Source organism: Ambystoma mexicanum, chromosome 10 (genome assembly GCF_040938575.1).
Source record: "Ambystoma mexicanum isolate Mex_15411 chromosome 10, UKY_AmexF1_1, whole genome shotgun sequence".
In the NCBI taxonomy this organism is placed as follows: Eukaryota; Metazoa; Chordata; class Amphibia; order Caudata; family Ambystomatidae; genus Ambystoma; species Ambystoma mexicanum.
This window is the reverse complement of record NC_090932.1, coordinates 1,395,369,059-1,395,441,147: the sequence shown is the minus strand read 5'-3', so window position 1 is coordinate 1,395,441,147 and position 72,089 is coordinate 1,395,369,059.

Here is a 72,089-nt window from a genome sequence, read left to right as displayed (position 1 = left end):
TTTTCAGGCAAAGCTTTAAGGCCCTATCAAGCGGGGGCTGTGCTCTGCAAGTCTCTAAACCCGTTTTGCCCACAAGCTAATGGTGTCATAGAGAGAACCAATGATATAGTAAGGCAAGCCGTGACTAAATGCATCCTTTCTGGTGATAATCAGGTGAGTTACGTTCCTACAGTGCAGTGTAGTATAAATAATCGACCTTACATTTCTCAATGTGAGGGTAAAACACCTTATGAGTTGCTGTTTGGCGCTTCTATGTATATGCTTGCTTTAAATAAATGAATAAAATGGCATATGTTGATAAATTATCAAACAGTTGTATGCCTCGCATTACTGATCCCTCACAGGTTACTCTTGACAAGTGCATGGAACAGAAACACTAAATCATGCATGTAGACATCCACATTTGATGCATTCTTAATCGCACTCATTTTGTGGTAATGGGTAGTCTAACCCATTTGCACAAGTATTTATATTGGGAGGCCAAGGAGGGTGGCATTTTGTGGACAACTAAACAGCCTAACAAAGCAATAAAGGAAGGTAAAAATGAACATATTAAAAATTCCTCAGGCATTTCAGTAGACTGTAATCTTGGAAGCAATTAATGTCATAAGTGACCCAAAGGTTAAAGCAAAGGGCCTTACACAGATCGGGCTTCACAAAACCTTTCACAAACCTATGCTAATTCCATAGGCAAAGCATGCCAACTAATAGCAAAGCAGGAACCTTTAGATGAGGAAGTTAGTCTAATTGCCACATGGGGAAAGTATGGTAATAGTTCGGCAATCCTAGACAGGCCACCTAGAAACGGCTATGGCCAAAAGGGAGGTGAAAGAAGCTGAACATACCTGGAAGAAAACTGTCCTGAAAATCCAAGGACTGCCTAGACTGCCCATCAATTTTGCAGCCGATGAAAACTTAATTGCATTGCAGCAGGGAATCAACAAGTTGAAGAGATGTGGTAGTGGATATGGTGCATATCATCCAAGAGGGCTTGGAAATTTTACAACATGGACTATCAGTGCACAGGGCACGGGGGTGTTTGTGCAGGGTGTATAATGGAGGGGGAAAGTCTCCTCAGTAGGCCCCAAGTACAGTAAAACAAAGAAACGAACAAAACTGGACAAAAGAATAAGCCTCCTGCCTTATTGAAGGCATCTCTGCCCCCTTTGCAGGAAAAAGGACCTGCAAACTACAATTCCCAGAAACCTCCAGGCTCGGAACTACTTTCCACCACATGCCGGGTGGGGCACGTGCCCTAACCAAATGGCTTTACCCAACCAAATGAAAATTCACCCCACCTTCCACGTATCATTGCTAAAACCAGCTCGGCCCTCCATTCGTACTGAGAAACCACCGCCTATATTGGTACAAGGTAATCCTCAGTATGAAGTCCGGCCCATTTTGAACTCTCAACAACGCAAGGATGGGCTTTACTATTTGATAGACTGTGTGGGGTATGGGCCTGAAGACCGGTCTTGGGAACCTGTGTATAATGTTCATGCCCCAAGATTGGGAAAAGCATTCCATGTGAACCACCCGAGAAAGCCCATACCTGAGTCCTTCCGTGCGGGGGGGAGTACTGTCAGGGCACGGGTTGCGGGGGTGTGTGTGCAGGGTGTAGAATGGAGGGGGCAAGTTTCCTCAGTAGGCCCCAAGCACAGGACAACAAAGAAAAGAACAAAACTGGACAAAAGAATAAGGCTCCTGCCTTATCAAAGGCTTCTCTGCCCTCTTTGCAGGAAAAAGGACCTGCAAACTACAATGCCCAGCAACCTCCAGGCCAGAACTACTTTTCCACAGCCACGCCGGGTGGGGCACATGCGCACACATGCATGCAAGCAAAAGCACCGGGCTTGTGCTTAAGCACCCGACCAGAGCAGACGGATGGAGCTTCTGACAAGGGGATTCACGTGAGGGCTACGCCCCAAGGAAGAATCTACCCTACCCCTCGCTCATACCAGATAAGTACCGCAAAAGCTGTGGGGAGATATCAAGGCTTAAATCCTAACACGCAGCATCAGGGAAGCAGCACAGAGACAGGAGGGGCACCCGGGCGGCATTCCCACTGAAGGGCACGTGCAGGAGGGCACAGCCCAGACTTACCACGTTCCCTGCCTACAATAAAGCTAAGTGCTTCATATTTAACATTCAATGCATTTGTCACGCTCACAGCGCTCATAGAGACAGCAGTGTTCTCCTGCATGCTGCATGCAAATTAGCCACGTGCAACCTTTTATCAAACCGCATCACTACAGCCACTTGCAGCAAACTTTTGCCACACTTTGGGACTTCCAGTGTTTAAGCAACGTGCAGCTAACTTTGGCAGCACGTAGTGACTTCTAGTGTACAGCCACGTGAGGAAGACAATAGCGGCATGTTCCTTTTAACATTCATCTACGAACATGGCTGCATGAGCAGAACTAATACTACGGTTGCCCTAGGTTGCATGTACCTGCACTAACCTGCCCTGGGGGTGTCACCAGTCTGCATGCAAATTCACAGTGTACCTTGTGAGCCACGTGTAAGCAACACACAGATCACTAATTCCAGATCTCTTTGCCACACTTGAACTGCTCCGGATACCTGACCTGAGAATGCGCAGGCAGGAGGCCAGCACTCACAACCAGAGCTAAGTGCCTTTCCGGTTACCTAGTATTGTGGGTGAATGCAATGTAAAGTGTATGCTTGGGGCAATGTTTGTATAATACTGTTGGAAAGGTCACCCTACGTTCCCTTACCTGTCCACCTCCCCTTGCCTAACCCTCATTCCGGTAACCCTCTGCTCTGTACCTATACAACCACCATGATCCTAACCCTATTTCCCTGCTGGGGTCTCAGAGGCTTGTGTAAGCTTAGTCTTGCAGGTGCCCAGACCGCAGTGGGGGTGGTTGGTTTTTGCCACTCCTGCACCTGGAAGCCAAAGCTGTGACATGGACAACACACAATCGGTGACCTTCTGAAGATCACAGACCTCCTGGACACACTCTCTACAGGTTCCAGACTGGTCTACCAAAACATGGCCAGAGCAGCTGACAGAGCTGAATCTATCAAGACAAGCTCAGACCGGCCATTTCAGAATCCACCTACTCTTTCCTGAGTGTACTCAAGAATGTATTCACACAAGGGCTATCTCTATCTCCAATGTGAACTGGAGTCTGAATCCATCAAGACAAGCTCAGACCGGCCATTTCAGAATCCACCTACACTTTCCTGAGTGTACTCAAGAATTTATTCACACAAGGGCTATCTCTATCTCCAATGTGAACTGGAGTCTGAATCCATCAAGACATGCTCAGACCGGCCATTTCAGAATCCACCTACACTTTCCTGAGTGTACTCAAGAATGTATTCACACAAGGGCTATCTCTATCTCCAATGTGAACTGGAGTCTGAATCCATCAAGACAAGCTCAGACCGGCCATTTCAGAATCCACCTACACTTTCCTGAGTGTACTCAAGAATGTATTCAGACAGGGGGGGCGTGGCCAGCAACGGGACGATGAGGACGTGAGCTCCTGGCGCTCCGACGGCCGCAGCAAACAGCCTGAATAAATAGCCTGCTACGAGTGGCAAATCCTCCAAAATACATACCCTCCTGAAGGCAAGTGCCCCTGGCACACGCAGAGAAGGTTCCAGGCCGAAACGCACCATTTGAGCGAGTTCGGAGCGGCGGAAAGGAGGCGCCGCGCTCGCGGCATCGCACGATCAAAATGGCCGCACTCACCGGAGTGAAGCGGGACGGCGGGAAGGCGTTCTGAGAGAGAACCGCAACTATCCACCGCAAACCGCACAGCAAAACGCCCTGTACGCTACGCCTACATATATCAACAATCTGCTGGGCGGCTCTAGACGGCGAGGGCGAGAAACTTACCGCACGCCCCGCACGGCACGACAGGGCCAGGGTCAGTGGAGAGGGGCCCGTGAACTGGCTGGGGAGGTGAACTGGTTGCCCACCACACACCGCGGCGAACGAGGAGAAACGGCCCTGCCGAGTGGGGCATAGAGGACTACCCCGGTGCCGAGACTGGTGGGAAGTATTGCCGCCACCCCTCTACAGCAGTCTGGACTGCGGTACATATTGGCATTTGGCATGGGCAAAGACAAGTCCAGAAGATTGATATCCCAGAGCAGGGTCGATCAATTTACTACGCCAACAGCTAACGGCCAGCCAGAACAAGAGCATGACCAAACGGACGCCACGGCGGAAACAGAGGGCACGATCTCCCTAAAGGACATCATGGCGGCCATAGCTGACTTGCGCGCTTCCATGGAGCAGAAAATGGATGGCATCGGCATGGACGTTTCCCTCCTGCGACACAACCTCCAGAAGCTGACATCGCGCACCGGTGAGGCAGAACAACGTATTTCTGGTGCGGAGGATGGAATAAGGAACATAGAACAGCATTTGGCTAGAGTCACAACACGATTGAAAACCATGGAGGAGCGAGTGGATGAGAGCGAGGGCAGATCCAGGTGAAATAACGTAAGGATCCTGGGGCTGCCGGAGAAAGCGGAAGGCCCACATATGGAGCTATTTCTGGAACAGTGGCTTACAGACATGTTTGAAGACAATACGTTCTCCAATTTCTTTTCCATTGAACAAGCCCACCGAGTGCCGACCGGTCGTCCAATTCCGGGCGCCCCGCCTCGCACAGTGATCGCCAAACTTTTGAACTATTGTGATCGTGATGCGCTGATCCAGTCCGCAAGGGCGAAAGGCACCCTCACCTATAACGGATCCAAAATAGCATTCTTCCCAGATTACACCAGGGAAGTGCAAAAGGCTAGACAATCGTTTGACCTATTAAAAAAACAACTACAATCCCTCAAAGTGAAATAGGGCCTGATGTTCCCTGCCCAACTTAAAATCTACCATCGAGGCACAACAGTCCACTCCACCGACCCCGGAGAGGCGAGGAGATGGGCGAAATAACACATCGAGGGAGACTGGACATCAACGAGGGGCAATAGACAGAGAAACAGAGCACCCTGCGCCCGACCGGGTCCTGAACCGCCAGATCAACAACCGCCTGCACCTGAAATCGCACCACAACTGCAGGGATAACAGCACCGACTCCCGGAAAAGATGCGAACAGAAACACTTGAGACCTGACCGTGCTGGGCCTAAGGTACTGTATAACAACCTTATACTGACCACGTTTACAGACTAGCTGCGAGGAGACACACAGCTAAGCGGCCAGCCCAGATGGAAGCCCCCCCTTTCCCTGGTGTGACACCGCACCGGGACACGACCGGAGCCTACACAACCCCGAATAGTTTATTTGTTCATTTGTTAGCGGGCGCACTCAGCCACGGTTAGCTGAGGTTTGTTTCGTTGAATGTTCGGGCGACAGATGCTTCGAGTTAGAAGGAGTATAGGGTGGGGGATGGGAAGTTTGTTTAGTTACGGTTTTGTTCAGAAAAGGGTCCAAAGTTCACACCTAGAACGCTATGCCACAACACTATCAACAAACGGCATGTGCACATGGTGCTATCAGCCGGTGATCAACCTGCACTCTTTACCAGATGGCCTCCACTAACACTGATGCCAGGACCCTACGACTCCTAACCTGGAATGTTAATGGGATGGGAGCTGGAATCAAGAGACGATTTATCACACAACTCCTAAATCGCCACACACCAGACATAGCCTTCCTAACAGAAACCCACCTAGCAGGCACTACATGTACCCTATTTAAACGCACCAACTACAGAATTGCAATACATGCATGCTCCCGTAGGGTGCTTATCTTAATACATAAAAGATTACCCCTGACCATGACACGGGTGACTCAAGATACCGGCGGCAGGTACAACTTATTACTGGAACACTATGGAACCAGACGATAGCCCTACTCGGTATCTACTCGCCACCGACACTGCTCATCACCCTGCTACAGGACATTACACCTCTGATCTCAGGAGATAACTCAGACTTACTAGTAATTGGGGGTGACTTCAACGAAGTCATGGAGGTGGGGATGGACCGCTCACACTTGAGAGGAAGAAACCCCACTGTTCGCACCAAACTAGCGGCGTTTACCACAGCCATGGGACTGCAGGACGTGTGGCGCGACCTACACCCAGACACAAGGGAATACTCCTTCCACTCGGGGGCACACGCCTCATTATCGCGATTAGACTACTTCTTTCTGCCCGGGCCAGAGGCTCACAGGGCCACAAAGGCAACTCTACTGCCGCGCGGCATATCAGATCACTCCCCCCTACTAATCGAGCTTAACATGGCTAGGCGACGTCCGCCCCCCTCCTGGCGCTTAAATAACTACTACTTAGGCTTCCCAGATTTTCTGGAGCAAATACAACGAACGACAAAAACCTACTTTGAGTTAAACACAGGATCAGTAGATGATCCGGAGACCCTGTGGGAGGCACTTAAACCGGTGCTGAGGGGTGAGATCTTAGCATGGTCCGCTGCACACCGAAAGAAACACCAACAGAAATTGGTAGAAGCCGAAGCACAAGTGACCCAGGCTGAACTCAACCACGTAGCACTAGGCCAGCCAGAAACAAATCGAGCACTAACACTTGCCCAAAAACGTTTACAGAAAGTTGCGTTAGACAACGCTAGGCAGGCACATATGACGACGAGAGCTAGAATATATGAGACTGGTGATAAAGCCGGCATAATGCTGGCATGGTTAGAGAAACGTGAAACAGGCAGCGGCCAGGTCAGGGCGTTGAGATCAGAAGGAGCTGAACCCTTACGGACCGACCACGACATAGCCGAGGGCTTCGCAGCCTACTATACGGAACTTCACAGGCCGCCCACATCGCCCATCAATAGATCGGTGCTAGATGACATAGCCCTGCCCACTCTAAGCGCTGAACAGCATGCTCTACTTGAGGAAGATCTCACAGAGGAGGAACTGATAGCAGCCATGTCGGAACTCCAGATGGGAAAGACACCAGGGCCAAATGGCTTCCCGATTGAGATGTGGCGTAAACTCGGTATAAATGAAATTGCCCCCCACCTACTGCAAATGTTCCTACAGTGCAAGGAGAGAGGACGCCTACCGACGGACCTCCGGAAAGCCACATTAATAGTGATTCCTAAAGCAGACAAACCGCCAGACCTCTGTAGCTCATATCGACCAATCTCACTTATCAATAGTGAGACCAAAATACTAGCGAAAGTACTGGCCAACCGCTTACAAAAGGTCATCACAACACTAATTCACCCCGACCAGTGCGGTTTTATGCCGAAACGGTCGACCCGCATGAACATTCATAGGCTACACACTGTAATAGAGAATGCGCACTCCACCCGAGCCCCCTGGCTGTACTAGCGCTGACTTCGAAAAGGCTTTCGACTCGGTTTACTGGGAGGCAATTTGGGAAATAATGAGCCGGATTGGGTTTGGCCCCCAGTTTCTGAGCTGGGTGCAACTCCTATATGAATCCCCCGAGGCACAAATGAGAGTGAATGGGTGGCCATCGCACACCTTTAAGCTCGGGAAGGGAACTAGACAGGGATGTCCATTATCCGCCATGATATTTGCCCTGGCTGTGGAACCGCTAGCTGAGGCAATGAGAACGTCACCGGCCTGGTGTGGTATCCAGTGGGAAGATGGGCATGAGGATAGGGTCTCCCTATACGGGGATGACTTGCTTCTTTACTTAAAAGACCCACACCAAGCCTGCTCCACGATTGTAGCCATACTGGACAGCTACAGTACTTTCAGCGGGCTAAGAGTAAACTGGCCCAAATCGATACTGTTCCCAATAGGCACCACAACTTTTATTCCACCAGCCAACTGTCCCTTCCGCCTAGAAACCGAGCAGTTTAAATACCTTGGCATACAAATCACTAACGACCTGAGGAGGTACGTGGCCAATAATCTCCACCCGATAGCGACCAGATTCATAGAAGATGCTAGACACTGGGTCTCCCTCCCATTGACCCTACTGGGAAGGGCAGCATTGTTTAAAATGATGGCTCTTCCACGCTTCCTATACATTCTACAAAATGCCCCGCTACACATCCCGGCGGAAGAATTTAAAAAGATAGACAACGCACTGAGGAAGCTCCTCTGGAATAACGGACATCCACGTATTGCGCTGGGTATTCTGCAACGCTCCGTTTGGGAAGGAGGGATAGGGCTCCCCCGTTTACAGTCCTACTACTGGGCTAGTCAAATGGCAGTGGTCAACGACTTGCTGCACGGGGACACTACGTTGCCACACAATAGACTGGGGAGTGCCAGTGAACGCGCTAGACCTCAAACTGAATTCCTTTACAAAGTGATTCGTAACTCAGCCCCACAATCTATGCTATCACACATCGCCCGAGTATGGACAGACGCGCACAAGTTCCTGGAATGGGAGGGGAAGATCACTCCACTACAGCCCCTGTGGAACAACAGAAATCTACCCGAGGTAAACAAACTGCCGAGATGGTGTACATGGTTACAATGTGATATCAGTACGGTGGGTGATATCGTAGAAGGGGGCAAATTGGTGTCCTTCGAAACCCTGGAGTCCAGATTTCACCTCCCAGGCACTGAACGGTTCCAATATACGCAGATGCAACATGCCCTACAAGCCCACCTCCCGGCACTTAAAGACATGGCCGAAAGCACTCCCCTCGAAAGAAACATAGTGGAGGCAAGCATACAGGCCAAAGTAACGTCCACCATGTATAATGCCATCACTTCCTTTGCCACCACTGAACTGACCAGCCTAAGGGGCAAATGGGAAAGGGACTTAGGACTCATACAGCCAGAGTACTGGGTGGGGGCCCTCATGTATCCTCGGGAGGTGGCCATTTCGGCCAGACTTAGACTTGTACAACTGAAAATTCTGCATAGAATTTACTACCCCAGGGTGGCATTATATCGTTGGGGGAAGACATCCGACCCACACTGTCTCCGATGCAAGAGGGAAGAGGGAACCTTTTTTCACATACTATGGGACTGCAACCATATACGACTATACTGGCAAAAATGTTGCGATGAACTCTCACGGGTACTGGGGAGAACAATACACAGAGACCCAAAGCTACTCCTGCTCGGGATAGAGGAGGAGGGAGATGCATCTAAATATGAGAAGTTGCTTTTATCAACGGCCTCGGCAATTATTAAAAGGAACATTGCACAACTATGGGGTTCGGAAACTACGCCACAGTACGAAGAATGGGTGACGGACGTCAACATATGCATTGCGATGGAAAGGAGAGTATATGCAGCCAGGGGATGCCCGAGGAAAGCAAATAAGATATGGAACAAGTGGGAGGAAGCCCAGTGACTGCAACAACCTGAGCAATGGATGGTAGGGCACAATGTGCAATGTGCAAAAGTACTCTAATCTGGCATGTAGCGTGAGAAACAACGGACACTGCAAGACCCTTTTCTCCTTTTCTCCCTTTTCTTCTCTCTCTTCTTTTCTTCCACATTTTTTTTTACCTGGCCAAGGACTGTTCCACTGCTCATACAGGTTGTATGTTTATAAGAAGAATGTATGTTTTATGATGTTAAATCGAAAATACAATAAAATGTGTTATCAAAAAAAAAGAATGTATTCAGACAAGGGCTATCTCTATCTCCAAAGTGAACTGGAGTAGGGGCATAAACAAATACAATGAGGTGTTGGCAACTTATTATAATGTTTGTTTCTCTTTGATAAGCTAGGCCATAGCCTCACCTCTAACAGTAGTGCCAGATCTGCTGTAAGAAATCGTCAGTAAGTCCTACATATACAAAAACCAAGCACACAAATTAGTCCAAAAACAATATGTAAAAAATGCTAAATGTATTTAATAAATATTCAGTGCATCAAAGGATCATGCTGCATATGTATTACTCAAAAACAACATGTGTACATACCACACATATTGCAGAAAAACAACATGAATAAAATGCAATCAAACAGAAACAATAATTGATAAAAACACCAGATACCCAAAATTAGATATCTGCAACCTACAAACAACTTAGGTCGTTTTCACCGCTGCCCATCATCCCCTGGCCACCCCCAGCAGGGGACACAAGGTACCTAGTCTGAATCTAGTCTAAGGTGAGCGAGGGAAATACAGGCAACTAATGTCACAAAACACCATAGGTCTATATAAAATGGCATGCACCAGCACAACATATACATATGTTGTGATGTTGTGTTGTATATTAGCAGTAGGCAAAGTCCACCACAAGCCCCATAATTATATTAGTGGACATTCAACATGTGAAGAGCACATCTCAAACATTTCGGCGATATAGATAATTCTGCGCCTTCGTCAGGACCAAGAGAAATGGATAACCCTGTGAAATATGAAATCCATAGACATAGCTGTAAATGGCCTAAAAAACAATGACATAAAGAGCAGATTCTGACACCCTAAAAATGCCATCACCAAAAATATAAAATAGTTTGCACACCTGACCCAAAAGTAAAGAAAAGTTCCCTCCACCATGATAGATGTTGCGTAGTAATACGCGGTTCTGCGCATGCGCGGCCGATAACGAGGCTCACGCATGTGGGTTGGAAATAAAGACGGTCCCGGCCGGCAGTTCGCGCCGGAGACCAGAGCAGCAACACGTCTCCGGCGTATCTCTTAGCGCGGCGCCGCGTGTGTGTGTGTGCGCGCCCACAAGTGGGGACTCCCTCGCCCCACACTATCACACTGGCGACGAGGACGGCGTGGGAGCAGTCCTCCGCTCCGGTGACATCCAGAGAGGAGAACGCTACTCTGTGTCGGCACGGGCTCACATGTGTGGCCGGCGGCCATTTTGGATTGAGCACAGCACGCAATGGTTGCGGCCCGTGAGGGTGCTCGTGCGCCACCTGCAATCCGCACCGAGTGCAGCCGCAAGGTTGTGGCAGTTTGCCTTGTTAACAGTAGAAAATGGGAGAAGAAGATGAACAGGATGGTGCTCCTGCCCCCATCCCTCGCAGGGTGAGAAGCACACTGGCCCCCATGCCCGAATTTGATACCACGGTCCCACCCTCCAAGCTGGGGCCAAAATGGCTCCTATGGGTGAAGAGGTTGGAGATGTTCTTCACAGCCTCGGGAATCACAGAGGATGAAGAACGAATTGCAGTCATGGTGTACTCGGCAGGGGCAGAGGTGCACAAGATATATGACTCTCTGAACATTCCGGTGGTGACGTATGCGGCAGTGAAGCTGGCGCTCCGGGATCATTTTCTGCCAATGGCGAATGTGGACTTTGATAGATTCGTCATGAGTGCGGAAAGACAACGAGAGGAAGAATCCCTGGATCAATTCTGTGCGCGACTCAGGGTTCTAGCAAGCTCCTGTAGGTGGGGAAATGAAGAGGAGATGGTTCGGAACCAGCTGCTGCAGGGCTGCAGCTCGGGTAAACTGAGAAGGCAGGTATTGAGAGAACCTGGGTTGACCCTGCAACAGATTCTGGACACAGGAAGGGCCTATGAGCTGGCTGACGCGAGGGGTGCGAAAATGGATGCAGCCACGCATGGGAGGAACGAAGGAGAGGCGTTTGCTATTGGCCGCAACAACCCAGGAAGGCCAAGGTGGACGTCGAGAGGAGGTGATAACCCGGGGGGGCCGAGCAACGCCCCCTCGTGCCAATATTGCGGGTATGACCTGCCACATGCGGGCGACTGTCCAGCAAAGTCGAGGACTTGTGGCCGGTGTAACACCCCAGGGCATTATGCTAGGATGTGCAAGGCATCAACACCTGTCGCCGCGTCGCGAGGGCCCGAAAGGGTCGCCAGAGGCGGCGCTCGGAGAGTGAGGGGTGTATCATCCATCGAACAAGGCGTGCAGGACCTGAACATCGCCGAGGAAGAGGAGGAGGAAGATGAAATCTTCTTCATCTCGAGCATAGCCGAAGGTCCAGGCAGGAGAAGACAGCCCAAGTGCACGGTGAACATTGGGGAGACACCGACACCGGTCTTGATAGACACTGGGGCATCCGTCTGTGTACTGGTGACCGAACACTACAACGCACTCCCTGGTCCACCAGGCCTAGCAGAGTCCACAGCACGGATATACGCTTTCGGAGGACATACACCGCTTCCCATCCAAGGAGTATTCGTTGCTCCGGTCGCTCATAGACAGAATAGAATAAGGGCAAGGTTCTTTGTCACCGATGTGAGCCCGCATTCCCTTCTGAGTTGTGCTGCGGCTGAGGCATTGGACCTAGTGCACTTTTCGTTTGCAGTCTATCACACCGACTTGGACAACATGTTGAGTCGGTTCGAAACGATATTCCGAGTAATAGGGAAACTGAAAGCTGACCCGATATGCCTCCACATCGATGGGTCTGTGAGACCAACGGCTCTAAAGCACCGCCGCATCCCTTTCCATCTAAGGACACAGGTGGAACGCGAGCTGCAATCCCTGATAGACAAGGACATAATCGAGAAGGTAGAAGGCCCCACCCTGTGGGTCTCCCCGATCGTGGTAGCCCCAAAGCCCAAACAACCAGGGGCAGTACGCATATGCGTGGACATGAGGCTTCCCAACTTAGCGATCAAAAGCGAGCGCCACATAACACCCACCCTGGACAACATCATTGGGGAGCTTCAAGGGGCGAAAGTTTTCTCAAAACTTGACTTAAGGTCGGGGTACCATCAATTAGAGCTCCACCCCGAGTCAAGATACATTACGACATTTACGACGCACGAGGGGTTATACCAATATAAAAGACTCAGTTTTGGTATCTCCTCCGCGGCAGAGGTCTTCCAGAACACCATCAGGGGAGCCCTGTCCGGACTCAAAGGAGTAATAAACATGTCGGAAGACATTCTGGTTTTTGCCCGTTCCGAAGCTGAACACCTGAAGCACCTGGAAAACACACTTGTGAGGTTGCGCGACCTAGGGCTGACACTGCACAAAGAGAAGTGTGAGTTCTTGAGGGACAGGCTGGAGTTTTTCGGATTCACCTTCCATGCCGGGGGCATATCACCAGATCCCGAGAAAGCAACCCCGCCAACAACACCTTCAAGTCAGAAGCTTCATGGGTATGGTGACGTATTGTGGTCGCTTCATCCGCGACTTCGCCTCCCTGTCGGAGCCCCTGAGAGCGCTAACAAGGAACGACATCGCCTGGAACGATGGGGAGAAAGAGCAGAGGGCTTTCGACAACATCAAAAATGCCCTATCGGAACAAGAAACGATGGCGTACTTTAATCCGGATCGAGAGTCCGAAATTGTTGTCGATGCCAGCCCCGTAGGACTGGGGGCTGTCCTCATGCAGGCCGACAATCAAGGAACCATGAGGCCCATCGAATATGCCAGCAAAGCACTTACAGAGACGGAGAGACGGTACTCTCAGATCGAGAGGGAAGCTCTAGCCATTTTATGGGGGTGCAAGCACTTCCGGATATATATCCTGGGAAAGCCGGTTGTGGTGGTCACCGACCACAAGCCTCTCATCCCGATCCTGTCCGGAACGTCCTCCAAACCACCGCCTAGAATAGAGAGATGGATGTTGTCGTTAATGGAGTACGGGGTCAAACTGCTGTATCGACCAGGCCCTGACAACCCGGCAGACTATCTGTCCCGCCATCCAGGTGCGGGAAAATCAAAAGACTCAGTGGAGGTGACGGAGGGCGTCGAAGCGATACATCTCACGGTCGAATCGGCACTGCCCATTGCCCTATCCCGCCAGGAGATCACTGAAGACTCCAACAGAGACGAGACATTCGCAAGGATCAAGGTGGCCATGGCAGACGGAGAATGGCGTGAGGTACTCCAAGACAATTCACGAAGGAACGCAGGGGCTCAGAAAAACCTACAGGCCCTCTGGAAAGTGCGTCATGTGCTATCGGTAGCCGAGGATGGCCTCCTATTAAGGGGTCACCAGATTGTCGTACCTAGAACACTGGTTGACAAGGTTCTGCAGCTCGCACACAACGGGCACCAAGGGATGGCCAAGATGAAGGCAAGACTGAGACTCAAGGTCTGGTTCCCCGACCTGGAAAGCAGAGTGGAGGAGTTTGTGCGAAGGTGCATCCCCTGCCAAGCAGCCCACCCGGTGGAGAGGGCCCCGCCAATCCAAGCCATGGAGAGAAGCGACCAGCCATGGGGGACGGTCCATGCTGACTTTGGATCCACCGGCCGAGGGCTCTACTTTCTAGTGGTGACAGACCAATGGTCCCGCTATCCAGAGGTTGAACTGGTGGAGTCGACGGCGAGTGACCACACCATCATGGCGTTGGAGAAGATGTTTGCCACGCATGGTTTTCCGGTGGAACTCTGCTCAGACAATGGGGCACCGTTTCGGGGTCAACGGTTTGCTCGGTACTGCGAGGAGAGGGGAATCCGCCACAGGAAAGTCACACCGCTCTGGCCGAGTATCGCTCGACCCCCCGATCAGTCAACCGGGGTCGCCCCAGCCGAAGCGCTCTTCAAGCGGGTACCGAGAGGACTCCTACCCGAAATGGAAGGCCGCCAGCCGGGAGAGATTGAAAAGGATCAAGTGCGAACGGAGAGGGCAGTGAGGAATGAAAAGGAAACGATCCAGAGGAAACTCTCGGAGAGGCCGATTGTGGTGGGGGACACCGTACTGGTGCGAAACCGAAGAGCAGAAGGAAAGCTGTCGTTAACGTACGAAACTCAACCCTTGGAAGTGACACATGTGAAGGGCTCGATGGTCACAGCAGCCAACGCACGTGGAACAGTCACCCGGAATGTCTCGTTTTTCAAGAAAGTGGGGCCCGCTGAAACTGAGGAAGTCGACCCTCCGGCACATGAGCCGAGCGACGAACAGCCCCTGACGGACTGGCCGAGGGCCAAGGAACACAAGAGATGCCTCCAGCCGAGGCACCCAGGTACCCGATCCGGGCAGTGCGTAAGCCGCCGCAGAGGTTCCAAGACTTCATCATGGACCCTGCCTAGGCATCTAGGTCGTATCGGAACATTTATGGTTGAAGAACATGTTGTTAGGTTCTACTGTTGATCACTGTTTGTTGTTTGGGGGAAAAGGAGGGATGTTGCATAGTAATACGTGGTTCTGCGCATGCGCGGCCAATAACGAGGCTCGCGCATGCGGGTTGGAAATAAAGACGGTCCCGGCCGGCAGTTTGCTCTGAGACCAGAGCAGCAACACGTCTCCGGCGTATCTCTTAGCGCGCGCCGCGTGTGTGTGTGTGCGCGCCCACAAGTGGGGAGGTCCCTCGCCCCACACTATCACAATAGAGAAGCTACACCCAAAGTTTGATCTGGAAAGGGAAAGAATGGCCATGGGTCATGTGTATCAAGGCATAAGTAATCTGAAACTTGCCAGAGCCAAGCGAGGGCCGCAACTAGTAGTTATACTGAGGGAGACAAGTGGATATATTCTCCAAACATGTCCATCTATTACGCAGAGTTATTTCCATTTAATCAAATTGAGCACACAGCTCCATGCTTGCTGCTAGCTAAATTCAAGAAAAGACATGGAAAAACAAAACATATGTGCCAGTCAGATGAGCAGAGGATTGCAATGTAAACCCCCTAAGTAATAGGGCTGTAAGGAGAAATATACCTCTACCAAACAGAGTGGCAAGCTGTCCTAATCAGGAGTTATTTGAAGGAACCGAAGCTGGACTATAAGTCAAGGAAGACAGGGGCTATAATGAAATGCAGCAAGCACAGGAATTAGTTATATTGTTTTATGAAAAGGAGAGAGTGCACACTGTAATGGGACAAGGCACAGGTCTGCCTCCATTGCTGCCAAACACAGATGAACCGTGGGAAGCAAAAGGGAGACTAGATCCATCTTACACCCCATGACACCAAAAGTGAAGAGCGCCTACTGTCGGTCTGAAAAGAGTATAATAGAGGGAGACATTCAATGGCATAAAGGGCCCCATACACATAGTTTGCTGAGCGCATGCCGTTTGTCTGCTCCATAGGTATCTAAATAGTGCCTACCAGCCCAATAGTATGGACTGAGGCGCATGACGGCCGGAACCCTGAAGAGTCATACAGAATGCCTCTAAGGGAGGTTTAGGACCCAATTGTCCCACTGATGCAGTAAAGGAGAAGAAAAGGATGTAAATAACCAACCTGCCCGGCACCAAAAATGGCTCCTAAATCCCCTCACGTTCGCTGATGTGGTGTCACTGAGGTAGCTGCCTAGTTCCAAACACTATGAATGTACTCAAGAAGATATTGGGCCTACAAGTTTGCTGGTCCGGTAACTACTGTACCGGTAAGCTTGCCAGTACCATAGTTACCGGACCGGCAAACTACAAGTTCTGCTCACGAGTGCCTTTTCACCTGCAGGTCGGACCTGGCGGGCGTACCGGCACCCGCAAGCAGAGCATGTCGGGTGCACCAGCACCATTCTGAATGGTGCCGGTGCATCCGACCTCCCCATTCACAGTGAGCCCTGTTAGGCTCAAATGGGAATGGCGAGTAAAAGTTTCCAGCCCCTGGCAATGGGGAAATACAGGGTCTGCCATGGTTGTAATGGCTCTGTATTTCCCCATTGCCAGGGGCCGGAAACATTTACAAGTTTGGCGGCAGCCTGGCGGTTTTACTGGCAACGCTACCGCCAAACTTGTAATGAGGCCCATTGTATGGAGTATTGTCGTAGGACAAAGACTCATTGTCATGGAGACTGCATGGGATCCTGAATATTCCTGTGCCAGCAGAAACACTTCTATTGTGTGAAGAACTGCAGTCCTGGGGCACCATGCATCAAGTAGAGAAGCAATGAATACAAACTCTCTATGAGGTGCCCTACACCAATTCCTGCGTGAAACGTGAAGACTCTACAGTACAACTGTATTCCCTGAAGAACTGTGTGGGAACCCCCCACACAAGGTGCCAGGACATTCTCAAGATCAGCCCAGAATTCAAACTCAACTAAGTGCATGCTGAGTGCAATTCGAATGGAAACCTTCAGTAGCAAAGCTCTACTACTACAAAATGGACCATACTTTGTGCAATTCAATGATTCATGCTTTGGTGTGCCCGTGCGGGTTGCCAGCTTGATCACTGTCTCAAATGTGGTGAACTTTTGCAGCTATATTCTACATCTACCAGCGCAGACTGAGCAACTCCAATTGGACTGGCCTGAAGTGAAGCTATCACCAGTGAAGTTCCTGCAACTAACACTGAGACTGTCATATCTCCTGGATATGGAAATAAACAGCACTAGTGTACAGGAGTTAGTTATACCCCTCTCAAACTGAATGCATTTGAGATAGACCCCCTCCCCCTCAAACCAAATGCTGATAACTTGTTGGGTTGATCAATGACTTTAATATTGTAAAAAATAAGAAATGTAGTGCCGTTTAGAAATGCACTTTGAAAGGCGATCTATTTTATGAGGTCAGAATGCCTTGCAAAGTGGAGAATATATAAGGTAGTACAAGTTTAGGATAAATGATCAAACAATCTAGATTCGAAATTGAGTAGAAACTAAGCTATAGGCAAAAATAGGTTGGTCAGGTACTTCATAAGTGATCAGCCATTTTGAGGATGGGACAAAGTCAGGCAAACTCTGAGATAATGCTGGGCATACAAATAGTTGATTTCTATAAAACCATGCTGAAAAGGAGAAAAAATTACCTCATGGTAGTTCAGTGAGAGTTCAGTAGTCAAGGACATGGTGTCTGGGCTTCCTATCTCTAATCTTGACAGTGACGAGCCGTGGGACTAAGGTATCATTCAAAACTTGATGTCTTAGAAAATCCTGCTTCAGTTTCCTGATTTGCTTCAGAGTCCCTTTCCTCATCAGGAGTGCCAGGGCCCAGAGGGATGGTGTTGAGTGGCTTTTTGAGAAGTATCAAACAGAGTACTGCAGTTGGCCAAAGACCTACTGGAAGAATACTAGAATGGCCAAAGGAGATTCATGCCCTGTTAAAAAGCTCTACTCCAACAAATGGAAGCTCCTTCCTGAGCTCCATTTGCTGACTGACAAATACAGTTGTTTCCTTCAATCCATTGAAATATCTTTTGGCCATCCTTGTTGCTAGGTTCATCCTGATCCTGATAAGCAGTTTTACTTTGTTGTGACAAGAAGCAGTGAACTGGTCAAGGCACCAAAAATGTAACCTGAATAACAGAAGAAAAACGTTTGGAACATTTCTTGTGGCAAAACTCTACCCATCTATGATTCACCAGTGTGAGGCAGGCATGGTATCAAGAGATGACATGGACAACAATTGTAAAATTCAATATCATAATCTTTATTGAGGATCAGGATGATGTAACGCCTACCTTGTCCTATAAATGTGATGGGAATTTCGTTTCCTAATGAAAAGGTAATTCTGTGTCTGTAAATCCAAATCAAAAGTCTGGCTTTGTCAAAAACTCTGCTAGCCCTCATATCTAGAAAGAAACATGGCGTGGGGATCTTCATAGCCAACAGATTAGTGTTCAAAAGTAAAGTTTCAGCTGTTTGCAGCATTGGTTCAATACAGTTTCAATAGATGCTTGTGGGATATTTTTACCCATGCATCCAAGCCCTACCATAAAACTGTGCAGTACTGGCATGGAAAACATCATGATGGCTAGAACTCCCCAGAGAGTGCACAGGGAAAACATGAAGAATAGGCTGCCACCCATTTTTTCCTATGTTGTGAGCACAGGAGGGCACTGCCTAAAACCACCATTGGGCTACACACAGTAGCCTGAAACCATTGGGAATGGCAATGCTGATTGCCAAAAAGCAACTCAGACCTGTGGGGAATTCATTTTCTTAATCCCAAAAATGGTTGCAATACCGGTACTCACCACTATCAGAAAGCCGGCGTTTTAAAACTACCAGACTTTTGTGTAAAACTGAACAGAGGAACACAAACCAGACCAAGGAAAGACTTGCTAAGAGGTAGATACAATGTAAAACTATATTCTGAAATGACTTGAAGGAAGTAATTATTTAATGTATAGGTAAAAATTGTAAGTTTGATTTAAACTGGGAACTAAAGTGACATTTAGCTGAATTCTGCCTGACAACTACCCCCGACAGGAGAAACCTGCTCAGCCACTCTTACCAGGCCTAGCTGCATCCTGCTTCCCCACCAAAAGGAGTTGACACCTCTCTGATTAGATTAGGGGAGGGGCACCGCAGGAGGTTGAACAAAGCCTTGTCCTGGACTCAGGCAAATGTTATATGGAGGAGGCCGTAAAGTGGCTTCCTCTTGGGAGAAGTAGGAGGAGAAGTGCCTCTGGAAGCCACCCGAGCTGGAGGCGGGGGCAGACCGAAGCTTCCCCCATGAGCTTTGGAACCTAAACCACATCCATCTGGATCAGAGCATAATTTTAAAAAAGATGGATAATTCATAGTACGGACTTGTCAGAATTATATAAGTAATATCATTCTAGTGATTTTTCTGTGCACGTATTAAGAGGTGTTAGGGCCCTGTGGTGTATGCTGGGGGGTTGCTAGCGGAAAATAGGGTTTTACTCCAAATGTCTGCATGTTAAAAACCTGACACTTCATCAATTAATGTCCATACTCCTTGCGCACATGTGTGTAATTTTTGGTAAATGTCCGATATTGGTGAACCAGTCAAAAAGCGCAAAATGTTGTCATTTTTGAATGCAAGCCCCCAGGAATATCAGAGGCGGACAAGCATGGACCATAAGGAATATATAATGTGTACATGTAATTTCAACAAATTGTGTATCTGGGAAATATGTATTTGAATCAAATATAGATTTGTGGGCAAACTGACCAGGGGAGGATCCTCTGACCCATAAACAGACCTCATCATGATGACAATCCATTTCTTTCCCCCAATCATGGGAGAGGGGAGAATTGGGCCAATGACAAGTAGAGAGGGGCAGGCTCAGTTATGCCACGCACACACCCACTTCCAAAACACATAAAAAGAGACTGCTGGGACAGGTAGAGACATTCAATTCCATTTTCTGCGGGACGCTCTGCCGGGAGACTCCAGACTTCACATCCATCAATCTTCAGAGACCAGAAATTTACTTCAGAACTTAAAGCAAGGGGCTAAACCCACAAACTGAGAACTCTTCTCAGCAGGCCTCAGCATCCTTAAAATCATTTACAAACTATTCCACAGCCGAGCGAGCTGTCTGAATTCTTTTGCCAAGAACTTTTGCCAGTACCCAGAAAGCAGTATTACATCCAGAATCCACTTGATTCGGACCGGAAAGTAGAGCAGTATCCAGAACCAGAGGCCGCTGTATCCAGAGAGGCTAGACCAGCAGAGCAGAGCTGACCCAGACCGCTGTGAGCAGAACCAGAGATCCGGATCGCTGTGAGCAGAACCAGTGCCTGATTGACCCGCCGAGCAGACAGAACCGCCGCCGGACGTGCTGACCAGATCCATGACGAGGCCTCTTTCAAATTTATATTGTGAGTACCTAGCAGAACTGTGCAAAACCAATCTCTTAGTTAAAATAATCTAATCCAAACTATTTTAACCTAAGTAGAACTGCCTCCTAGAAATCCTGTCATCTGTCATTCTAAAGCTGCGAGCTGACATCTGTCATTCTAAAGCTGCAAACTGTCACCTGTCATTTTGAGTTTTACTTTAAATCCGAAAATCTACCTTTATTAAATCGTCCATATCTCTTGAACCGTTTGGGCTAGGAACGAAATTAACTTTCATTTGAAAGCTGGGATTGTAGGCTTTCCAACAAGCCTACAACCGACTTCCTACTCCTTATACTTTTACCGCAATCGCGATTTACGCACTCGCAAAATGTACAGCGATTTGGCTCAATTTCTCCACTTGTAAAAATAGCAGCTCCATTCTTTCCTTTGTTAAAATCTGTTTGCAACCTGGTAATAACTCATAGAGCATTGCTAAATTGAGCCTGAACTAATACCAACAAGCATCTCTCACTCACCCTGAATCTCTAGAGGGAGTTAAAATCAGTTAGCACATTTTCCCATCCATTGCCATCACATTTAAAAGCATTTTGGGCCTGTGTTTCAAACTTCTACCTGTTTCCTCTAAGCTTGCTGGGGGGGAACTGAATTCTGTATTGTATTTGATTGTATTCCTGAAGACTGTGTGTGTTACTTCCATCTCCTTGCATTGCATATAGGGGGGGGTGAATTGCCACCGGGGGAAAAGTGAACATATTATCTCTTGTGAAACCATATCAGTTTATTTTCTGTACTGCATTTATTCCACCTTGCATTTCCTTGAAACCCTAAAGCATTTTAGCTACCTCATCCTCTATACTACTTCTAAGTAACCAAATCAGTTTACCAGTAGAACGTTATCCATTGTTGATCACTGTCATATTTTAAGTGTGATATCCAATATTAATTTATTATAAAAGTGTGATGGATATATATTGTTATATTTCTCAAATAAACCTTTTAAATTTGCAAAACAGACCTAATTCTTGGCTCAGTGGGGTCAGGGGGATTCTAAGAGAGGGGTGTTATATAAGGGTTGTCATCCAGAGTACATGAACTGGACCTACAAATATATCAATAAGGGTTTCCCTCAGCATCCCAGACTAGGCATTGACTTAGCTGTAGTGTTGAAGTGAAGCCGCTTAACAATTTGTCTTACCAATGTTCTGACAAGACTTGAGGTTCCCTTCTCCAAGTTCAATCTAGCACAGTTCATACAAAAGGGGTTTTTGAGGTTCCCATCCCCAAGACAGCGTTTCTCAGTTCTTCAAGTTCTCAGGATTCATTCCCCAAGATTGCACTTTAGTACTCATATGACTTGTATTTGCTCACTGTTCCATGTAAGAAATTAATAAGACCACTTGACCTGCCTTCTAGCTCACTTTAGTATTCAATTCCCACTCCTCTGTGGTTCCTTCACAAAGTCTCTTGCTTGTCACCATTTAGGGCTACCTTGTCTAGGCACAGTTGTCAGACCACACGGGCCACCCATCAAAGGTCATGCAACCAGGAGCCCTGTGCTTCTCTTTGACTCGATTTACAATGGGCCTCATTACAACCTAGGTGGCCACGGAATGAACAGTGCTGGTAAGGGACCGGCACAGTTCATTTCAGGCAGCCCTATTACGAGGTCTGCAGCGGGTCCCACTCTGGAACGCCTGGTCAGACCAGGCATCCTTAGCGGGACCCGCTAGCAGACCAGGATGCTAACAACGGGCCCGTCATTAACGGGCCTGTTGTTAGCATCCTCCCCATTCCCATTGAGCCCTATGAGGCTCAAATGGGAATGGGGATGTACCAGGTCTGGGTCCCGCGAAAGGGATTTACCGGGCCCTCCAAGGTTGGAATGGGCCGTTAAATCCCCTTTTGCGGGACCCGGACCTGGTACCAGGTATGGGGATAGCCATGCTGCTAAAAGCGGCATGGCTACCTCCATACTCGTAATGAGGCCCAATGTCTCTGAACTTCACAGTGGGGAACTTCAAGGTTAAGGCACACTTGTCAGACCACACGGTCCACCCACCAAAGGTCACACAACCAGAAGTCCCCCCACACCTCCTTGGTCTTCTTTAACTCCTTCACAGCCTCTTCTGCTTCAGGCTTTTGACTTTTTACACTTGTATTCTTTTTCCTTGCTGCAGCACTCATGTACATCAGTCTTTTGCTTTGTCCATAAACTTACAAGTCTTCTCCACATTGGTTTGTCAACCTGTTTGCTTTAATTTTGCTCACAGTGCTGCTTTCACTCAGTCTGACATTCCTTGTTAGTTTATTTTGCAGTGTTCGTTTGGTATTTCATATGCCTTGCCATAGGGAACCAAGCTGCACCTCACTGAGGAGGCCCAACAAGGCCGAAACAATTCTGGGGTTGTTTGTGTTTCCGTGCAGAGGGGACCTGGCTTAGCAGTTCGGGCAGGGCTGCTCCCATTACTGGCAGTACCTGACTGATTTGCATTTGGCTGGATCCCTTTTGCAAACGCAAACGGGGTAAAAAATGGTGGTGTGGAAGTTTGCCCAGAGCAATGCGAATTGTTCAGATTAATGCAAAACCTTCCACCCATCACTTTTTTGGTTTGGGTTTAATTCAAATATTACTTTCCATTCCATTCAGCATTCAATATTGCGTAATTTCATTCAAGCAGTACTTTCCGTTCGGTTCAGTATTCAATATTGCTCATATTTTCTCTGTTTTGTGAACTGCTACTTACCTGTGGTTCCCTGGTGCTCCGGTGCTTCTGAGTCCTCTGACCCTCACCGGCCGTATGCGTCTCCACTGCAGCAGTCTCTGCTGCTCCTGCTCACCTTCTTGCCACCCGGGATGCAGACGGCATTGACTTGGCTTCCTCGCCGGGCACTTATTTGCACACGCCGGTGATCTGAACGGCTGCAACTTGTTTCAAGTTTTCAGTTGATCGACACCTTCAGCAATCCTCCTTCAATTTCACAGGTTCCCGGTCCTACAACCATGACGCGACTCACTCGCTCCTGGTCTTGCAGGTCCTCTGGGATCATTACCAGTCTTCCGACCTCCTAGTCTCCTTCCACCAAGGCAGCTCTCTCTCTATATTGATTTGGGCTCCACCTTTTATACACCTGATGCTTGTTAAGGGGCCTCAAGTGTGTGTTGTTGGCTGGAATTGCTTGACCATAATACATCCATTTATTGGGAAATGCCTTACCTTCAGTAGAGTATATCTGCATACCCATCTTCTTCATCTCGGTACCAGGTAGGGGTGAATGGTGAGGTATGGGTTGGGATTGTATATAACCCATGAAGGCTGAGGAAGGGAAGCATAGGCCAGTGTTAGGAAAGGGAGATACCATGTCTCACCCACAGGCACTCTCAACCCAATCGCAAAGCACCCTCCACCCAACTGATCCTCCCTCGCTTGTCCAGCCCCAGGGTCAGGATTTTATTTGCTTTATTTATTGTTTGCTTGTTAGTGCTTCCACAATAGGAATATACTGTTTCAAAGCGACCACAGGACAGGGAGGGAGAGTGGGAAATAAATCACAACAATACAATACAATCTTTGAGAGCAGAGGATGAAGATGGCGGGGGACAAACCTACTATGCCTTGTGAGTATTTAGAATGTGCAAGTGCAGAAAGGAAGAGGGAAGGGGGGTAAGTGCTGGGGCGTCCAAGCCCGTGGGTGAGCCAAGGACAAAGTGCTAGGAATTAAGAGAGCTACACGGACTGGGCCGCGGGAGGTGTAAGTGTGAGTCTCCAGAGCGGAGGGTTTGCAGATGCAAAGTGCTGTGGAAAGACAAGAGCTGGTAAGAATTGGTGGGGGAGGTCAAGGACCCGAAGACGTATAAGGGTTAAGGACACTGATTCAGCAACTGTGGGATTAGCAGAGGAGAGAAGGAGGGAAGGGGAAGGAATAGAGGAAAGTCTTAAGGAACTTCCGGAATTTTAGAAGATCCTGCTCAAGGTACAGGGGTAGGGGGAGGCTATTCCAAAGGAGGGAGCCCACAGAGGAAAGTGAGAGAGCCCCTGCCCTCTGTTTAGCAAAAGGCTTTACACACAAAGAGTTGGTGCCAGAGGAGCAAAATGGTACAGAAGGAGAGTATTTTGTGAGATAAAGTTGAAGATAGTGTGGTCCCCGGGTGCAGACAGCCTTGTGGATGATGCAGAGGGATTTGAATTTAATCCGTGCAGCTGCTGGGAGCCCGTGAAGACTTTTTAGTTCAGGAGAGATGCCGTCCCTGGGCTTAAGGCCAAGGATAAGTCTTGCTACTCTATTCTGGATAAGCTGCAGGGGTCTCAGAGTGGAAGAAGAAGGATTCAGCAGAAGGCTGTTACAGTAGTCAAGTCTAGAGAAAACCGGGGCTTAAGTCACATTGAGCCTCTGAGGGAAAGTGAGAAAAAAGAAAATTCCTTTGAGAAGAAAGAACTAATAGTTGGACTTCTTGGCAATGAGTGTGAGGGAAGAAGGAAAGAGAGGAGTCAAAGATGACTCCAAGGTTCCTGGCTTCAGTTAAAAGTGCAGGGGGTGAGCCCAAGGAGGAAGGCCAAAGTGAAGGAAAGAAGGAGGGAGCAGGGGTCCCAATGGGAAGAATCTCAGTTTTACAGGTGTTGAGTCAGAGATCATTGGAGGCACACCAGGACTAGATGGCAGATAGGCAGTCAGGGATGATGGAGGGTGCAAGAGGGTCCGCAGGGAGTCTGAAGAAGAGCTGTGTGTTGTCTGCGTAACACTGGAAGTTGGAGGAGAAAGAGGAGATGAGGCATGACAGGAGAGTAAGGTAGACGTTAAAGAGCCAGGGGGAGAGTATAGAGCCCTGGGGAACACCACAAGTGGAGATGGAAGTAGGAGAGGAGAATGGGCTCAGGATGACTTGAGAAGAGTGGTTAGTGAGGAAAGAGGACAGCCAATCCAGTGCCCATTCCGAGATACCAAATGTCTCATGGAGCCTTTGTATGAGGATGGAATGGTTAACTGTGTCGAATGCAGAGGAGGGCTGGGGAGTTGGAGTCCAGAGATGCGAGCAGTTCTTCACGTGTGTTCAGTAGAGCAGTTTCCGTGCCTCTAGATGCTTGGAATCCAGATTGATGGTTGTGGAGGCCACCAACAAGTTCAGTGTGAGAGTTAAGTTGTGGCAATGCCAGCTTCTCAAGTAGCTTACCCGGGAAGGGGGTGATGGAGATAGGGCGATACCTGGCAGAGCAGTTAGGGTGGGAGGAGGGTTTTCTCAGGAATGGGCGCACAAGGGAGTGCCTAGGGAGGAGGGGAAAGATCCAGTGATAAAAGAGTGATTGCAGAACTCAGCGAGAGCAGGGGCAAGAGAGCCAATATTATCCTTGACGGTTTTGGATGAACAAGGGGAGACCTGTTTAGAAGAGACCTTCATGGAGCGGACACCTAGTCCCTCTCCTTGTTCGATATCGTAGTCCTTCCATTTCTTCGAGGTGGCTCACTTTTGTCCAAGTCCTTCATCCTACTTCTCCTCCTTTACCCTAGTGCTGGTATTTCTCCTTAATGTTAGTCTTAGTACTTAGTTATTAGTCCTTGCGCTAATTCCCAGTCCTTTGTCATAGTTCATTATTCAAGAACGTCTCCTCCAAACTAGTCATTATTTGCCTAGTCCTAGCCAGTCTTGGATGCCCAGAAACTCATGGAGTCTCTCCTTCACCCTCCCTGTATCGCTTCACCCATCTTTTCTTCTTTTCCACAACATATGTTTCTCTCCCCCCCCTCTCTCTGCCCTTTTTCTCTTTGCCTCTTTCTCTTTTCCTCTTACTTTCTCTCCCTGGGGAGTATGGTGATGGTCAGAGTGGATGTAGTACCAGAGAAGATGAAGGAACAATTAAAGGCAGCAACGAGATTTTGTAAAATGGGTCGAATCTGAATGCATACGAGAAGTCATCTACAAGACATTTGCTCTGTTATTCTGAGGCAACCCCCAAAGCCTGCATATGAATGTGCATGTGGTATTTCAACATTTTGCAAATGTGGCCCTTGCTTCGTTAGAGGATTTGAGCTATGCATGGAATTTAAGCAGCTCTGGTAGCAAGGAGGAAAATGCAGTTTTCCAAGAAGTAAATGGTAAAATAAGGCCTACGTGTTGCTTGACTATTTCTCAGGCACGAATAGGCATAAGGCTAGCACTTCATTGCATCTACCGTGCATCAGTTATACCGAGTAGGTTGACTTGAATATTGAAAACCTTTTTGTATGGGCATGGCAGATACACTGTTCTGGGTCATGCATTCTACACTATTCTTAACTTGCGGAAAACAATAGTTATTAAGTAGTACATGTACTAGGGTTGCACTGATCTGTTGGGCGTGGGAAACAGGGTTTTACGGTGTTTTAATTTTATTGAAGGTAATAGGGCAGACGGTACAGGGATCAACACCATTTCACAGACCATTGTAGCATTATCTATAAGCTGCAGGCTAATGCCTCAGCTGCGGATGCAAAATGATAGCATTATATATTGAGCAAGCAGAGGCTAACAGCTCATGTACTAATAATTGCATGGTGCATGGTCCTTCAGATTGGACGTTCTTTGAGCTGGGCCCATTCTAAAATACGGCGAACAACTTCAAAATCCAAAAGTCCTTTGACAATGCCTGCTTTTGTATACCCCTCCCTCCCATCGGGAGTGTACACTTCCTTAGCTTTCGCACTAGCCTGCTGTTTAATGTTCTATCCATTCAGACAGGGATCCCCAGGGCCCTGATTGGCTGTCCTCTTTTCTGTCTACAAGTGCTAAACAGCATGTGTCTATTATGCCTCTTGTGCCTCCTTCCACTCCTATGCAGCTTGTGCTGTAGATGACTACTATGCCCCCATATGCCAGTGGGTATCATGGGTCCTCCTCTGATTCCTGCTGGGCGGTAGGCTATTGGGGTGTTTCAGTATGCTAAGGTGATGTACAGCGATTGCATCAACACTTCCAGTAGCGCTTTCAGCACTGGATCTGTGCTGCCGATCCCCTGAATGTGCACTTTGTCAACTGAAGCACAACCCGACAAAATGGCATATTTATCCACCTAGGAAACCCCACCAAGAATTCCCAGTTCAAGGACTGACTGATGGACATTACGCTCAACAGATTCATGCCTCAACTTTCACCCAGTGGAACATCCCTCAGCTTTGATATCGATTGTAACTTCACATTGCCAAGAAGACCAAATATAGCTTGGTACTATCTCATACGGCTCTACAAAGTTAAGCCTTTTATGAATGCCCCATGTTTCAGATCACTTGCCAAACCATGCCCCATGTTTCAGATCACTTGCCAAACCATGGTAATCTCCCACGCGGATAGTGGCAATTACCTACCCACATGAATTCCGGATACCACCTAGGCCATTCTGTAAGCCATCCAGTCCACGGCAGCACACCTCATAAAAGGACTGCAGAGATGTATCCACATATCACCACACCATCCTCAACAAGCTTCATTCGCTACTCCTTCAAGCACACATGTTCAAGAGAGCCTGCATCAACTAGAAAGCAGTCAGAACCAAAAGCCCTCTCTTCCTGGCCAAGCAATGCCATGTCTCCAGAGGCCAACACACCTCCAGAAGGCACAACACTGCAAGAGGTAAAGTCCAGCAGGAAGGGGGGGGACTAGGAAACGGGCATTCGCCTACTACTCACCCCATCACTGGACCACGTTAGCAATGCAGATAAGACTGGCCACCTCCAACCAACACTTCAGGAAGGTTGTGAAGATCTTACTCTTCAAAGAATATCTTGCCAATTACTGATCCCCCTACTGTCCCTTCCCCGCTCCCGCTACCCATTCCAGTCCCTCTGCCACAGCCACACCTCGCCTGTAACACCATCCTTTGCTCTCCTACTAGGTTCACTCTTTAATACTCCCATGCATAGATACAGAAGCGAGCATGCGGGTGCATGCTCTTTCTCGCTGTTCCCGCCGGCCGGTATGTGCATGTGAAGACCGTGCATCGTTATCTAAGAGGATAGTGCCTCGATGCCTTTGGGCGGCAGCACGCTTTACAAATTAAAACAAAAAATAAATAAAATAAATACTTTCTTACCGTGCTCAGTCTGTTCACAGCATCTGTCAGGATGGACTTGGAAGGAACGTTCTTTGCTAAGTGGCACGGCAGGGAGTCGAAGTGTTCTTCTTATTAGTCATCACATTTCTCTGCCGCAGCTAAATGTAGAGGGCACAAAAAAAGGCAACATGCTCCATCAGATGCCAAGATAAGGAAAGTCATTCGGGGATTCAATATGTGAAGAATTTAAGGGGCAAATCGATATGTGACCTCTTTCCTCCCCTTCCTTTGTTTCCACTGCTCCTGACTTACTTCTGAGTAACAGTCCATTGAAGTACCAAAGCGAAAACACATGGTCGAGTAGTAATTGACAACATGTCTTTGTCATGTTTCCCAGCAAAAGGGATTCGTCAGACCTGTTACTCCAGGTGTCACTTCTGAATTTTCCATCTGCCAAATATATGAGATGTGCATTGCGACTTCTTGGGCCGCCCTTCCGATCATCACTATCCACTTCATTTCCCGGGCCTAGCAATCACTGCTTTTATATTTACTTAAGCAGTGTGTCTTTCCGAACAAATGCAACTATGGGTTTCACAGTACACTCTGGTCTGTGTGTCTTTGGGACATTAAGGGCCAATTTAATGTCTTTGCTACACTGTAAAAGTAAGGACTGGGATGGGAAAGAGGGATATATGGGTAATTCCCTTATTACGTTCTGGCAATCTTCATTACTCCTAGACCTGCTCTTCCTCGTCAGAGTACTCACATCCTCCTAGGGTAGATCGTCCGATATCCTTTGGTGTGAACAGGAGCATGTGGGAAGATTATGGGGTTTTAAATGCTTCATCTTGGCAGGGAAATGGGATTCAAGAATGTAATGAAGATACATAGAACTAAGACAAATTAACATTATGGGTAAGCAATTGAGAACTCTTTTTTTTTCCCTCCAGGCATACATTGTTTATTCTTGCAAATAGTTGCTGCAAAATATCAACCTTTTTAGTTTTGCCTATTAGGTGACACTAAAGCGATACCTATAAGCAAAAGCTGTTGCATTAGAGTACAGCTTGGGAGAAATGGCATATGAGGAGGGACACAAAGCTTGCAGGTGTTGTTAGGTTATTTACCCACCCATTAACTGCCCATTGCCATGGTAATCCCTATGGCCATCCCTACCCACTTCCTGCCCCTCCCCGCCCAAAACACATCCTCCTGGGATCAATTTGGGTTAGCTTTATCAAATCTTACCATCAAACTGTGTGCTTAAAGTGCCTACCAGTGTTTTTTTAAAAGTAGTCTTCTTAGAGTCTATGAATTAAATGGAGCTGTAAACACAATACTGGTGTAATATAAATGTCTTAAAAAGGTCTGCCTCAAGCCACGATTTAAAAGCACTATGCATGTCCTTCAATGATGGGCTGTTCAAAACACGCATTGAAAAAGCCACCAGTTTTGGCTGGTGTATAAAAATGTGGCATTTGCCAGGCACTGCTATCATATGCACATCTACTCGCAGCATTATGCAGCTGCTACCATTGATGGCCAGTTAATACGACTTTGGCAGTGGCTGGTAAATGGATTTCCCTTGCCTACAAATAAGACACAACTTTTGGCATTGCCAATGCTTGTTTATTTCTTCACCTAGGAGCAAAATGGATGGGCTCTTTATATTCCAGAACAGTGCTGGTCTGTCAGCATGGGGGTATTTTATCTCTTGAACAATGACTCTTATCAAGATTCCTACAGCGAGAGGGGGGCCCTATAGTCAGCATAGCCTTATATTATGCATTCACTTGGCTGGACACAGCCTGTGCAGTCAGCTGCAGGGCAGCCACCATTCACTCCCCACCCACCCCGGCAGAATGGGCATGTGATTGCTGGGCGCTCATTAGATTTGGCCTTGCCAGCTGTTTTGGGACAATGGCCTCCGCATTCTAGAACGGCTGCAGCAGGACAATGCAGCGTTGTGTCGAGATTACACATGCAGGCATTGACTAACAATAGGGACGCTGTGCTGACGCACAGATAATATCAGCACTATTTTTGAGCTGACATGCGCCTGCAGAAGACAAATGGCAGTTATGTCGAGGCGTTCTGTTGCATCCTGTGTGCAACCAAAACCCAACAGCTTCTGTTTTCCAAAGCCTGTTTGTTTTCCCTCCGGCAGCCTCCAGGGCAAGCCAAGTGTAGCAGATTAGAGATGCTAGGGGGAAGGTCATGGCCCTTCCAGCATACACTAATGCTGCCTGTTTCACTTCCAAGTGCACTATTGTTGGGCTCCAAAAATATCCCGGTTTAGTCATCCAGAGATTGCCCAGGCCTTTTCCCCGCATCCTGGAACTCAGAGGGGAAATTACAAGTTTTAGAATGCAAAAAATAAAGCTGGGACTGAATGAGCCACTCATACCTTTCATTATCCCGTAAGAGCCCTGGGGAACTGATTTACAATCATTTATTTTGTGGGTTTTGTAAAGCGCCACTTGCGGACAAGATGATTCTAAGCGCTATTGGGCTATCACGAGGTTTTCCTGTGAGACGGGACCTCTGAATGTCCAATAGGCTTAAGGCACTGGGCTTTGAAGAATCTCACAATTTCCCCACAGGCCCGTCTGTTTATATGGGGATTCATGATTACAAATGTCACTTATTTGGGTTGTGTAACTCGAACTAATTTCAATTTAGTTCAGTGGTGCAACTAGGATAATATTTCAAGGGGCTAACCCTTCGAATATTGGAAGAGGGGCTAACTTCACTGACTTGTGTGGGGGCATCTAGCTTCTTTACACATTCTAGAGAGACTATTCTACTGCAGCTTCAATGTTACAAGCAGTTAACTCTCCCATAGTTGCCAACATGATTCATTCCCATCTGTGGGTGCTATGCAGTCCTGTTTTCCTCTTTGCATTCTGGGACTTGTAGTCCAATTTATATAATGGGAAAAGTGGAACTAAAAATCCCAGAATGCAAAGAAAAAACCCAGGACTGGATAAGCACCTTAAGATTGGAATGGGTCATGTTGGCAAGTATGCTTTCCCCATCACGTCTGAAACCACACACGTAAGGACTGCTGTGAGAATGAGCTTCCTCCTGTCTCCCTATCCTTGCAATCACTCCCCTCACATGCAAGTACTAACAACCCATCATGATTTACATTACCCAAGCATGTTTGCACATGAATGCAGTTGCAAACAATTCAATCCTTTACAATAGTAATTGGCGGGCCTTTGTTAACTGTGCGGCCACAGGCACAGTTTATTGTCTGTGTCCTGTCCTGCCAGAGCTCTGTAGGTCAGCCAAGCCAAGTCAACATAACCCAACATTTCAGGGGGAGAGGGGAGGGTAAAATTCATTCTGCTCAGTGGTCGTTGCACCACTGATTTAGTGTATGCTTGTATTGCAAGGTGTCTACTCTAATGGAAAGTCTAGTAGACCAGTTATAACTCTTGTCTACTGGATCTAATTGTGGTATATGTGTTTTTGCCATCGGGCAACAACACATCTAGTGAATATATACAGCATTGAAAATTACAGTGCTTAATTAAAAAAACAATCAACACAGTTAAACAGCAACAACCATTGCAAAATTCAACTGAACCAACTGGAGTTGTATCCATAGCCATATAGCAGAGGTCCAAAAGCCGATGTGCAGCAACTGGATCTATAAGAAACTAGTTTAACTTGTGAACTGGAAGCTTGAGCAAAGTAGAATGTAGCTTGATGATGTATGAAAAGTAATCTCATGGACTTATTCTGGCCAAATATATTTCCAGTGCACCTAAAAGGCAGATTGACTTGTCATGTGAAGAGGGACAGTAGGGTAGGTCACTTTGCTAGGGATCGCAGTAGTCCTCTTAGTAGGTATCCATCAGCAAATTGTCCCCTATCTATCATAATGAGAGGAATGAGAAAGGTCTGCCTTCACCCTGACTGGGGAGAGCAACGGGATTATCTTTATTTAAGAAAAGACTGTGGGTTTCTCAGCTTGCTTTCTAGTCTGAGCGGCAGATTCAGCAGCAACCACCCCAAACCTTGAAAGTGTCTAGCAAATATCAACGTCAGATAGGTCCAGTCATCAGGAAAAATATGCAGTCAATATAATGTGACAGACTACTTGCCAGAGGTGAACCGGCCCATGGGGAGATTGAGTGCACACTGGCCAGGCATTTAGTATTAACACCAGAGGTAGAGATAGAGATAAAGGAGAGGAAGGACCCAAATTGGAACTGCGAGGGTCAATCGGAGAGGAAAGAAGTCAGCCAAGCCACGGCCTGGTCGGTGATACCCAGGTAATCACAGTGATAGTTAAGCAGGAGACAACATCTGTTGCAGCTGTTAAGTGACTTCAATTCAGCACTCCAACTAAGTCAATGTCTAGTCTGGGATGCCCAAGGGAAGCCCTTATATATATATATTTATGACAAGTTCATAGATCTGGATGATAAACCCTTGTATAAGGCCCCTCTCTTTGAATCCCCCTGACCTCACTGAGCCAAGAAGTAGGTTTGTTTTGCAAATTAAAAGATTTATTGAAAAATTAAACAATATCACACTTTTCTAATTAAATTAATATTTGATAGCACGCTTATGAATATGACAGTGATCAACAAGGGATAATATTACACTAGCACACTTTTTTAATTACTTAGGAGTTGGTATAGAGAGGATAAGGTAGCTGAGAATGCTTTTATGGTTTCAAGGAAATGCAATGATGGAAAAGAATGCAGCACAGAAATAAACTGATATGGTTTCAACAAGAGATAATATGATCACTTTTTCTTTTGACAATTCACTCCCCCCTATGCAATATAAAGAGATGGAAAAGAGAGCACACAGGTTTTCAGGAATACAATCAAAAGCAATACAAATTCTAGTTCCCCCCTAGCAAGCTTGGAGCAACCGGTATGCTTTTAAAACACGCAGAAATACTTTTAATGTGATTTGCAATGAAGTGAAAATATGCTAAAAATGATTTTCATTCCCTATAGGGGATTCAGGCTAGGTGATAGCTACTTAAGATTGTTTCAGGTCAACAGTATCAGTGATTCATGAATGATTATCAGGTTGAAAACGGAGTTCAGCAGCTGCAAGCAAAAGACAGCTATTTTTAACGTGTGGTAAAACTGAGCCAAATTGCAATTCACGGCACTTTTTCCGAGTGCGTAAAGCGCGATTACGGAAAAATCTATAAGGAGTAGTCGGTTTGGGGCTTGTTGGAAAGCCTAGGATTTTAGCTTTAAAATGAAAGTTAAATCTCGCTCCTTGGACACGCGGTTCAAAGATACGGACGATTTAGTGGAGGTAGATTCTCAGAAATAAAGTAAGATTCAAATGACAAATGACACTTTCACAGGTTTGAAATCACAGAATGGACCCACAATTTCTATGCAGTTCTAAATTGGTGGAAATGGTTTGAATTAGATTATTTTAAACTAAGAGATTGGTTATGCACAGCTCTGGCTTGATACTCACTCCTAATTTTGGAAGGAATGGGCCTCGTCACAGATCTAAGCAACAGGTTTAGCTGCGGTTCTCTCTGCTCTGCTGGTCTGGATCTCTGGTTCTGGCAAAAGTTCTTGGCACTGCACAGCGGTCCGGTCTGGGTCTGGTCTGCGGTTGGGATACAGCTCTGCTTTTTGGGTCTGGCACAGGGTTCTGGCAAAAGTTCTTGACACAACACAGTGGACTGGTTCTGGCACAGAGTTCTTGCCTAGAATCAAACAGCACAGCCCGGCTGTTTTATTCTGATGTGCCCCTTGGAAGTCTGGGGTGAATCAGTTTGCAAAATTGTAATGCCAGCTGAGAATACTTTTAGCTTGTAGTAGGCCTTCTGCTTCAAAGTTCCGGAATCTATCTGGAGTCTAAGTTCTGGATATGGTCCTTGTGGATATTGTCTGGTCCGGCAAAGTGCTTCGCAAGAACGTGGAAAGTGAATGTCCCTATCTGGATCTCAGTGGCTTGAAAATGGTTGGGAAGGCTGACTTTCTATGCCCAACCCTCTGAGGAACCTGATAGGCTACAGGATTCTCTGTCGCCTGACTGGGGAACTGAATTGTGAGTCATCCCATGTCATCAGGCATAATTTTTATGGCATACAGAAAGAACACTCCCCTTGTCACTTTGCACACAAATCTATTTTTAACTTAAATGCATATTTATCTATGTACAATTTTTCTAATATTATATGTCCAGTTAACATATATTCTGTAGTGCCAAACCATCCGATCCCTGTCTTTGTAAGATGTTGTGTTCACTTCTGACAGAATTCTGCCCTTTTCATCCAGAACACAACCTCTAAACTTTTCCAGAATTTACACAAATGTGCGCAAGGAATATGGGCATCAGATGATGAAGTGTCAGATTTTTAACATACAGACATTTGGAGTAATACCCTATTTTCCGCTACTACCCCTCAGAACATACCACAGAGTCCTAACACCTCTTAAAATGTGCACAGAAAAATCACAGAAATGATGATATTATTGATATAATTTTGACAATTATGTACTATGAATTATCCATCTTTCTAAAATTATGCTTTGGCCCAGAGGGGTGTGGTTTCCCAAAGCACATGGGGGAATTTCTGATTTGTCCACTTCCTCCAAGCTCAGCTGGCTCACAGAGGCAGTGCCCCTCCCATTTCCTTCCAAGAGGAAGCCATTTACGACCCCCTGATTTTGCAATTGCTTGGAGAAAAGGGAAGTTCATTGTTCTGTTTCCATGCTCCCAGGCACCCCTCCCCTAATTCAATCAGAGAGGTGTGATCTCCTTTTGGTGGGGCAGAAGAAGGCCTGTGAATACAGTTGCTGGGCAAGTCTCAACTCCTGTCAGGGGTAGTTGCCAGGCAGAATTAATTCCCTTTAAGCCATGCTTCAGCCAAAGTTCACTTGTGTAACCATTTTTCTTCATTCAAATCAAACTTACAATTTTGACACATGCAGCTATAACGCTGATTCTAAGTTCAAAACTATGACATTTAAACAGTTGCAACCTATGTGACACTCAAAAGTAGGTCACTCATTTATTTTAAACATTTGATTTTAGTGGCTTTAAATCCCATTTCACTTAAGCTGCTGACATCCACAGCTCAGCCAGTTTTGTCATGAACATTATTTTAGGCTCTTCATCTTTCCAGATTTGGTATGCACACAAGACTTCATTCTACCAGACGTCTGCTGGTGTTCAATAAGATTTTTGAATATCTTGCAATGTTTGAAATAGGCATTTTGAGCTTGCATTCAGAGAAACAAAGGTGATTTCAAAGCGCTTTTTGAGCTAACAGGCACTGATGTTTCTCCTTTGGCACCACGTTTCACTCATGGCGCTTCTGGCCCATCATGCTCGCACTGGTGGGTGGTGGGTCAGACGACCATTTTGGTGTGCGCAAAAACTGCGCAGTTTTCCTGGATTCCGGCGCAAATGTGGGCTTTTCCGCCATCTTGGATTATCTAAGCCCACAGCACCAAATGTTGCAGCATAATAACTTGAACGTGGGTTGATACACCTGACACAGCACACTTGGGCTATTGTCCTTGGTTTTACGATTTTCTCTGTGGAGGTTTCACAAGTCTGCGTAGAAAAGGGCAGGGTTGTTTCTATCCTTGTCAGATTCTCGATATTCGTTGCCTTTCTCCTCCTCTTGAACTGTCGGACCTTGATAACTATCTTTTCATGCAGTCTGCCTTGCTCGTACTGTGCTCTCTTGCTCCACCTTTTATCCCTGTGGGGAAGGGAAAAGGCTGTCAGGGGTGTGTGATTCTGATCAATTGCCTGACTTTGCCTGACCCTTGTATTGGAACATGTCAGGTAAACAGGTTTTTGGTGTTAGTCCATTCTCTGGTGTGTCGTGAAAAAGTGTTTGTGTCGGGAAAGTGGGGTGGGGGTGGTTTTGGATGTCCTACGTGGTAGGATGGGGAAAAAGTATTGAAAGAAGGGGAACACTGTGTCTCACCCATCGGTGTGCCACTACCACTCCCGAGGACCCCCCATCCAGGTGACCCTCCCTTACTAGTCCACCCCCAGGAATTGGATCCAATAGCAATGGCAGTGTCCTGGCCACCTGGATGACAGATCCCCGGGGTTTAGCCAGGGAGACACCTTCAGGTTTCCTACACCAGCCATATCTTGCATGTGGCCCATCTGTGTTAGTCAGCCATATCTTGCATTTAGCCCATCTGTGTTATACAGCCATATCTCGCTTTTAGCCCATCTGTGTTAGTCAACCATATATCGCATTTAGACCAATTGTGTCAGTCATCAATATCTCGCATTTATCCCTTCTGTGTTAGTCAGCCATAAATCGCATTTAGCCCAATTCGATGGGGTACCCAGATGGAACCCAGGATGTAGGCATTGTTGTTTGCAGGACCGTTTCATCCCCACACACCACACCTTCATAACTTATTCGAAGCACAGGCTCTTCCCACACACCCTGCCCTCCCATTAACTCAAACACTATTGCTCAAGCTTCTGTCATTAGAATGAAGCTATCTCTAAAAACATACTCAAATTACAGCTTCCCACATAAGTATCTGTCTCCTAAACACAATCCACCTGATTAGAGCATAGTATACCCTGTTGCTCCCAGCCACACACCATTCAGACATGGGTGACAGGCAGGGTCCTGGCCACCCTCGCATAACCTTAATGGCTGAAATGCACACACACATAAGCGCACTCCGAATTTTCCCAAACTTGGACTCTGGTCCTTTCCAAGGACGTTCAACCAACAGTGCACGGGGAGCATAATTGGTAAGAAAGGCGCAATATAAATGTCAGTTTAATGAATGAATTCACCATGAAGCTGCTAGGTACGTATAAAGTACCAGTTCACTGGACACTAGTCTCAGGCATGGCGACCCGCACACATCAGAATACAGCGAAGACTATAACGTGCTGGTCACATAAATGTCTGCCTACTTACACTAGACTATGCATCAACACCTGTGATATCAGCATGCAGCACAGTCCTATGACAAAATCTGGTTACGCTGAACACATAACAAGCACATAACGAGTAACTAGCATTCACGCCACCCCCTGACTCCTCTCCTCAGCACCTATATACATGCCTGACCTCATGGGTTGCTCTATATTGGAGCCTGGCCAGCCTCATTAAGTCTCATTTGGCCAAATTAACACAGGCATTGTAATCTTACCCCGTGACCTCAAGCATTATGGACTTCGGTCATCAAGGGTGTTCCCACCACAAGCACATTGCAACAATAATAACAGTAAAATGTGCTATATAAAGTACAATACAATTCCAGAATCTACATCTAAGAAGACATCTAAGAAGACGTACGACAGGTATGTTTTAATTTTAGAAAGCAATATTCAATGCTACCTTTTTTATAATATGACATCAAGAATAGCTGGCTTTCCACCTAGCCCAATAGTTTATTAATGCTTTTAAACATATTTCTACTTACATAATGACTTACATGTGCTAATACTTATAGCACTGCACGATTCCATAATTAAAAATACCCCAATTATCAAGCTACAGTACAACAAATAATGGCATCTTTTAAAAATAAAACAATCGGTCTTCTGTCAAAACTATAGCAGATCTTCATATTACACTGTATTATACAACCTTGCCTTTAACTTCACTTCAACTATTTCTGTACTATAAAACATGTTTCACTGCAGCACCTATCACAATACTTCATTAGTGGTTTTAAAAGTACTTATGCTTGCATAGTTACTGCTAGATGTGGTGCTACTTATACCAGTGCACAATTCCATAATAAAAAAATACCTACATTTTCAACCTAGAGTACAACAAAGAATGACATATCTTTTTCAAAATGACCTACCACTTGACAAAACGATAGCACACCTTCATATTAGGTTTAGGTCTGTTTGACCGAAATAAATTGACCTTTTCCAATTTGACTGAATAGTTTTTAGTTGTTTTCTTGTTTGAAAATCAGACGGGAGACACCCCCTCTATGTCCCCCAACCATAACCTATTCCCTTACCACACCCCACATATATATTTTATTTAATTTGACTGACATTCTCCCAAAAAACAATCAATACAATTCAGTCAAATTGAAAAGGTCAATTTGGCCTGCGATCAAGTATACTAATACCTCATGTTACAACATATTATATATAATCCAGGATAGGGCGTCCCCGACAACGTGAACCCAGGGGAACACAGAACAATAAGCACAAGAACGGGAAGGAGGTTCACGTGAATCAAACCATTGAATCAATCAACCGAATGAAATACTCATTAAGTGGGCGCTGGATGAGTAGATAGACGAGGTCAAGACGAATAAATGTATTGATCAATAATCTTTAATAAACACATGTTCAATTCTATTACACATGGTACAAAAAATCACGATAAAAACAGCATAAAAACACATATCCAATTAAAGTGCATATAATTTTAGTAGACGTCCTAAAGTGTAAAATGGACACACTGTGCATATGATGATTCAAAAACATATTGCATCAGAGGACAGCTTGAATCTCTAATCAATGCCCAATCTATATTCAAAAACAAAATTACAGAACCAAAATAAGGCAAAGAAGAGAGAAAAGGTAGAATTATAAAGATGGAAAATAAGTAAAGGCAAATAAACCTAAAAAATCATATATATGTATATGGCGGGCACCATCCCACACAGGTCAAGTCAATCAATGTTTCCTGCAGGATAAATAAGTTGTCCCCAACCAACAAATCAATTGTATTATACAAAAGACAAACATAAATGCATCAGTGTATACCAAAGCAAATGCAAAACTTGTCTCCAATCTGACCATAGTAGTCAACAACCAGTACCTAGTACAGCTACCAACAGTCTCATGGGCTGTACTGGTATCTAACACAGGTTGTTTCAACGACTAATTAACAGTGTCTAAGCCGTCTGTCTCTTAACCTGGTAAGAGGGAGAAGGCTTGACATTCGTCTTCCCCAGGACAGGACAGATTAGGTCATCAATTGTGCGAAATACATGTAGTTTCTCCACATAAAAGTTTACAACTAGGCACTTGTTCACAGACGATAAAAGAATGTCTTGGTGCTATTCCATGTGTCCCTTCTTCTTCATATGGTATTTCCTTAGTTCACAGGGATGGTCAATACGTTCCATCTTAATTTTGCTCAGAACTAAGGTTACATGAAAGCATGTATGGAAAGAAGAGAGAAAGAGAAATTTAAAAAAAATGTAAGACAATACATCAATAGAAGTAAAAAACTGTAAAGTTAAAAACATCGCTTGACCTGATCTAGCCAACCCAAACAACGCCCCATACAAGCAATTGATGATATGGTCCCAATAGTAATAATCGGGAAATAGCCCCGCCCTCTACTCTCGGAAATAGTCAGAGGTGGGAAATCCTGAAATAGTTTGTAGGATAATGTAAAGGGACATATCACCCCTACATCTATGCCGTGAATATACAGTTAAGTTAATCAAACGAGGCGAAAAGGGGAGAGGAAAGCCCATATCAATCTTGGCGTTCACTACCATCCCAGTGGTTACGTGGCTAGAGTACAGAGTGGAAACCACCCAAACAGTACAGTACATCAGAAAAGTACAGAAACCCTACCTTCTGGTCAAAGACGGACACTCCTCTAGAATGTGTCCAAAGGGAAACAATCCGAGAATGAGGAACTTCTCTTAGTAGTGCAACCTCAGAATCTAATAGGGGTGTAGTGTGGATCCATACTGAGTGAAAAAGGATCTCATCAGTTGATGTCCTTGTTAGGGATAATTCTCTGTAAGGCTAATTTCCCAAACCTAGTGAGTCCCCCAGCAGCTTTGTTGGATTTTTGGGGTTTATTTTTTTCTCTCCTGCTAAGAGTGAGATTCTTTTGCTCCCACTCTTAGACATGATTTGAGGTGTTGCTTTAACTTTCCATGTGTTTTATGGGCTATGGGATCTTTTACTCCATAGGGTCTCATGTGTTTTTTTGATGTGGGTTACACAGCACCCTCCGTGCCGTAACCCAGGGGTGTCGTAGCGACCCCCCAACATAGACTCCATACCCTGGGACTGACTACTGTCTCCCAGGGCATGTAAAGTCACCATTGGCTTTACTAGTCCCAAATTCTGAACAGAAACAAGTACAAACCATCATATTGTGGACGTACTGGTCGGGGCAATTCGATTGCCCCGGGGTCTGTTGTTCGAGGGGGCACGTCTCCGTCCCCCCTGATCGAGTTTTGGCTGGTGGCAGTGGATACTACTTTTTATATTCGACCGCAAATATATCTCTATGGGATTTTCCCATTGTTCGAGGCTACCAACTTTAATTATTTAATTCTTATAGCCTCGAACATACCACCGGTTTATTTATTTAATATGAATTCGCCGGTTTGTGTTTTTTGCCAGAACTCGATTCTAAAATGGCGTTTGTGTTCTCTTCTGTGACTCCAACCCAAGTCGAGCCCTTTGTTCCACTTTTTGGCGGGTTTCTCCACAGAAGCCTCCAAAAGTGGTGCCACTCTGTCTGGGTACCACAGGGGGTGTGGGAGGGGGTTTAGACACCCTGGACTGAGTTACCTTGGTAACTCAGGTCGCACTCTTGTGTAATTGGCCCAAGTGCTGAACCGGCCGGCTCACCACTTAGCATGTTTGATTGACAGATTGAATGGGGGTGTGCTGCATAAAAGCAGGGCTTTGGGGACTGGAACTTCAGAAGTCGCCACAGGACCTAAAAATCAGACGAGGGAGAAGCTGAGCCGACCTGCTACGACGACACCACCGGTGGAGCCCTGCTAAACCGACTCACCACTTCCCAACGACAAAGGAGATCCCCCTGCTGGAGAGTCTTCTTCCCCTGACTGTTGGGCACAACCAGTTTACCTTCTTTTCTCGCATCCCAGGACGTCTTGTGGTCGAATTGCCCGTGCCAAACACTCCGGCAACCAGATAGCCACTCACCACCGGACCGCGAATATAAGGACTGCTCCTTTTAATTGAGAACTCCGCAGCTGGTTTCTTCCCTGGCAGTGCAACGGACTCCTGCTTCCCTCCCCGACGAGATCCTCTCTTCCCCCGGACGAAGCACTGACTTGCACCCGCTGCCAGGAACAACTGCCCCCGCTGGAGCGTTCTCACCATTTTAAGGTACCGTGTCCGCCAGGCCTCCCTTTCTAAAGATTGCTACAAGGTAACAATAATTCCTTAACCTTCTGGACTGGGCTGGCCACCTTGACCATCTAACAGGTCCCTTTCTTTTTAGTCCAACTCTTTCTGAATTTATTGCGAGACTTTTGGGCACTTTTAACCGTGTGACCTTGGACACATTTCGACCGGAGCCTCGTAAAGTGGGTTCGGCCTTGCTAACTTTGACTTTATGGTTTTAACCTGCCTTTTTCTCCTACTGTGTTCTTCCGAAAGTGCTGGGATCTGTTTCTACCTTTGCTCTGCCGTTCTCTCCCTTTTTAACCGATTGATTAGAGTGCCATCTTCTTTAAGCGCTCACCGCTGTCTGAAAATAAGTGTTGCTTTACTTAAGACTTGTCTAATAATCGTTGAAGGGAGTGTATATCTTTTAGTGACCGTGTTTTTGAATTGCTTGATATTAGTGCAAGTGTGGTTAACTAGATGTGTTTTAAATAAATAATTATATCTCTTTTACACCAAGTTCTGGTCAGTGTTTGCTTGTTCTACTGTGTTCTTTTGACCTATTGTGCATACTCTGTATACTGCCTAACTCTTCTTGAGGGAAGTCTGACTGCTCAGCCACAGCTACCAAGTGAATCTGTGTGGTACAGACTGCTACCAAGTGGGTTTACTGTCAAACACCTGTAGTCTTAAATCTTTTGCAGTGGTCCCTAAGGGAACTGCACAGGTTTCTGCCTAACAGTCCTTTAGTGAATCGTCTCCTAAAAAAAGGTGGAGAAAGAAGAGATGATCCCATTACAGAACGAAAAAGCGCAGTCAAAGTTGTCAGAAATCCTCCAATGCAAACAGCCGATAAATTGTTACCCGAGTAGTATGTGAACTGTAATAATAAAACTGCAATAATATGCCATGGAGGATATTGCATGGGCGAATATCCTACCAAGCAGCCATATCTCTGGTTCAAAGAATAGTTAATTACAATATAACCATTATGGAGACAGAAAGTACCATGAAATGCTGACGCATGCCCTGCGGGTCATAAGCTGTTAGAAAAGAGCTTACGAATTACAGAAGAAAAGAGATAATAGGGAAGGAAAACGTCGCCCGTTCTTACCTGTGTATAAACGCTGGGCGTTTTCCTCGCCGACTAAATCAGCTGCGGCCGCAGCACCGACGGCAAGGAAGCTGACAAGTACGTCCGTTCCTCTAGCAACCCCGAAATTAAAGATAGAAGTCGAGGGTAAGGAACACAAGTACTATGTTATCGTCGCACGTGACCAACAACAGTTAGTCACATGACGTCGATGAACTAGTCTAGTTCTTAAAGGGCCATTGCATACCTAACCAATAGGATGCATGGAAAGCCGAAAGACATCGACTGGCAAGGCACTAAACATTTTTTTGGGGAATATCGGAATCCCAGCATAGGGAAGACAGAATTTAAGAAGAAAAAATAAAAATAAAAATAAATAGACGATACTTAGTCTAGTCTACCATCAAATTATGATGCTAACCTCGTAATGATATTAGTACAGGGTCGAGGATAGACCATTCTCTGAAAATGAATGAACAGGCAGCGGAGGAAACAGTGACATGTCATAGGCCAGATGTCAGGTAACACATTGAAGCCATTCTTCCTGATGGTTTAATCCAGTGTGGTAACCATCAGTATGGTACATCCACCACTGCTCCCTTTGTGCTAGTCTGGTAGCTGTATTCAGACGATCTGTCCCTAGGACTCGTTCCAGGGCCCACCATTTAAGTTCGTCACAATTGTGACCTTGCTCCAAAAAGTGTGCCACTAGCAGAGCATTCTGCGTGTTCGTCCGAATTCTCGATTTGTGTTCCGAGATTCTGGTCTTGATGGGTCTCGCTCTCTTACCTATATAAGATTTATTACCGGGGCAGACAATAACGTAGATCACATTAGAAGAGTTACACGTGGTATGTTGCTTAAGGGACCAGACTCTACCGTTGATAAATATGGTAGAGCACACTGTAGTAAATTTACAGGCACTACAAAACCCACATGGGAAGTGTCCCACAATAGGTTGAAAACCCCACTGTGAAGATAATGTGGGTTGTCGAGGAACAGGGTTTGCTCGATCGGCTTGCGACAACCAGTTTTTTAGATTTTTTCCTTTTTTGAAAGCAAATAATGGTCATTCCAAATCCGGATTATTGAGTTGAAGAAGGTGCCAATGTTTGTAAATCATTTTTTTGATCTCCTTGTGATAGGAATTTAAGGTGGTTACACACACAATGCGTTGACTGGTGACATCCGGTCTATTCTGTGTGGTGAGCAGTATATCTCGGTGTTGATGCCTGGCTCTTTTCCGTGCCTGTTTAAGTAAATAGGGAGGATAAGCTTCCCGTTAATTTCACTTAAACTGCAAGTGGTTTTCTTTGCTGCAAAAAATGATTTACTGCAGCAGTGTTCGCAAAAGTTGAATAGTCCTTTTGAAATTATTTCTGCTTCCATAGTGAATGCCATGTCCTACTATTTAATGCAGTGTGCAATTTTCAGACTTGCCTACAATATTTCTTCTACATTTGCAGAAAATATAATTACCAAAGAAACCTATTTAAGAATGAAAACTCTTCCATTTCTACAAATAAAGTATATTGACGTTGCAAATATGTTGAAACAGTATTATTACCATAAATATACTGTGTATTATCCTAAAACTATCCATTCATACTATGGTCTATATTTCACACTTCCTCATTCCATTTTGGCAATGGCACTCTTTTCCATCACAGCACACCGTTGCTCCCTATCGTATAACACCAGCACTCTCCAACCCATAACACTACAAACATTTTATCACAAAACTCCCATCAACTATATATACTTCTTCCACAAACCACTTTCAAATTACAATCCATATCATTTACCCAACACCCCACAGTTCTACAATCTTTAACTCCATAAATAATTTCTACCACACTTCCTATGACCTATACATCTCTCTGCCTCAATTTACCTGCACAATTGAATGCATTTCATTTGCACAACCTTCAACCTCATCCCAGTTCCCAACATTAATCTACATCTTTATGCTTACACCAGTCTCTCTCATGTGACTGCACTAACACTAATGCATTCATTGCCTTATTTCCCCTTGTGTCATACCATTACTGAATCACACAATTATGCATTATCCCCACATCCATCTTCCTCTTACCACTACACCAGATGTCTACAACCTCTTTCTCTACACATATTGTAGTCCACAGCTCCCATTATCTATACATTCCTCTTTCACATCCTACTGCACAAATGTAATCTACATTATCACTTCAACACCCCTCTTGCTCATTCCAGTACCCAACACTAATCTATATATTTATGCTTACATCACTCTCCCTCATGTCACTTCACAAACAATGCATTAATTGCTGTATTTCCCCCTTCCTCATACCATTGCTGAAATCACATTATTTTGCATTGCCCTCATATCCCTCTTCCTCATACCACTACAACCGAGGCCTACAACCTCTTCCTCATACCACTACACCAGAGGTCTACATTCTCTTCCCTTACAAATATTTTTGTCCACAGCTCCCATTAACTACACATTTGTTTCCAGGTCTGACTGCGCAATTATAATCTATATTATTAGTCCAACACCATTCTATATCATCCCACCACCCAACACTAATATATATCGTTATGCTTACACCACTCTCCCTCAAGTGAATTCACTAACAATAATACATTATTACCCCCTTCCTCACACCATTGCAGAAATTACATTATTATGCTTAATCTCCCAACACTCTTCATTATACCAATAAAGCAGAGGTCTGCAACCTCTTCCTCTAGAAATATTTTAATCCACAGCTCCCATTATTTATACATTCCTCTTCCACATCTGGCTGCACAATTATAATCTATATTATTACTTCAGCACCCCTCTTCCTAATCCCAGTACCCAACACTCATCTATATCTTTATGCTCTCCCTCATGTGACTTCACTAACACACCTGTATGAATTGCTGTATTCTTCCCTTCTGCATAGCAATACGCAAATTCCACTATTTTGCATTATGCCCACATCCCTCTTTTACGTAATTATAATCTATATTATGAATCCAACCCTCCTCTTCCTCGTCCCATTACCCAATATTAATCCATATTATTATCCATACACCACTCTTCCTCATCCCTTTACAACAGCACCCGCAGAACCCTTCTATATTAAATTACACACTTTCTTTTCTCCAACAGATACAAAAGAATGCCTACTAAAACTCAGCTCCATAAAACACAAAGAAAAGACTGAGCAGATAAAAAGAAGGGAACGTCCTATACTCACCCTCCACTAAAACAATTTATAGAAGACGTACAAGGCAGAGAACAAGTAACCCTGCTCTTGCAAAGAACAACAGTCACCACAAACAAAAGTATTTCTCCTGCATCATTCACATTGAACAAAATTAACATCCACAACAGTAAGCATAATGTACCACACTGATGACACAACAACTGTAGGCCACTATACTGCGTATGTGAAAAAAAGAAGTGGTTGATTTGAATGGAACACCACTTAGGTTACTAGCAAATCTAATAAATGCCTACTCAATATTCCTTAAACCTAAATGTAGTCATTAAATTACACTTTAAAGTCACATTTATAATACTATACAGTTATAATACACCAATGGGTATCGAATTACTTTAGACATAAACAAACACACACAAAGATATTCCTCAAATACATTACACTTATAAAACACAATCACCTATTATTTAATAACATCATAACACAATCATGTTATTATTTAATACTACCATACTACCACTATACTACTTTCTACACATAAAATGTGTCTCCTTCTCATAAATGTCACAGTCTGAATAAAATGAAGAAAAAGTTGAACAAGATGTACATTGTATTAACAGTAAATGTACAAAATTGATTTTTTCAACCCACTTTGGATGTTTTCCCCCATGACCCAATGATTACAATGTGTTAATACAACATTGTATCACACACAAATGTTGTAGTTAAAAACACAGGCGCTGATTCATGGAATTATTTGTGTGTAAAAGGGGGATTTGCGTGCCATTCTGCATGCAAATCCCTGTTAGACTAATGGGGATTTGCGGGTAGAATGGCACGCAAATCCCTGTTTTACACGCAAACAATTCCATGAATCAGGGCCACAGTACATGTAATATACTATTTATGAAAGGTCAAAGAAAGTAAATGTATGTGCAAAACCTTAAGTATGTATATCGTCCATACCTTGTTCTACAACTAACTACATTTTCTTTTCTTTACAGACAAAGAAACACAGATGTTCCCTTGTTGCCATATCCCACTACGTGCACTATTTCAGCCATGACCAGTAGCCACATTGTTGCAGCTGTTCTACCCTAATTAAACATACTATTGTGGTCATGGCCAGTGGCCAGATTGTTCGGGGCATGGAGGTATTGTTATTAATACTACTAGTTTATCCACACTCCATGCAGCCATGCCATTAGTAATCCCTTGTTACCATGTTCAACTAAGCGTACTATTTTATCCATGGCCAGTAGCCACATTGTTGCCAGCGTTCAACCCAGAGTAAACATACTATTGTACCCACGTCCAGTGACCAGATTGTACGGGGCATAGCCTTTGGCCATGCTCCAAACAATCTGGACACTGACCATGGCCACAGCAATATGTATCGTTATTACTGCTACTACTACTATAACCACACTTCATGCGGCCATGCCCCAAGCAATCTGCTCACTCCCCATGTCCCTAACAATTTGTACTGTAACTGGCCCAATGATTACAATGTGTTAATACAACATTGTATCACACAAAAAGGTTGTAGAAAACACAGTTTATACAATGTACTACTCATAAAGGGTCAAGAAAAGTAAAGGTATCCGTAAAAGCTTAAGTATGTTTATCTTCCACACCATGTTCTACAACTAACTATATATTTTTTTTCTATACAGACAAAGAAACACAGATGTTCCCTTGTTGCCACGTCCAACTACACACATTATTTTAACCTTGACTAGTAGCCACATTGTTGCACGGCCTTTTGGCTATGCCCGCTGTATATTTTAAAACACTTTCAGGCCACTAGACTTGGCCTTCGGCCATGGCCAGTGGCCACAGCCTTCAGCCGTGTCCACTGTATATGTTCCCGCAATTTGTTTCTTTTCCGCCAACATACTCATAGATAGCTATGTGCGGTCATTTAGGAGAGTCTCCAAGGGTTCCATGTATATAGTGAAGATGATTGAAAATAGGATATAACTTTGGAAGACCCCACAAACGACTGTGAGTTAGTTGGATCTGAAGAAGCTTCTCTGTTTGGCATGGTGATTTCCAGATAGGTTGGACACAGACCATTTTAGAACCATTCCGGAGAAGTCCATCCTGTCAGTGACGAGAGAGGAGTGTTAAATGGTTGATATGCCAAAAGCAGTGGATAGGTCTAAGAAGGTGAAGAGTGTGGTCATGGTAATTTGTAGTGCATTTCCCACTACTCAGATGGTTGCAGTCTCTCGAATCAGGAAAGGGAGGGGCATAATCAAACGAAAAGATGGCGGCAGCAGCTGTTTCGGGTCTCTACTGAATCACTTCTTCATTCCTTCACTCCCACCAAAGATGATGGGGACACAGGACTGCCCCTTGGAAGAACATTCGACTTTAGTAGCAATACTGGGTGTGCACACAGTGTTCTGTGCCAGGTTTTAGCTGCGTTACCGACATAAGTCCCTTCTTCTTGTGATTTACCCACTCAGTTAGGTATCGGGTAATATTATCCCCATGAATAATGTTGCCATACATATAGTGGCTGTGAACATTATTTTTGGGGATAATTTAAGGGGTAAATGGGAGCCACTCCCTTTGAAAAAATATGGGGATTACTGGCATGTCCCCCGCATGTTTCATGGATTAATATCGCTGCAAAAAAATGGCGGCATTCTAGTATGCCGACATTTTTGCGGGGATATTATCACATGGAACCCTCAGTTATCCATAGTTTGGAAGGCTGGAGGGTCCTCTAATTATAGCGTAACATTTGGAATATACCAACTGGAAACGAATATCGATCGCAGGGACCCTGGTGGAGTGGGGGTGTTAGCAGAGATCAAGCTACATGGAGGTATTCTGGGGTTCGGCTGTAACTCACTGTCTTACACTTCCACGGTGGTATTCAATCTGCTGCTGTGATGGTATAGGCGGTCGAAAGAGGCCACATGTGGTGAACTGTTGGTGGTATCAGGTAATATAATCGCGCAAAAATGTCAAGTAAAAAAATATTGCGGCAAAAATGCCGCCGTTTGACCTGATAAAAGTGTGCCCCATTATACCATTTGAGGGGAGCAGGGGTTGCGGGGGTGTCCCCCGCTCCCTTTAAATGGTATAATGGGTCCATGGGTTGTGGGGGTGTCCCCCGCATGTTTTACATGGACTGGGGTGCAAACAAGGCAGCATTTTTGCCGCAATATTTTGTTACCACCGCAATTTTTGCCGCGATTATATCACATGGAACCGTGTTGGTGGGAAATTATTACCTTCCTGCCAGCATGCGGGACTACCTCTGACTAGGTGTTGATGTCACCTTAGCCTCATTGGTAAGCGAATGACTTTTGCACTTACCTTAATATGAATGAGGTCCATTGGCGTCTCGTCACTGCACTCATGATCTGTGTCTTTCTGTGCTCTGCATGTATTGTTGTTTCATATTAATTAAATATACCCTTCTTTCCATTTCATAAAATGTTTCACATTGTCTGAGAAAACTCTTTGAAGGCAGATGGGCCATGCAAGTCTGCCCAGCTGTACGAAATGCAGATATTGCCAGTAAACAAGGAGTTGTAGGACCCTAAAGAGTGGGGACGCACAGGCAGAGTACCTAAATAAGGTTATGCAACTATCAGAGGCCAGATTCCAGAAACTGTGCATGGTATTAGCAGTAGGACAATGTTTGCCCTGTTTCTAAAAACACTGGGACATATTAGAAAACCATTGCATCATGATCATAAGTGCAGTTTGGCATGGTATAATCACAGGGCACAAATCGAAAATGTATATTGTTTTGTACTCTGTCCCCAGGTGACCTGCAATATCCTTTTTGCAAACAATTTGATAGTTTAATTCTAATAATACATCAGTGCCAGGCTCCCAACCCATATTTCTTTGGCATCATTTCTTTTGGCAGCTTTCTTTCATTGTCTGCATTGTTTTCTCTTCCTATTTTTTCTGCCTCTTCCTTTCTAGCACTGTGTATTTTCTGCTGTGTTTTATATTTTCATGCATAGCTTTCCACTACTTTTTTCGTTCCCTTCCTTTTGGCTTTCTACACAGTTATTTTGTACTCCAGTCGGCCTTCCTTCTCTTCTTTACCATGTAGATCCTCTTAAATCCACTTTTCAGTGGTCTCTCTGCCTGTTTGGCAATGGCCGTTATTACAAGTCCGGCGGTAGCTGTGCCGGTAAAACCGGCAGGCTGCCGACTCATGGGGATTTACCGGCGCCGGACTTGCCAGAATTACCGGGGCATTACAGCCCCGCTGGTCCAGAAATTCCGGCGCCGGCATTCCGTTACTCCCCATTCCCATGGAGTCCCATATCCACAGGAATAGGGGCCACAGAAACACTGGCACCATGCGGCAATGGTGCCAGTGTTTTTGCGTCCGTCTGCGGCCGGTGGCGTTACGCCCGCCAGGTCAGACCTGACGGGTGTAACACCACACGGCCACAGAACTCGGAGTTAGCCGGTCCGGAAAACGGGGCTGGTACAGTTTTACTGGCACCGTTAAATTCGGACCGGCAAACTTGTAATGAGGCCCAATGTTCCCTCTTGTCATTTAATTTCCACCACCTTTCCTTTTTCTGCTGATCTATTTCCTTTCACATTCAGCTCTTCTCCTCCCTCCCCTTTTCTAATCCATTCTGCCTCTGTTTCCTTCTTTTTGCAGCAAGCCTCTGCGCCCAAGCAGCAGCGTATGCTGAAACCGTTAGAATCACTAGTCACATACTTTTCTTTCAGCTGGCTTGTGATGTAATTGTCTTATTCCAAACGCATTTTTAAGTTGCAACTCTTTTCTAATAAGAATTTTCAAAAATAACAAAGTGGCATGTACCCATGTATTACACTATTCCATGTATTCGACTGACTTCCGGTTATAGCATGTTTATGTGAACATGGGAAGCAGTTTCCGATCATGGTTCAGTTGCAGGCAGCCATCTTGGAAAGCTGGAGCTTGCAGTAGGCAAGTACTTTCTTATGCAATTAGGCCTAATGTGAAAATGTATGGAGCCATCCGACCATTTCATTAGCAAGGCCTCTGGCCCCGTGAAAGCTCCTTGCAGGTCGACAGCTTTACGGCAAAATATAAAAGTTTACAGCCACTGACCCTTAAGATTCCGGTTAAGTAATGTGGACATTTATGAAATATAATGACGCCGGGTTATGGCCATTCTTTGAGAGGAAGATTACATTAAAAAAGGGTTTTTCTTCCCTTCCTGGTGGCAAGATAGTTTAAATTCATTATCTCCCTAATGCATTTATTGTGGGGGGGCATTGACTGCAATAAAGTCGGATCCCATTTAAAAAGGAAAGTGCACGCCGGGTGTCCTCCTGCATTATGAAGAGCAGCCGGCCATAGGGCGGGGAGGGGGCTTCACCCAAACAGGCTCCACTCTGCATGAGCTGAGAGGGCGAAATACCTAATAACCCATATATCTTAATGTCTAGCTGCTAACATCAGACGCCCAGTATATATTCTTGATGGCAATTGTGTCCAGTGAAACCCCCCCCAGACACTCTGGCATCTGTGTTATGCATAGTCATTACTTGCGCTTTATTGCACAGGTTTAGCAACCGAAATGCAAATGATGTTTTGCTGCGAAAGAGGCCTATACTCTCCTGCCCTTCTTCTATAGGCTTCCGACCCGACGAAACCCGCCCCCCCCCACTTTTAAGCAGTATGATCTACATAGTAAGTGCAACACAAAGCATCATTAAAAGAATAGAATAAATATTGCTTTGAAGTCAAGAATGAGGTACTCTGAGGGGAATTTATGAATGAGGGTAAACAATCGAATTCATCAGTTTTTCCACACTGAATTTTTGAACAGTGGAATTCATCGGTGTAATGTTATCTGTGTACCTACAATCAGAGGCCTGAGTAAATAACTTTACATTGAAGTATTATTTAAGTGTGTGTGTGGCATGGTCTTTTGTGATGCTTGCTGCAAAAACGTCTTAGTAGCAGGCATATGCACACACATGTTTACATTGATATTGTAAACCACAGTGCAGTCGCGCTGTGCTATTTTTGTGCACAAGGGAATGCAGAGAAACTAGCTTCTAGCTTCTTTAGAATGATGTATTAGCGAGCATTTGTTTGTGTGTTTATGCATTAAGGGCGCTTTTGTGTCCCGTGTGTCCAGAAAACGTAATTTTTGGGTCTGGCATGAGACGAGGTTTGTTCGCTACCATGGAGAGCGAATGAAGACACACAGAGAGGGGAGCTCTGGTGTCAATAAGCTGCTCTGCCATGTTTTGACTAGTGTACCTTGAGCAAAGCTCTGTTACATCAGCAGCCATTTTGAAGGAGCATATGGTACTATTTACAGCACTTTGGACCAAAGCGCTTTATACATTAAAAGAAAGAATACAAAAATAATTAAAGGTGAAGTTCGCTCAACAATTTTATTGTCCCGATCTTTCGGGCAAGTATTTTTAAGCATCCTGTAATTGATCTTAAACATTTTTCCTACGCATCTTACCTTAGTTTTCCTCACTTTTACACATGTGAAAACAATGGGTTGGGCACGGCCATCTTGTGCTAATCTTATCCGTTGAGGCATCGCCCTAGTTCAAATGCGCTTGCGGCAATAATACAGATCGCCCGCCCCTGAAGCTGACATCACTAGATGTGTACTGCGCTTTTCACAACGCCAATGCATGTCTCGTGTCAATGTTCTCTGTGCGCAAGCTATTGACGTGTCTCCATGGAACTGCCATGACGCCTCTTTCCTCAACAAGTATGAACAGACCCCTTCTCATCAGACAATGTTGGAGTTGGTTTTCATTCATTTCACTGTATTTTGTTTAGAATGCCTGTGACTCGTTTCTGCTCTGTTCAGCTATCTTCCTAGTACGAAGCCACTGAGAACAGGGACTTACACGAGCAGAACTGATTTCACTTGTTACTTGCATTTAATTTAAATATTTGTTGTATAATGGCAACAATACAGCCCTACCAGTTCAAGCCTGAGTATTTCTAGGAGGAACTAATGGAAAGAGAAAGATGCGGAAACAATGGGGAATCGGACGCATGGAAGAAGTTTCCACCTGGTGTACCTGCAATCGTTGCAAGGTCATGCCAACCGAGGTGGAGAACTGCTGCTGCCAAGAAAACTCTGGATGCTCAGCCTACATAGCCGAAGAACACACACCATTGCTATGCATGACTTCAGGGCAGACTGCCTCACAAGGTCTGTGTTGAGGATTATGATGGTGTTTATGCACAAACCTTGCTTAACAGTTTGCCCTCGCAATCCAAGTAACGAGTAAGTATACTCTAGATGTGATGTCATTTTGACCACTGAGAAGACTACCATTTCATGTGTGTCTCCTACATTGTTGTAACTTCGATCGATCACTGACGAATGAATTTAGTCTGTAAATTGAATACATTTCTCTTGCTTTTTGGAAATCAGGTTGTTCATCGCTTACGTGTCTTTCACTCTCAACTAAAAAACAATATTTCTCTGTGGCCCAAACCCTTATGGCTTGAATGGGTGTGAACGTTTGTAATGTGTCGCGACTTCAGAGTCCAAGTTCATTTTTCCATAAAGTTACTTTTCTAAGGGCAACTATGCCATAGAATTTAGGATGCACTTTCAAGTAAGGTGGTACACTTATCAGGTTCATACAATTAAAATATGTATGTTTCTCTTTCACAGGTGGTACAGGCTGGTTGTCTACCGTTCATTTACATGGTGGCTTTATGGGAGGCTTGAATTCTGCGTTTGACGAGTGATACCTGCCTGTGTCATTGGAGCCATTGGAGCCCAATTGCCCAGTGACAGCAGACAGTACAGGGGATTTTCACACACGGTGCTGCAACCTCAAGTATACACATTACTGTTATTATTATGTTTGTGAAAAGTCTTTTTTGGGACTATTACACAATAAAAAAAATTAAAAAAACAATTTGTAGTTTGTGCCATCAACATCACCAAATTAAATAAAATACAAATGAGCATATACGAATAGTTGTTTGAATTTTTCGGTGAATCAAGAACATGCTTATTCGTCTATGAGGGTCATGAAAGAATGGTTGGTGCCTTTTTGCGCTCACCTTGTCAACAATAATCCATTCCCTCTCCATTATACCTCCTGTGGTACTGAGTGGGTGGGAACGGCCAAGGTGCCAAACATCATGTACAATGCAAAGGGATTCTTCAGACTCCCCTCTTCAAGACCCCGCCCCAGCAATCAACATAGGTTTGTATCCCTTCAGCAGTGTTTTGGGCCTTTTGCACTCGCCTCATACCCATCCATCCCCCCTTCAAGTATCAATCAAAGTTCACACCTATGTCCATGCGCTCCCAAGGAGGCTGGGTGGGTGGGAACACTCAAGTTGCCAAACACCATGTACACTTCAAAGGGATCATCCGCACAAGGACCATTGTTCACATGGCCTCCCCAGACCCAGTGTCTCCAGACTCCCGTGTTCAAGTGCATCCTCTCTCCCTCCCTCTCTTCCTCCCTCCTTCCATTCCTTACTCTCTCACTCCCACCCTCCATTACTTCCTCTCTCCCTCCCTCCCCAGTATCAATGGCAGTTTGCACCTAAAACCAAAGGCAGCTGGGTGGGTGTGGACGCACAAGGTGCCACAAGCTGTTGAAAAGCCAGCCTCTGTGTAGCATTGGAAATAAAATATACATTACACATCGTACAAAATTATGCAGACTTTGTTTTTTTGTTGCCAATAAAAGTCTGTGGCTTTTATTAAACATAACAATAATAATCCAAACAAGATCACTGTGTCACAAATCAACAGGTGTGCATCGTTATCATAGTTCTGTACTTTTTGGGCACTTGGACCCTGCTACTTTGTATAAACTCTTCCTGATGAAACTGACAACAATGAAGATGCACTGCAATTGCTCGCAGACCCTTTGACACAATCTACACCATCTAAAAATGTTCCACCCAAGAAGCATTCAATGTTACCTGCTTCTCAAATTCACAAGGAAATATCACAGCCTGAATTTACAAAGGCTGAAGCTTCAATGCAATTGACTGAGGAATTTGCTCAAGATCTCAACTTCAGTTTGACTATTTTGGGGGAATTGTCCACCACCGTAGAGTCACAAAACACAGTACTGCAGGACGATTGGCTATTAAAGGAGCAAAAAATACATTGTATTTGACAGCTGCCTGCTAGAGATTGTACAAATGTTTAAATGTGCCCATACAATAAGAGGGAACATATGCAGCGAGCCATTGGTGAATGTGTCTTGTGTATTACAAGGCACAAACCTGAAAACACATGCCAGCTGTGTCCATCTCCATAATACATTTTCATGGTCTGCTCAACCGATACTCAGCAAAGTGCCTGCTGGAAATCTACTATGTTCAGCAGCTTTACTGTTCAACGGATCGACTTTCAGTAAGATTTCCAGTCAATTTGTGGGACTTGAGTTCCTTGCTAAAACCCAGTACTACATATATCAAAGGGAATTTGTATTCCCCGCTATTAGTCATGCCTGGAAAATTAAACAGACAGTACATTCTCTGGGAAACGTTTCAGGCTAGCTGCCTACAGACAGTGTGACAGTCCAGGATTTTCCACTAAGTACTGCACATACCACTTTTAAGACATGGAAAGTAAGAAAAAATGTGAGTTCAGTGATCGTGCAGGTGTCTGAATGTACATCGTCTGTGGCCATGAAGAAACATGGTTTCATCAAATCCGTCAAAGATCTGGAATCCAGGGGAATGCAAATAGACCTGATAGCCACTGAAAGACACGTTTTAATAGCCAAGGACATGCAAGAGCAGTTTCCACACATTCGGCATCAATTTGTTTATGGCACGTTGCCAAATCAGTCAATAAAAATTTACAGCTGTTACTAAAAAACGTGTTAGGAAAATATTTTAAATTGGTGTCAGTCTATCAGCAACCATCTTTGGTGGAGCTCAAAAACTTGTGATGGATCTTTAGAAATTCTACTTGAAAAATGGCGTGCATTGATGAATCATTGTTCAAACGTACACTCATGGACAGAAAACCAACATTTCCACGAATGTGCACATGGACCTTTATCGAAGGAGCAGGAACGCGAGAAGAAGTGATTGGTGCCATGTTCCCCTCCATACAACGCACTTGTGAAGATCGTGCATGGTAAAATGTTTTCAACAGACCTGAAGGGACTCACAGAGTTCTGTCATACTGGAGATTTGGAGGTGTTCCATAATATGTGCCTAAAGTACAGGCCCAAAAGGTTGCATTTTGGCATAGACGGTATGAAGGCCAGAACAAGACTAGCTGTACTTGCACACAACGAAAATGTTGGGAGGGAATAAACGAAAACCGCAGGAACATTTGCGATGCTTCGTTACCTCATGGCCGTTACAAAACGAGTCAAACAATGGGTGGCCAAGCCAATATACCAGGAAATGGAATTTGAATTTGTTAAAGATCTGACATTGACTGTGTTGGCCATGCATACTCATGGAATGGATCCTGATTTTTTACCTAGGACACATACAATGCCCCAAAACTTTGCAAATGAGCTTGTCCTCCCAAATCGGAAATTGTTGAAAGGTTGACTTCCAGATTTAAATTATTTGTAGCTGTCTTCAAAATCTGCTCACAATAATATTTTAGATATGTTCCTCAATGTTTGGACACTATACAGAAACAATCAAATGCTATTACACTTGCAATTTCAATGCTAGATAATATATTATAAAGTATTTATTTATGCCAATATAATCGGGTTTACAATGGATTAAAGTATTTCTTTTACCTTTCCTTCATTTATATTACTGATCCTCTATCAAGAAGACACATGTCTGTGGTTGCTATTGGTACTATTTTTCAGAAGAGAACTGCCCATTTGGGTGGGAGAAAGACTGACATGCAAATGGATATTTACCATCTGTGAAAGGTCCAACGAGGCTTGGTGTCTGTCAAACCCTCTGCTAGAACCAAACCCCATGCACACATGCAATCCATGGCACTTGCGCTGATGGCCTAAGGTAGGTAAGATTTTCATAGTAATGATAAATCTTCTTGACCTGTGTCAACTCCAGAACTTCCAGAACTTTTAGCTTTAATGGTGTATTATTTGTTCTTAAACCTCTGTGAGTGGGAACCTTTTTACACACTCACAGAATATTTTAGTCCTTTTATGGGTGTGATTTTTTGGGCTCTCCTTAGCTCTCCATAGTGTCAATATTGTCTTTTCAAATGTATCCTCTTTGGCAACATTTTAAAAATAAGTGCCTGTTGTTGCGAGGTTGCCCTAGGTTCTCCACTTTTAACTTTCTCTGGCTAACCTTGACAGAACTACTATTCCCGAAGGGTAGAAAGTATCTTTGGTTCCCTTTTACATTTTATTACGTGAGACCAGCACCCTCAACCTTAAGTGGAGTGCTGGGGTCATACTTAGTATCCCCTTTCTCATTTAAATAAATGTAACATTTATGTTACACATACAAACTTACCATTAATGGCAGGTGGGAGTAATTTGTTGAACACTTCAACTGATGTTAAAGGTCCACCTAGACCTCACTAGAGGATTCAAACTGTCCTTACATCACAAGAAATCATGCTCTCAACTTTCTGCAAAGTAAATAAAATATTAGTGTACTTACCTTAGAAATGTTCTGCTATTCTGGAAAGTATATATAAGGTTGTTTTGCTCACCTGTGAATTGGTTGTGCCTCTTCCACAAATGTAATGTTGTTGGTTTCACTTTATTATTCCTGTAAGGATAATTATGTGTCCCCCAACTGATTTTTGCTTCCCCTGACCTGCTGTTAGCCTATCCAGATAAAGTCTGCCTTAGGTTTTACCTACATAGAATACATTTGGGTCATTCTTCCAGTGTGACACTGGGTTTTCCTCTGCACGGTTTGTTTTAGACAGACACAAAAAGAGTCTTAGGTTACACCTGCCTTTCAGTTGCCTATGGAATCGGTTTTACTTACCTTGAGTGTAACTGTGTTATACTAAATTAAATTAGAGTTCTTGATTCCCTTAGTCTGTGAACTGAAAAGCAATTGTAATTGAATATTACACCCCAAGTTTCTAACTCCCCTAGAATAACTGTGTTATCCTGAATAAAAGTTATAGGTTTATACTGTGCCTTCTATATGAGTATCACTGGAACAGAAAAATGTATTGTCCAGTTCATTAGACCATGTGATTTCTTGCTGAGCGTTACGGTACAACGGATAGGGTCTAGTACCCTGGTATTACTGAAATAATATGATAGAGGCAAGGAGGCTGTTCCAGAGGGAGGCCCCAGACAAAGAAAGAGATCTACCACCAACTTGTTGGTTGGAGAAGCGACTGACCCTGAGGGAGTTGGGGGTGGAGGAGTAAAGAGCTCTTGTAGGAAGATATTTCTGAAGAGAAAGTTGGAGATAGAGAGGACCCTGGCATCAGATGGCCTTGTGGACAATGCAGAGGGTCTTGAACTTGATCCTTTCAGCCAATGAGAGACAATGAAGAGATTTCAGGACTGGAGAGATATGATCCCTGGGCCTGAGGCCAAGGACCAGTCTTACAGTCCTGTTCTGGATGAGTTGCAGAAGGCAGAGAGTAGAAGCAGGCAGATTGAGAAGGAGGCTGTTGCTGTAGTACAGCTTAGAGAGAACCAGAGCTCTGGACACAGTGAGCTTCTGGCAGAAGGTGATGAAATGAAGAATACCTCTGAGGAGTTGCAGTTGGTAGTTAGCTGGGCAGGAGGGGTCAGCTGAGGGTTTCTTGAGAAGAGGGTGCACAAGAGAGTGCTTGAGGCAGGAGGTGACCGCTCCAGTGGCGAAGGAGTGACTGCAGGATTAGGCTAAGGCAGAAGCGAGGTTGTCAATGTGGTCCTTGATGGTTCTGGAAGAGCAGGGAAGAACCTGTTTTGATGAGACTTTCATAGATCGGCCTTATCTATAAATCTTGTCAGGGGAGAAAAGAGGAAAGGAAGAGAAAGAGGGAGCAGAGGTGGCCGCAGGGGGGCCAGAGGTAGAGGAGAGAGTGGAGGGAGACGGAGGAGAGGACGAGAGTGTGGACATGATATCCTGGGTGTTAGAGATGAAATGAGAAGCCAGAGCTGTGCATAGCGGCTTGGAGTTGACAGGAGAGGTAGAGACTGCAGCGCGATTTTAAAGAGTTCAGCTGAGTGCTTGGTAATCTAAAATTAACTATTGGTTTTGACTTCCCGACAACTCCTGTTAGGTGTTCCGAATAAGTTTATATGATTTGGTCTGTGTACCTTCAAGCATAGTGTTGTGTTTTTATAAATGTGGTTATATATAATGTGACAGTTCTTATTTCCCCCAAAATCTATCTGGGTCTACTCTTATTTAAATAGACCATTTATTTTATGGTATATGTTTTATATATGTACGAGGTGGAGGTGCGTCCCGTCGACAATAAGTGTGATGAAATAGTAATTGAAAGGGGTAAAAAGCATGTCCTTACAGACAGAAAATCTATCCCATGGCTCCAGTTTGCTACATGTATCAAGCCCTGCATCACTTGACTGTTTAGTACCGGAACACCAATAACTTTTACGCACGGATATCCCATAAAGCTATTCGATGTTGGTTGGGTTAGCCTGTCCCCAGCTATTCTCACCTTTTGAAAACTGATCTGCCACCAAGGGCACATCCTACTCAAATAGTGGGAACCAATTCTTCATCGCCTCAAGCCCCTTCCTGACTTGCTAAAGCCTTCACAAGAAGATCCGCTTTTTGCTTCACCGGCACGATCATGTGCTTTCACGCACTACTGTCATGTTGAGTACAAGGCTACCCACTTCTCAGGGCTGGACTAGAAAGTTAGGGAACAACTCGGAAAAATGGTCTAATGCTCCTAGCGTGTTAAGAAACCCTTTCACTTTACAGGTTGTGGCTGTGTTTTCCTAATTTGTTTGCATAATGAAGCGTATTGTATACATGCTATATGGTAGAGTATTGTGTGTGGTAACTGTTTTTGCATAACTAAAGTTTAGTTGTATCTATTGGTCCTGTCGACAATAAATGTATAGATATCTTTCATATACACTTGTCTAATACTCATTTGTGGTTTGTTGCTGTGTGTGCTCATTGTGGGCCTCCGATCACTATCACCTCTCCTGAGACTTAGTCTTGAGCGCATGCCAAGATACCTAGATTTGTCTGGCTTGTCCAGAAATGTCCACTGTTTCACCAAACCGAGGGTGGCCTCCTAAACTTCAGCACATCAGGAAAGAGCTTAGAAATGCATCTTAACACCCTCCTCCAGCACTTGTACACCCTTAGGGTCCTCCTTACTTACCCTATGCACTAGCACAGTCGATTGGCACAAGGCCTAGTCAGAGCATGAATGTAATTTATTTGGTATGGGCATGCAATATCAGCTGTCTCACATGAAGGTAGAGAGGACTGCCTCGGGTGCACAAGGAGGTATGAACGGACATGCATGAATTATAGTAAGCAGCGTGCAATTGAAGGCTGTCCCCTGTTACGCTCACAACAGAATGAATACAACCCTCTAGGGAAATAAACCAAGAGATAGCTTGCAAGGATAACAAGGCTTAATTCTACAGACTACAAAAAATATCTGCTGCTCGAGAACATTTGGACTCCAGAATGGATGTTGTTGACATTTGAGAGGCCACAGCGTGGGTAATGACATCACATATAGACGTCTGAACCACCACTGTTGATTTGTAAGACAGCATGTGTGATCCTGCTCCAAGGGGATGGCAGCCTACAATTGGGTTGTTTCTGAGCCGTCTGTTGATTCCGATGTGTGTCAGCTGGGCTCATCTCTCCATAGAGTGAAGGTCAGGTCTCTCATAAATTATATTGTGAAAAGTACGATAGTATGCTAAGCCTACTACTACATGAATATGGAATGCGCCAGCAAAGCTCGTGGGCTGATGCCTGTGGGAATTGAGGAATAAATACAGTCACACTGATGCGTCTTGTCTGGTTTGTTTTTTCTTGTGGCATTCTTTCACAAAATCGAAACCTAACCGTTTCTGGATTCAATCACTGAAAACAGGCTGCTATTGTTATGTGGCCTTGAGTGAAAGTCAGCAACTTCTCGAAGGCCACAAGGTGTCGAATACCCTCAAGAAATGATAACATTTACTATATTGAAAGTGGACATACGAAAATTTTGTTTCCATTTCTGCAATCTGTTGTTCGGAACGGTTACTTTGCGTGACACCAAGAGAATGGAACTTCCTAACATTATTTAAGTTCAACTATACATCATATTTTTGCAATTAAAAACGGCATGTGTGCTGTATGAATAATGACTAATTCAGCAACATGCAAATATGCGATTTGACCAATATAATGGACACAATACGTTGTGTTATGTTGAATTATATGTATAACGCACACTATAAAAAACAGAGTGCGTAACTCATGGTTTGTTTATCTGTCTAGTAATGATTGTTATTTGTATAGAGTTTAAAGAGGAGTGAATAGAGGTTTGATTATTCATCGAAGACCCACAACCACAACCTGTATGCAGGCTAGTGATATCCAAACCGCTTTGTCCCGTGGAATATCCTGGTGTGCTGTCACTGTTGCATCCTTGTGCACAATAAAGTATGGGTTGGGGGGAGGGGCAGGGGGCGAACATTTTCAGTGGGTACTTGGTTCGCTTTTTGATCACTAATCTTCCCAGTTCTGTTATAATGCCATTTGTCTGTGGTTCAACATAAAACGTTACTATCTTTGTCCTTATTTTCTGCATCTGATTCTCCATTCCATTGTGAGCTATACCTACTTCACAGCGCTAACCTTTCATGCACGTTGTGGTCTCAAATACTCCCCCATGTTGTCATGTGTGTGTTCATTATGTGTGGTTTGTGTTTATGTTTAGGTTACATCCGGTTCTGAATTACACGGTAACTTGTTATATTCGATTACAGAACGGCTACTGAAATATATTTTTATTCTATTATCTACACAGATATATTGTATCGTTCTGTGTATTCCATAGTTTCCAGCTACAGTCGGATGGATTCTTCAGTCAACATTAGCGGATAAGCATAAACAGTGCTTATTGCATAACCGTTATGTGGGACGACCGACAGGGACCAATCTGCCCTTTGTTGGTACTAGCAATAAGGAGAAACCTGTCCGTGTTCACGATGTAACAATGTGCTGAAGCGAAAGCATTGCGCTTGAAAGTGCAAAGAATCAATATCTTCTCATGAAAGGAACACCATGTGCGCCATTAGAAAGTTTTGCTGGTGTAACATAAGGACTTGAAAAAACAGTAGAGAGATCCCAAATACCGCTCAAGGCGGTGTCCTACCTTGATTTGGGAAACAAGGCTAATCAATACATAGAAAGGACACTGGTTTTTTGTCAACAGATATTCACGCATCACAAACTACATATGTTTAGTACAAATTGTCAATTTTAATATAGTTTTATAAAAATCAAGAACATAATACATATAAAAACATCATCAGACACTTTAAAAAGGTACATAAATGTAACAGGGCACAAAACATGTAACAATTACTAAAATATAGCGATATCGATCATATCAATCTATGTACAAACCTATGCTGTAATTCCTTATCAAAATAGGGGTTGTGATCCTGTTGGATCACTCACAGTTTTTCTCCCTCAGTCTAATGTTCAATTTAGATTGGGACAATCCCTAGATGGAATATTCAATACTGTCAAGCAATTTAGTATTATTTCTAAATTGAAAACTCGACATGTTTCAGTCCTCCTAATTATTGTAGGGACTTTCTTCAGGAGTGGTCAGGGCAATTGTATTTAGAGTAAGGACAGTTGGTCTGGAATCTTCTAGATTTGAAGATTTATTCAGTGGAAGAGCATTAGCTGTTGACAAAACCATAAAAAAGAATCAGTAATATCCATTGTATTCTTTGGACACAGATGAATGTGTCAAGAGGAGTTCAGGATCAATAAAGTTACCTGTGTAGGTGCTCTCTTGTTTTTCAGTAGAAAAGGTCCACAACTGTTGGACGTGTTTTCTTAATAACAGGGAAGGTATTCCTCTTTTACCTGTAACACATAAGAATATGTTTACAAGAGAATCTAGAGCTCAGTCTTTCATGTTTTGAGTTGAGTTAGACAGATTCATTTAGTCATTCGTTGGAAGGCTGTAAAAATTCTACATGTAGCGTTCCGTTTATGGCGAGTTCGATAGTCCATACAGTTCATAAGCATTTCTACATTGTTGTGAATAGCACTCACACTGGTAAGCAAAATGGTGGCTTACCTCGTATGCAGTCTGATATTATGAGGCCGCGGTCAGATTAACTTGCGGGTTGGCTTCTGTGCATAGCTTATCAATTGCGTAGCGTTATGTCATTGCGTGTTGGAATATGCAGGAAGTCGGCAAATATCCAGGCACGGTTGGTCCAAACTGCTGTTGAGAAAAAGTAAACACGCAGTTTGAATGGGGCTTGTATTTATTACTAAAATCGGTTAGGATTCTTAGTTGGCTCTATGAGTGCGGGCTGAGACAGTTGTTATGCTTGTGCCATCTCTAGTACTCTGCTAAGAAAGTTTTAAACCTTCTTTTATGATAAGTGTATGATCGTATTATTCCCCATGTAAAAGGAGTAGTTACTGCGCTTCCATGCAAGTTGTGTCTTTATTAAACAGTCTGTTTACCTGTTGGTTCCGCTATATTGCGTAGGGTGTGTTCTTATGATGGCGCCTCGTCTAGTTTCTTCTTCTTGTTGATCTGCTCTGATCCGGGTCTTTTGAGGTAAGTGCACCGTGAATCTTCCGTGAATCCACCGAAAAAACGCCAGGAGCGGCCGCCATGTTAGGAAGACCTAATATAGGTAGTTGGTAGTCCTTTTTTAGTGTTTAGAGAAATTAAAGCAACACTCACCTTATGTACCGCGGTAACGATGCTATTCCAGTTATAACTATACAGTTGAAAGTTATCAAAGAATTAGTTTCCTTAAGTGAAAATTTTGAGTCAATAGATTATACTTTCAGCCATTCTATAGATTCATTAAGACCTTTTTTGTCACTTTGAGTTAAGTAAATTAGTCTCTGTTCTTTTTCTACAAGTATTTTGCTCTTAATATCATGATCCATGCCTTGGATCATTAATAATATTGTCCAGCGAAAATCTTCAAAACCGTGTTTTGCTTCAGTGAAGTGTTTCACTAGCTGTGCATTAGGGACTTTGTTTTTAAGGCAGCTTTTGTGTTCCAACATTCTTACTTTTGCTTTTCTATTGGTTTTTCCTATGTAGTTCTTGTTACATGGACAAGTTATCATGTATACAACATAGTCTGAGTTGCAGTTCATCATTTGTTTCTGTTGCCAAGGTGTGGGTAGCCCAATGTCAATTTCCTTAGTTTTTTTAGTTAGTTTACACATAGCACAATTGCTGCACAGGTAGTGTCCGACTATTGGTTTTAATCCCCATGTTGCCGCTAGACTATTTATTTCTGCTGGTTTTTCTTTTAGTTTGCTACTGCTGACTCTGTTGCCTATTGTGGTGGACTTTTTATAGGCAAACATGGGTGGCAGAATTTCAGCGTTCCCGCTTTCAAAGATTTTCCATTGCTTCTTTATGATGTGGCTGATCTTTAGACTTAGATTAGAAAAAGTGTTGACACATACTAGCCGATCTGTTATTGGTTGTTTAATCTTGTCGTCAAGGAGGGCATCCCTGTTATTGTTGGATGCTCTTTTAGCAGATTTTTTGACTAGTTCTTTTGGGTATCCTCTATGTTTCAATTTAGCAGTTAGATTTTTTACTTCTGCTTCAAATGCTTGTTTTTGGCTGCTGTTCCTTTTTAATTGCAAAAACTGTCCATACAGGAGATTATCTCTGAGGTGTTTTACGTGGTGACTGTCGTAGTGTAACAGGGAGTTCCTCTCTGTTTTTTTGTGGTAAGGTTTTACTAGTAGGTGGCCGTTTTCTTGAAAGATGGTTAAATCGAGAAAATCTATAGAAAGTTTTTGAATATTGATGGTGAACTGCAGATGTCGATTACAATTGTTAAGCCAGATTAGAAACTCCTCTGCTTTTTCTATGGTTCCTGTCCATAACATCAGAACATCATCAATATATCTCGCCCATGATTGAATGTGTTCTTCAAATGGATTAGTCGTGTTTATGAACTGTTTTTCAAAAAATTCGACAAATAGGTTTGCCAAACTCGGAGCCATGGTGGCTCCCGCAGCCGTGCCTTCAATTTGTTGAAAAAATGTTCCTTGGAACTCAAAGTAATTGCGTGTAAGGGCTACTTCAATGCACCAAAGGATGAAGGAACTGGGTCGTCATCTAATCTATTGAGGAGGATTTCACTAATAGTTTCTAGAGTAGCTTGCTGGGGAATATTAGTGGGGAAACTATATCTAAACCAATTAGGTATGAGTTTTCTGCATTGTATGGTAGGTTCTCATATCTTTTTATTACATCTTTTGTGTCTTTTTAAAAGATTTACCGGCTTCCTGCATATTCCAACACGCAATAACATAACGCCACGCAATTGATAAGCTATGCACAGAAGCCAACCCGCAAGTTAATCTGACCGCGGCCTCATAATATCAGACTGCACACGAGGTAAGCCACAATTTTGCTTACCAGTGTGAGTGCTATTCACAGCAATGTAGAAATGCTTATGAACTGTATGGACTATCGAACTCGCCATAAACGGAACGCTACATATAGAATTTTTACAGCCTTCCAACGCATGACTAAATGAATCTGTCTAGCTCAACTCAAAACATGAAAGACTGATCTCTAGACTCTCTTGTAAACATATCCTCATGTGTTACAGTTAAAAGAGGAATACCTTCCCTTTTATTAAGAAAATATGTCAAACAATTGTGGACATTTTCTACTGAAAAACAAGAGAGCACCTACACTAGGAAGTCCAGGTAACTTTATTGATCCTGAACTCCTCTTGACACATTCATCTGTGCCCAAAGAATACAATGGATATTACTGATTCTTTTTTATGGTTTTGTCAACAGCTAATGCTCTTCCACTGAATAAATCTTCAAAACTAGAAGATTCCAGACCAACTGTCCTTACTCTAAATACAATTGCCCTGACCACTCCTGAAGAAAGTCCCTACAATAATTAGGAGGAGAGAAACATGTCGGGTTCTCAATGTATAAATAATACTAAATTGTATGATAGTATTGAATATTCCATCTAGGGATTGTCCCAATCTAAATTGAACATTAGACTGAGGGAGAAAAACTGTGACTGATCCAACAGGATCACAACCCCTATTTTGATAAGGAATTACAGCATAGGTCTGTACATAGATTGATATGATCGATATCTTTATATTTTTGTAATTGTTATATGTTTTGTGCTCTGTTACATATATGTATCGTTTTAGAGTGTCTGATGATGTTTTTTATATGTATTATGTTCTTGATTTTTATAAGACTATATTAAAATTGACAATTTGTACTAAACATATGTAGTTTGTGATAAGTGAATAGCTGTTGACAAAAAACCAGTGTCCTACCTTTCTATGTATTGACTAACATAAGGACACACAACAATTTAAGTACTGTGATTAAACAATCGTTGATCGCAATCCGTTTATCATGAGGAAGTTATAAAGAACATTCGAAGCATACGATGTTCACTAGCTATAACTTGTGTGGCAAAAACATACTGTTCAGTTCGTGGACTTAATATTATCTTGTGAGCGTTCTTTGATAAATGAAAGTACTTGTTACATTGCAGACTAATGATGTTTTCTTTAAAAATAATGTTTTCCTATCCAATTTGGAACAAGAAAGAAGAGTTACGTGCTGGGTGAAGATGTCTGTGTTTATCTTCCTGGTTCTACGTTTAGTGACGTTATGGCGTGGGTGATGACTGGGCACGTTTGGGTAGGCTAGTCACTAACATCATGAAAATAGGTGGAGCATATCGTTTGGATTAGTGATGTCAGCTTCAGGGGCGGGCGATCTGTATTCTTGTTGCGAGTGCACTTGCACTTAGGGCGATGCCTCAACTGATAAGATTAGCACAAGATGGCCATGCCCAACCCATTGTTTTCAGTGACTAATGATCACCAGCAACAATATAATACTTTGCTGTGACTACAGGAACTTTACATCATTTCTGCAGTGATGTTGTCCGTCATGTGTTTCTTCTCCTCAGATTACAGCTCACTGGGGATCCACCGTTGCTCTAAGCACTCTGCTTGGGCTGCAGCGTCTGCTCTGGCCGGGTGGATGCATTCTCCTTATTTATTTGTCTTTCTCTTTTCATTTCATTGTTGTTTCCTGTATCTTTGTCTGTTAGCACCTTCATTTGTTCTTATTACCCTGTTTTGTTGTTTGCCTTTCAACTTTTTCTCCGTTATTAGGGTGGCTTCCTCGTGTTCTTTTGCTGTGCATCTGACTCTCCATCATCATGTCCTGCACCTTCATTCTCGTAATGTGGTTCCACCTGCATCCAGCCTCTGTTCATTGATCGCCGACATGTCCTTCTGTAGTTCTGCAATTGAGCTTGGTGGCATTCCATGCACAGGTCTGCAGAGACAGCCTATGCATTGCAGTGACAGAAGTTGTCCATGTGCATAGCAAGTGCCGTATGTCTGAGATAAGAGGACCACTGACAGAAGAAGACTGAATTTCTCAGGGTACGCTGAATTTGAGGGCCACCTGAACACAGGGGCGTAGGAGACACATACAATCTGGGGGGGACAGGGCATATCTTGGGGACTTTGCTTTTTTAAAATGTATTGGGTCTCATCACAAGTTGGGCGGTAGCCCTTAAAGGCAGCTGTAACACTATTACTGCCGCATTTATGGGTCTGCCCAAACATGAGTCTGGCAGCATTTACAAGCTGGGGGTAAATGACAATTTTCGGGCACAATTAGCGTGCACTAACTGTGCCGAAAATGCCCCATTTGGTCCAATGGACCCAATGTGGAATGGGGAATACCCATTAGCGCCCAACCCATGTTCCGGCGCTAATAGCGCCAGACCAGGTGGTGATAACGCTATTAGCGTGGGTGGTAATACCACCGGGATACAGCCTAACTCAAGATGAGGCCCAAAGAACCCGATGTTTCACAAAGTTAAAATAAAAATAGCAGTATGTATTAAATTACATATATCATCACTGTAAACATAAATACAAGAGAAAAAAATCCTTCAATTTGACATCTCACTTAAGATGCTCAGTTTAAGTAAAAATGTTACCACTTCCCAGGTCAAAAGGATTTCATGGCCTGAGCATAGCTGGTCCCAAAAAGATTGGGTGTCCACCCACCATTGCTTGTCCACAAATCTCACCCAATGTTACAATTTATTTTTAAATCAGGCCTTCCGTGCTCTGAGCATGGCTTAGTGAATACCAGAGGCCATTAACAGCATGTACTGAAGATAGGAGCAAATATTGGGGTCGGACTGAAGGCATTCCCTCACCTTGCACAGTGTCTATTGGGTGTGGCACCAGGCCATGCAGAAGCATTAAGTTAAAAAGCCCTCTCTCCTGTATAGCGGAGCAGAGAGCGTGCACCGGGCTGTTGGAGTGAGAGCTCTGTGTGTTTTCGGCGACAGCCCAACACAGCCAGCCAATGCACTATGTGACAACGGTCCACAGTTTGTGACTAAAGAGGTAGAAAGGTATCTTGGACAATGGTGTATAAAACATCGGAGGACAGCGCTGTACCTCCCCAAAGTAATGGGGTGGTGGAAGTGTTAATCGCTGCCTGATGGATGTGGTGCAAATGGCAAGTCCAAGTGATGCGGACAAGAAGGAGGCAATCCATGAAAATGTTAGTTGATTGCACCAATCTCCACACAAGGTCATGTGAGTCTGGGATTGATGGTTGCTGGGAGATGAGGCTGAGGCTTGCCATGATGGGGCTTTTTTTGATGTATACGGTGTGGAACCTTCAGAGATGGTCCAAGTGCATGTGAGACATCGCTCAAATATGTGTACGAAGAGGAGGTGTGTGTTTTTGTCATTGCTTGAGCTCATATTGCTCCCTCATTCCAAGTCCTTCCTAAAAGGGTATCAAATGTAGAGTCCCAACCTTATAGGGTATTCTATGTCCACAAAATAACAAAAGGCTGTGCTCCCATATAAAAAATAAAAGTCCCCTTCCTCTTTGAGGTGCCTGAGCACCACCAAACCTCAGTGGTTGAACCACTACAGCTGGTTTCAATCTCGGCTCCTGTGCTAGCGTGCTCAATCTAACCAAAACACATGAGAGGGAGGTGTAACCGGACAGACAGACAGAGACAGACTCCGGGTCCTTGCCATGGACAGCACACCCTCTCACCTGCTCCTCCTCCTGCTGGGGGTGCTATGGGTGCAGACAGCATGTGGAGGTGAGTGACTTACTTGGGGTAAGGTTTGGTTTTAGTCTTGGAATTCTGGGACTTGAAGTGTTTCTTGTCTCATTTTAAATATAGCAATGGAAGTCTGAGAAATACCAGAACCGGATTATATATGTTCTCTTGGAACAAAAGGCGACCATACCGTGTGTGTACAAAGGTATGGTACAAAGTAAAGGGGCCAGCATGCAGAGTGTAAAGCAAGACAGGAAGAAAAAGCACCTGGCACAATTGATGATCCTGCCTGAGTGCCCCCCACCTGCCAGGAAAACCCCATGAGCAGAAAAAGGGAAACCTTAAGTGGTGACTAAGAGCGCACTGAAGCCCCCCTTACACCTGCTCGACCAATCGCCCCCACCCGGTCCTAAAATAAATCTCTGCAGCTCAGGCTCGTCTCCTTGCTGTGCAGGGACATTGTGTAACTGTGGCTGCTTCTGAAGGAAAGTACAGGTGTGTCTGGTGTCCACAGCTTGCTGTTTACTGCTGCAATAACCTTTGTGTGGTCAGGATTCCATGAGTTTAGGACATTTCAAAATGAGCGATGTGTGGAAGGGAGTGCATCAGCACCAGCTTGGGTTCTGGAAAAGCTTCGATAAAGTTTTAATCAGAAATGGTCTGCTGTTTGCCAATGGTGCGGGTGGTATGCAGAAGATTGAAAAGGAAAACTCCTGCGGAATGTTTTCTATAATCCTATTGTTCTCTCCCTTTGCCTCTGCTCTTTTGCCTCTTCTATGTCCATGCAGGCACACAGGTGTCCTTCCCTTCGTCTGTCTAATAGTAGCAATAATGAAAGATTTAAAAGCGCTTAATGCCAGACCCCCGTTTCCAGGTGCTGTAGTAATCTAGTCATATACACCAGGGGGTCATTATGACGGGATAATGGCCAGAAGTTGGTAAAGGGTCCTTATCCCAAGTAATCACAACCCCTCCCGAGGACTATAATCTATTGGCACATATTTGTGATAGCAATAGAACATTCTAATTGGCTGAGAGGAGGTCAATAATGATCTTGATGTGCTGGTAGAAGTTCTTAACTAGCCAATGGAACCCTATTTATCGGCCTGGGAACGTTGAAAGGATGAATTGTCCCTGCCTGGATTAGAACTTCCAAAGTGCAGTCCTGCTCCATGCCAGGGGCAAGCGCTTAAAATGTTAGATAATCGTAATATATGAAGTACTATATACAGAGTGGGGGGGCAGATCAAAAGTGTGGTTATTGCCTTCTCTCAAAGCTTTCTGTTAAAGGAGAAGCTCCAAGTGAAATTCTGATTTTTGGGCCACAGAAGTATTCTCACTGCCAAACTTTGGGGCATGAGAGCATTTTGGAATCCTGGAAGAATGTTCTGCCCCTCCGTGCTCTGGGCGCTGCCAGATGGGTAATTGTCCTTGAGGGTGGCATCACACAGTGTATTCCAGGTGGGACATTCGGTCTACAGAGGTTCACATATTATTTATCCACACGACTCTGTCCCTCTTGCAACCCAGGCCTTGGCATACATTGCGAAATTCTTTTTATGATGGCACAAGTTTTACTTAATAGCAGCGAGTAGAGGTAATTGATTTCACAAAGGTGGTATAGAAATGTTTAACCTAACTGAATAACTGAAGGAAAAAGAAAGTACAATAAGGCCCGGGTGAAGATGTATGGGGGCCCTTTTCAACATGATGTTTGCCCCCCCCCATTTTGCTTAGAGCAGAAAACAGTGTGAGGCACCCATGGGGTGCATACATTATCATGGAGCCAAATACAGCCAGGAGGTTTATAGCCGCCGATTATCACGAGACAGCCAGCCAACAGGGAGCTGAAACACTAATGCCCCCATAAAAACTATACATCCATCTTTGTCAGCAATTGGCTGATGTGGAGGAATCAGTTCTAAAAGGTAACAAGATAATAACACTTGTGTATTACTTGAGGGAAGTGAGAGCCAGAAGATCTCCAGCAAAGCGCACATCTGAAGCCCCAGAACGAATGTAATATAGAAAGGAATATATTGCCATATTGTGGGTGCTGACTGGCAAAATAGGGGGTCAATGTCATCTGAAATTTCGAGGCCCCTTTAAATGAAATGGTTGAAAGGCCTTTATGCTGCCACTGGGGGACCACCTTGTTTTTCCCGTTTTACCCACTTGACTGTTCGCTTGTACCAGCCTCATGCCCTTGACCTAAGTTTCTTCCCCCAGCCGCTCAAGCAGAACTCTTCGGCCCTTTCCAGGTTTGGGCTAGCCTCTTCCAGTAAAGCCTGATGAGCTGGTGCAACAGCTCTGGATGGGCCTGTTCATTGGACTTATGTGGACCAATGAGGGCTTTAAGTGTGCTGGGGATGGCTGGGGATGGAGCCCAACCAGGTCCCACCTGCAGGCAGGTGGACGGATATGTGCCTCTTTCAGTCGCTTACAGTCACTCTCCCTATTTCTGAACGCACTCATATAGCTAATCCCTGACAGCCTCTCGTCACTGGGCTAACAAGCCCAATAGGTGGCATCAAGGCGCCCTAGCAAACAGACACAGTTCAAGATCCAACTGCATGTTGCTTGACAAAAATGGTACCCTCACTCCATCAGGGAAAATAGCATTTGTGAAGATGGAAGCCATGGTTCAGAGTGCTCCCAGCAAGGGTCTTTGATGTGATGAACTTGCCGTTGTCAATGCAGTTTATTTATCCTCCTCGTCCTTTCTGGAGCAAATTATGTATGAGGCCCGCAGCAATCGACATTGTATAAAGGATAGCTATGGCACCTAAGATGTGAGCATCGTTTTTCGCTTTCCGTTGTCGTGAAAACAATTGAAATGGTACCTTAGCGTGGCATACTGCTTCTTGTTGGTTTTCTAACCTCTTCTCCGCTAAAATAATGGAGAGTGCATTTTAAAATAGGTTGTTCTTCCATTATGGGATTAATGCAGCCTTTCACCAAAAGGACTTGGTGAGCCTTTACTGAAGGTTCGGTGGGGTTCATATTTGAGTTCCCCGTTGGGACCGGACATGTTACGTTTGCACACTTTCACGTAAACAGGTCCACTGCACTGGCTGCAAGGGTCAGAGGGGGAAAAGAATGGGTGTCAGGGAGGGGAGGGGAGTTTCATGAGATGGGAGGAAAGGGGAGAAACTCTAAGCCCTTAAAATCAGGGGCTTCGATACACATTAATGGGTCTTAATATA